Here is a 72,089-nt window from a genome sequence, read left to right on the forward strand (position 1 = left end):
ATATAGATACACACATATATAATCATTAGGATGGCTAAATAGTTCTGGCATATGAAAAATAGAGGATAATATAACAAACAGAATAACATTTTAAAAATCCATGTATCCCACTTTCAGCCTAAGAAAGTAAATATTTCAGATATACAGGCTACTGCCTATGTATTTGTCCCCAATTCCATTCTGTTTTCTTCCATTGAGAAGGAATGGAATACATAGTTTATTATCCCTATGCAAGTTATTGTTTCTTTACAATTGGTATCCATAAGCTAGACTAAATCAGTCACTATCCTGTCAGGAAAATAGAAACCACACTACGTGGGGCGCCTGGGTGGCTTAGTCGGTTAAGCGTCCAACTTTTGCTTAGGTCATGATCTCGCGGTTTGTGGGTTCGAGCCCCGCGTCGGGCTCTGTGCTGACTGCCAGCTCAGAGCCTAGAGCCTATTTCAGAGTCTGTGTCTCCCCCTCTCTCTAACCCTCCCCTGTTCACGCTGTCTCTCTCTCTCTCCTAGAAATAAATTAAAAAAAAAAAAAAAGAAACCACACTACGTATTATACACAAAAGGAGATTTAATACTGAAAATTACAAAGGCATAGAAAGGGCTGGAGGAGCCTATGGGATAATGTTTAGTTTCATCCATTTGTCCCCTCCTCCAGATCCACGCTCCATCTTTCTTTGTGCTCAGAAAATTGGGCCGTACTGTCTCACTTTACTCTCTTGACATGACTTCTGGTTGGTTTGGGGCCGTGGGAAGTACTGGTGAGAGGTGGAGGGGAAGAGGAGAATGGGACCAGAGTAGCTATTCACTTGGCTTCCTTCTTGTTGGATCACTACAGGTTGGCACTGCTGCTGCTATAATAGCCACTGGTTCTACCAAAATGCCCATTTTTAGTCACCTCCTCCTATTGCTGGTGAAGCCTTTGCTGGAACACACAACCAGAGCAGACAGAAAAGTGGCTTTCCCCTTCTGTTTTCTAGTCTCCTGTCAATGCTTTGCACTGGAAAAACCTAACCAGAGCCTGTGACATGTCATTCACAGGTTGCTGACCTCTTGCAATACAGAAGAGTGGCCCAGAAAGGCTGCAGTGGGGTGGAGAGCCAACAGCACACAACCAGCACAAGTGCATGGTATTGTTTGCATTTTAAAAACTCTACACAGACAGTGTCATACTATACATATCCTTGCTTTTTTGTTTAGCCTTTCACTTTTGACCTCTATCTGTGCTGATACATGTGGCCCTGGTTGATTCATTTTAACTGCAATGTTGTATTCGGTGATGGTATTTCTGCAAGGGAGCTAGTGAGGATAGAAACATGGACACTACTGGCATTGGAACAATAGAAATCTAAAGATAGCATATGGCAAACTATAAACGGTAGGTAAAATTAAAGGAAAATATTTCTAAAGGCTTTTCATTCCTTCATTCAGCACAGCTGCCTTGAGCTTCTACCATGTCCTAGGCATTGTGCTTGGCACAAAGGACAGAAAATTGAATATGACCTCGTCCCTGCTCTCCAGTTGCTGATGCACAGACAATTAGATACACAATTTTCATCAAGGTAATAAGTACTATGATAGAATTATGACTCGGATGCTATAGAGGCACAGAGCTTGATAAATAGAAAAAAACTACAGAGCAATTTCAGTTATATTGATTTAAAATTTCTAAACAAGTAAAATACTGTATTGCAAGTGTAATTCAGCAATAAAGTGACAGAGTGATACCACAACCACAAAGGTTTATTCCAAGAATGCAAAACGCATAAAAGTTAAAAAAATTTTTAATTAAAAAAAATTTTAAACATTAAAAAACCTTTTAAAAACTTATAATAAGTTAAATGAGAAAAGTCATGGATAAAATGGAAATGTGTCAAAAAGTCATTTGAAAGAATTCTGAAGCTTCTCCTAATACAAATTTGAAGTGAGATTAGCAGGATTCCATCTTACCCATGATAAACATTCGTTAGCAAAAACTAAAAACAAACATCATATTAAATAAATCATTTACTACATTTCCATGTAAAGCAGAAGTAAGATGCCACTAGCAATCATCTTGTTTCAGAAGTCTTAGACAATACAGCACATTTTTGGAAATAATTAAAACTGGGCATTGTAACAAGTATATTGTGAACTACGATATTGCTATTAAAATAGAAAGGTGCCTATGAGATATTATTAAATTAATGGCAAAGGGAAGGCAAACTGCAGAGTCCTGTATAATGTGACCTTTGTGGGGGCAGGAGAGGGGGGAGGAAAAGAACAAGCAAGTGTTTGTACATAAATGTGTATCAGTGTGTAATTGGCAAGGAAAGAAGTGGAACTACACATACCAAACTCAACATTGATTATCTCAGAGGAGTAGAGTTCGAGAGTAAGAGTTAGTGGAGTTTATATTATTTTAATGATATATCTTTGTATCATTTTAAAATAATCACTTTTATCATCTAAAAATCTAGTAAATGGAATTTTTAATTGGATGGTTAAGGAAGGCTTCCTGTCATGATGCTTAAACTCAGTTCGAAAGCTGAGCAGTGTTCACTGGAGAAAGAATCAGTAAGAGGGGTCCTCTCAGCAGGAAACAGCAAGAGCAATGATAGTGCATGTGAGTCATCTCCACCATCACCAGGTTCTGGCATTTATGCGTTTCCATGTGAGATAGCCGGTCCTGACAAAAGAGCAGTGATCAAATTCAGCAAATTCTGTTCCCCTTTAGAAGGAAGGGACTAAAGTTACCCTTCCCGAAGAAGTTGATGGCCTGACAACATTCCTTTATGATCAAACATTCTCTTTATGATCAAAGAGAAACGCTAAGTACTTCCACTGAGATCTCAGTATCCTGATCAGTTTCAAGGATGGAAGGCCTGAATTATGTTGTGTGTATGTGTGTGCAGGGGGTGTTCAAGATGAGAGATGATGGGAGCACTTCCATTCTTTCCCACCAGCTAGATCATTCTTTCTTTTCATGCATTTATTTTTCTTCCTTTACCACTCCCTCTATCCCCAGCTTTTCCCTCACTCTCCCCCAGATGCTGTGTGTTGCACCATGAACATATCCACCATAGGTGGTCAAGCAGTCCCTTTGCCCGGCAGTGACGTCACCAAGCTATGTACCAGGAAGAGCCTCCTGGGAGGGCTTCCCCTCCTCAAGATACACACCTGGTGGGAAGACCTCATTTTAGAATTCCAAGAGAGATTAACAGCAAAGACACAATAGGCCCTTAAATAGCTCTTAACCCTATTCCTTGGCCCTGCCTGGCTAACCCAGGGTCTACCACCTCCATAGATATGTAACTGGGGTGCAGGGGTGCAAGAGACCCTGGCTTCAGGGGTCCCAAATGGACCAGGTTTGGACACTTGCTGCTGAAAAGATTCAAAGAGAGAGAGATAAGTGGTGGTGAAACCAGACAGGCATTTATTTCAGTGAGGCCAACACCAGGAAGATGGTAAACTAGCATCTCAAAGACGGTCTCCAAAGTACTGAAAACGTCTTCTAGGTTTGTGTAAGGAAAATGCGAGACAAAAGTCAGTGGGTGCATGCATGTAGGCAGTAAAGGTCAAGTTGATCATTGTCTTGGGGTCAATCACATCAGGTTAGGTCAGTCTTTATTGCTTGAGGGGTAGTTTTTGCTTCTACATGGGATGCTTTGCTGCAGTCTTTTGCCTAAGTTAAATGCTAAGCTGGAAAGAATAATTTAATCACTTAGAAAGTAAAAACTGAGGTCAGAATGGAGGTAGTTGAAGTCCTCTTTCAAGTACACCTTCACCCAATATCTACCTGCTCTGACACCACTGGACATTAGCAACTCTTTCTAAAAGGCATGTACCATTGATTTTATGAAAATGTTCCCATTCATACCTGTCAAACAACCAGTTTTTAGGGTGGACTCTTTATTGTTTTTTGTTTTTTCATTTTGACAAGCCCTTGAATGCTTTCAGGGTAGTTTTGTTTTGGTATTGCTTTGTTTTGGTGTATTTTTGTAAATATATTATGAAAACACAAAGTATTTTGTAAATAGGACAGCTGAGCAGGTACAAATAAAGGCCTCAGGATGGGGACAGTTGTGCAATACTGCTGTCAATCTCCCTCCATTCCTCTTGTCACCTCTTAGAAGGCAAAGCAGGCACTCACAGCTTAAGCTAACCCATTCCTTTCTCTAAGCCCAAACTGCTAGGATAAACTAATCCTATACCCCAAACATGGCACAGATGGAAGACTGCACTCTTTCATTAGAAGAATCAGATAGATTTTGAAGGAATACATGTCCTTGGATATAATAGGAAGAGCATCCTCTTCAAAGAATATATTGGCATGAGAAATCATCAATTTTCTCTGCCTGAACTGAACTTTCTCATTGAAAGAAATTTTTCTCCAAAATAGAGCTAGAGAAGCACTTCCTGGCTGACTAACAGAGAGTCGTCCCCAGAGACAGAGTGTAGAGCAATGTTGGAGGTGTCTTAACACGATATCCTTGGCTAATGCGGGAAGGTGCTGGCTGGGTCCCTGGGGGTGTGGACCCTCCTGTCCCTACTTGGACAACTCTGGCCCTCAAAGCCTGATTGGTTGTTGACCAAAGTCAGTTGGTTGAATGTAGAGCACTCAGAGTCAGAGGGAGACCCTTTTGGGGTGCTCTGCCCGGAGGGCTCTCAGCTCTTCTTCCTCCATCAATTCACATGTCCCCCATGCCAATGTTAATCTCTTCTCTCCTCCTGCTTCCCACCCTTTCCCAGTATTCTATCCTTCCCCTCATTACACAGAATAATTCACCTCTCCCAAGTCCCTCCCTATCCCATACACCCAAACTCATCCTGATTTGGGAAGTCATGGAAGCATAACCCAACCTCTTACAGAGACCCATTATATGTAGCAATACATTTGGCTTGTTTTGAATCACAACCATGGTTACTTCCTCTATGAACAGTTTCCTGAGATTTTGCTATCTACTTTCTTCTTTTTTAAAAAAAAATTTTTAATGTTTATTTTTGAGAGACAGAGCCCTAATGGGGAAGGAGCAGAAAGGGAGAAACAATGTAAAGCAGGCTCCGGGCTCTGAGCTGTCAACACAGAGCCTGACACAGGACTCGAGGCAATGAACCATGAAATCATGACCTGGGCTGAAGTCAAACACTTTAACCGACTGAGCCACCCAGGTACCCCAAGAATTTTAATTTTCTAATAAAACAGTAAGTCTCAGTCAAAAAAGTCCAACTGTTATAAAATATATTCCTGTGCAGTTAGATTCATATAAGATAGAAATACATATGCCTGTAGCCAAGCTGATACTTCAATCAGGAATTATAATTAATTCCCTTCCCTCACTTCATGCCCTGGCAAGGACTAATATGCTTTCTGTCCCTATAATTTTGCTTTATCCAGAATGACCTATGCATAGAACCTATAGCATGTTGCCTTTTATATTTGGCTTCTTTCACTCAACATAATACTTTTGAGATCCAAAATTGTAACATTAGTTTATTCCTTTTCACTTCTGAGTAATATTCCATTGTTTAGATGCACCACAATTTATTGATTAATTTATCAGCTGATGAACTGTGGGTTGTTTTCAGTCTTTTTTTTTTAAGAGAGAGAAAGAGTGCACACAAGCAGGGGGAGGGGCAGAGGAAGAGAGAGAATCTTAAGCTCCACATTCAGTGTGGAGCCTGACATTGAAGCTCCGTCCCATAACCCTGGGATCACAACCTGAGCCAAAATCAAAAGTCAGATATTCACCCAACTGAGCCATCCAGGAGCCCCTGGGTTGTTTCCAGTCCACTTGATGATTATAAATAAAGTGTTTGTAAACATTTGTGTATAAGTTTTGTATGGACATTTTGTCTAGGCATTCATCTTCTATAAATATCCAGGAGTGAGCTCACTGGATGTATTGTGCAACTTCTCTCTAAATAGTCTATAAATTTAACAAGATCCCAGTAAAAACTGAGACTTTTTTCTTAACGAGGCAAATTTATTTGTCTAGTTCAGGGGTCAGCAAACTACAGACTGTGAGCCAAGTCCAGTACATCCTGCTTTTGTGAATAAAGTTTCATTGGAACAGAGCCACACCCACTCGTTTACTTACTGTTAATTGCTGTCCTTCCTATATACAATGGCAGAGTTAAGTAATTGCCAGAGAGATGGTAGGGGCTGCAAAGCCTAAAATTTTTGCCATCTGGTCTTTTACAGAAAAAGTTTGCCAATCCTTGATTAACTTTTGAAAGCATATGGCATATTTGATTTCACAAATCCACAGCTGGAAAGCAATTTGACTAAGGATGACTACCTCACCCTTGTGTGATTTAAGTGTCATTAGGGAAAAGAATTTGTCTTCACATGAAACACCTATCCCCTTGGGTTATTTCCAGGGGGAATGAGGAATAATGTGTTATCAAGCCCTTTGTAAGTCCCCCAAAGCCCCTTGACACATTGTGATCTTCACACAGAAACTGTCAACAATCACCCCTAACATCACTTCCACATTTTCCTTCAACAACATGATTTACTTTGTCCCATGATCCAGAGCAGGTGCAAGGAGAAATAAATTTGCCTGGGATGGCAAATTGGTTCCTCTCTATCACCCAGGACCCTGCAGAACTCCACCAACCTCTTCCACGTTCTGAGGGAGTAATTCAGTGCAACTCATGAATTTCCATCTGTCTGCAGTGTCAAAGAAAACACCCCATCAGGGAAGTAAAGCAGGTATCAGGAAGTCAGTATTGTTCTAACCGCATTACTAACTGGCACTACTTACCAGCACCTTTTATCTTCAAAGGATCCACAGGTAATAATTAACCTGAGCACTCCTTCCTTAAAATTAGAGACCCACAAAGTTGCAGGAAAGACTCGGCTGCTAGGAGACAGTTGAAAGAAGTAGACCTGGGAATTCTTTGACCTGCAAAAACCATACCAAACCACCACCACCACCAACAACAAAACAGGCTACCTTGAGAAATAGAGGTTTTAGTTAAAAACTACATGTGGTCATGAAGGTGATGGAAATCTCAAAGAAATGGCAAAGCATTACTATATTTAGGGCCTTAGTACTGAGTTTGTTTGCTGGGAAGATGATACCCAACTCTAGAGATTCTCTTTGATAAATGTACAAAGACAATTCAGTGGAGAGAGGATAGGTATCTCCCCACACAGTGCTGGGACATTTGGATATCCACACACAACATAAAGTGGACCTCAACACACACCTCATATAATTCAAAATGGATCACAGACCTAAATGTAAAATGTAAAACTATAAAACTTCTAGAAAACATAGCAGAAAATCTGTGTGACCTCGGGTTTGGTGATAAGTTTTTGAATATAATGCCAAAAGTGCAAAACATGAAAAAATTTGCTAAACTAGACTTTATGAAAATTAAAAATGTTTGTGGTTGATAAAAGAATGAACAGACAAGCCAAAACCTGAGTGTAAGTCACGTATTTGTTAGGGATAAATATCCAGATCTTTGTTCATGTAAAGAACACTTAAAACTCAACAATGTTAAAAAAAAAAAAAAAATTTAAAATGGACAAAATATATGAACAGACACTTTGCCAAGGAAGATATATGGATGGTATATAAGTATATGAAAAGATATTCAATAGCATTTGTCATTAGAGAAATGCAAATTGAAACCATAACGAGATACTACTACATAACTAATATAAAGTTTAAAATCCCCAAATTGACAATACCAGATGCTGGTAAGGATGAAGAACAATAGGAATGCATGTTCATTGCCAGTGGGAATGCAAAATAGTGCAGACCCTTTGGAAGAGAGTATCAGATTCTTAAAAAGCTCAACATAAACCTATAATACAATCCTCAAACCCACCCTTAGGTATTTACCCAAGTAAATTAAAAATTCATGTTCACACAAACTCTATATGCGAATGTAGAGTAGCACCTTTATTGATATTTGTCAAAAACTGGAAGCAACCATGATTCCTTTTAAGTAAATGAAAAACAAATTAGGGTCCATCCGTAGAATGGAACACTGTTCCATAATAAAAAGAAATGAGTTACAGACACACACAGCATGTATGAATCTTAAATGAATTTTGCTAAGTGAAAGAAGCCAGACCAAAGGTCTATGTATTGTATAAATCCATTCACATGATATTCTGGGAAAGGCAAAACTATAACATTGGAAAACAGATTAGTGGTTGCCAGAGGTTAAAATTAGGGGAGGTGGTGTCAATAGATGCAGAAAAAGCATTTGACAAAATACAGCATCCCTTCTTAATAAAGACTCTCGAGAAAGTTGGGATAGAAGGAACCTACTTAAACATCATCAAAGCCATCTATGAGAAGCCTTCAGCTAACATCATCCTCAAAGGGGAAAAACTGAGAGCTTTCCCCCTGAGATCAGGAACACGACAGGGATGTCCACTCTCACCACTGTTGTTTAACATAGTGCTGGAAGTCCTAGCATCAGCCATCAGACAACAAAAGGAAATCAAAGGCATCAGAATTGGCAAAGAGGAAGTCAAACTTTCACTCTTCGCAGATGACATGATACTCTACATAGAAAACCCGACAGACTCCACCAGAAGCCTACTAGAACTGATCCAAGAATTCAGCCAAGTTGCAGGGTACAAAATCAACGTACAGAAATCGGTTGCATTTTTATACACCAATAATGAAGCAACAGTAAGAGAAATCAAGAAACTGATCCCATTCACAATTGCACAAAAAACCATAAAATACCTCGGAATAAACCTAACCAAGGATACAAGAGATCTGTATGATGAAAACTATAGAAAACTTATGAAGGAAATTGAAGAAGACACAAAGAAATGGAAAAACATTCCATGCTCATGGATAGGACGAATAAATATAGTTAAGATGTCATTACTACCTAAAGCACTCTACACATTCAATGCAATTCCAATCAAAATTGCACCAGCATACTTCTCAAAACTAGAACAAACTAGCCAAAAATTTGTATGGAACCACAAAAGACCCCGAATAGCCAAAGTAATACTGAAAAATAAAACCGAAACGGGAGGTATCACCATCCCAGACTTCAGCCTCTACTACAAAGCTGTCATCATCAAGACAGTATGGTATTGGCACAAAAACAGACACATAGACCAATGGAACAGAATTGAGAACTCAGAAGTGGACCCAAAAGTATACAGCCAACTGATCTTTGACAAAGCAGGAAAGAATATCCAATGGAAAAAAGACAGCCTTTTTAACAGATGGTGTTGGGAGAACTGGACAGCAACATGCAGAAGAATGAAACTAGATCATTTTCTCACACCATGCACAAAAATCAACTCAAAATGGATAAAGGACCTGAACGTGAGACAGGAAACTATCAACACCCTAGAGGAGAAAGCAGGAAACAACCTCCTTGACCTCCACCGCAGCAACTTCTTACTTGACACATCCCCAAAAGCAAGGGAATCAAGAGCAAAAATAAACGTTTGGGACCTCATCAAGATTAAAAGCTTCTGCACAGCCAAGGAAACAACCCAGAAAATTAATAGGCAACCAACGGAATGGGAAAAGATAGTTGCAAATGACATATCAGATAAAGGGTTAATATCCAGAATCTATAAGGAACTCACCAAACTACACGCCCGAAAAACAAACAACCCAGTGAAGAAATGGGCAGAAGACATGAACAGACACTTCTCCAAAGAGGACATCCAGATGGCCAACAGACACATGAAACGATGCTCAGCATCCCTCCTCATCAGGGAAATACAAATCAAAACCACACTGAGATACCACCTCACGCCAGTCAGAGTGGCTAAAATGAGCAAATCAGAGAACTCTAGATGCTGGCGAGGATGTGGAGAAACGGGCACCCTCCTACACTGTTGGTGGGAATGTAAACTGGTACAGCCCCTCTGGAAAACAGTGTGGAGGTTCCTCAGGAAACTAACAATAGAACTCCCTTATGACCCAGCAATAGCACTACTAGGAATTTACCCAAGGGATACAGAAATGCTGATGCATAGGAGCACATGTACCCCAATGTTCATAGCAGCACTCTCCACAATAGCTAAAACATGGAAAGAGCCTAAGTGTCCATCAACAGATGAATGGATCAAGAAGATGTGGTTTATCTACACCATGGAATACTACATGGCAATGAGAAACAATGAAATCTGGCCATGTGTAGCAACATGGATGGACCTTGAGGGTGTTATGCTGAGCGAAATAAGTCAGGCAGAGAAGGACAAATATCATATGTTTGCACGTATAGGAGGATTAGGAGGAACTTGACGGAGGAACAAGGGGGAGAAGAAGGGCGGAAATGGTTGGGGAAAGGGAGAGAGGCAAACCATGAGAGACTCTTGAATGCTGACAAAAACTGAGGACTGATGGATTTGGGGGGGAGGGGGGATGGGCATGGAAGAGGGCACTTTGGGGATGAGCACTGAGTGTTATGTAGAAACTAATTTGACAATAAACTATTTGAAAAAAAAAATTAGGGGAGGTGGTTCATCACACAAGGAAATTTTTAGGGTGATGGAAGTGTTGCATTTGTAAAACCTCTAGGGTGGTAGGTACATACATTTGTAAAAACCTCTAGAACTGTACGTCATAAAGAGTGAATTATATGTGCAAATTAAAAGAAAATCACCTGTAATGTCGGAATCCTAGGATGGAATGCAGACTGGAAGTAATGAATCTAACTGTATTGTACAGGTGAAAATTATCTATATCTGTCACATATATGTATCATTTATCTTCATAGATCACACTGAGGAAGGTAGAAGGGTTAAATGGAGCTGACCTAAATGACTTTGGAAAATGGTGTTTTGACTGGAAATCATAAAGCTAAAAAGAGAAAACTATATAAATATATATAAATTGATAAATTTGCTTCTTATAGGAGTACATATTAACAATTCTGAAAGTATTTCATATTTATACTAAAGATGAAAAAATAAGTACGTAAGTGGTAGATAATGACAGCTAGGTTTCTCACTGTCAGACAAAGAAGTTACAGATAAGCAAAGGGAAAAATGTGGACATGAATCCTGTGGGGCTCAATTACAGTCAGAGATGGTATGACTTCATATTTAGCTTAATATATACACAGATAAATAAATATGGATATTTATATTAAATAATGATAGATCAATATATTTTCGTGTTTCCTAGCTCTGATGAGAACATCTAAAGGCAGTGACACTTCATTAACAATGAACACACCCAGAGCCCAGATTTTGGTTTTTAAATATTCTCCAATTAAAGGGAGCTGGACTTCTTGGAGGAATGGGCTGATTCTGGGGCTAGAACAGAAAAAATACAAGATGAAACTGGAGCATTTTGTAGTGCCAGAAAGTACAGAAATACTCAACCTGTTGTGTGGTTGCACAACAATGTGAATGCACTTACTATCACTGAGCTGGTTAGACATGGTTAACATCACTTAGACATGGTTAGACATGGTTAAGATGGTGAACTTTATGGTATATGTATTGTACACATACCAAAAACAAGGAGAGCCTGCCAAGGGGACACACAAGCTAAACTGACAGTGGTCTCAGTGGGTAAAGCTGCAACAATTTGAACAACAAAATACATCATTCTGCTTTCCTATTAGTATTGAATAATGTAGTATTAGATTATAATCAAAGTACAAAATAAGTATATGTGAGTCCATACTGATATAAATATAATGATTAAATAAATGGGAGGGAAGAGGCAAAATTTCTTACAGAAGAATTACAAATTATATCTTTGGATACTCTCCTCCAGGAGGTGGAGCTTGAAAGTGAGCTAGATTTAGTGACTTGCTTCCAGGGGAAAGGGAAAAACAGTGATTTTACTATTAAGACAGCACCTTAACAAAGTGATCAAGGGTAACATCACCAGTAATGAGTCATGTTACTGGCATGAACTCCTGATGTAATATAATAAGGGCATGCTCACCTCTAAGGGATTCCTCCCCCAAAACCTACAAACCCAGTCTAATCATGAGAAAGACATTAGACACACCCAAATGCAGATATATTCTGCAAAATACCTGACCAGTGCTCTTTGAAAGTGTCAAGGCCCTGAAAATCAGGAGAGTCAGAGACGCTGCACAAACCAAAGAAGACTAAGGAGACAGGGCCACTAACTGTGATACAGGATCCTGCATTGCATCATGGAACAGAAAAGCATTAGTGGAAAAACTTAAGAAACTGAAATAAAGTTTAGAGTTTATTTAACACTAAGGTTCAGATGTTGGTTTCTTGATTTTGACAAATGTGCTATGTTTATGTGAGATGCTAACAATAGGAGAAACTGAGTAAAAGGCATATGGGAACTCTCTCTACTATCTGCAACTTTCCTGTAAGTCCAAAACAAAGTTTTGTTTAAAAACTTAAAAGGTTTGGCAACAAAGGTGATGGGAATATCAAAGAAACACAAGAACATCAGTATAAATTGCACCTCATGGCTGTGATTGTTGCGAGGATTCCTCTCAGCTCTAGAGGCTCTCATTAGTTCTCTGCCCACAAAACAGCATTTATTGAGCATTATTCCAGTGTGGTAGTTCTCAGATTTTGTGTGTATCAAAATCACCCAGAGATTAATAGAGACTACTGGAACCCAGGTTCATTGAAGTAAACTAGCACTGGACTTCTGTATTTTTGGAGTTCCCTGATGATTTTGATACATATCCAAGCGTGAGAACCACTGCCCTAGCACTTTTCTATTAACGTGACCATCCATCCATCCATCCATCCATCCATCCATTCAATAACAATTTATTGAGCAACTGTTATATGCCATCCCATTTTTAGTATTAAGTACACAGTAGTAGACACACAGACAAAGACCTCATGGAGTTTACATTCTAATACACAGACAAAACTACACTGACTGAGTCTCTTGTATTTCCCAGTTCCAAGTCCCCAAAGAGGAAATCTGACTGACCTAGCTAATCACCACTAGCTAATCTGCTGTTTGTTTGGGGGAGGAATGGGGGAAGAGAGCTTTTCTCAACAGACCACTTCATAAGTTATTAGTGTACATGTTGGCTTCTGGTAAGTCAGGGGTTCCCGTCTACTCCAATCAGCTGTGGCTGGGGTTCCATAGCCCGAAACATGACCCCTCTTGAAGTTTGCTCCTTCAGCAAAACTAGGTCAGGAAGGGGCCATAGGTAAGGAAGTCCCTGTTGTCTGACTACAGAGAGTTGTAGTTAATCCAAATGCAGCAAGCAGCAAACTTTCCCAGAGCAGTCTGGAGGCAAAAATACGAAGTTGCACTAGTCAATATGAAACAAAGATCCTTCCATCATGAACTATTTATTTATGGGCTTTTGCTTTTCTGCTGCCTGTGATGTTTCAAAATACCAGCTTGCCTGCAGCAGATTCCTACTTCAATTGAGATTATTTTGGACAATAATCTCCCATATATTTCCCTCCGTCATTTTATATTTATTTTGTTAGCTTTGGCAAAATACTCAGGTTTTTATCCTTTGCCTTCTGAGCATATTCACTAACTGAAAGAGGTAAACAACTAGCACCAGGAAAATTGGAGCAATGGTTATCAGATATTTTTAGTCCCAAATCTGTATCTCACCCTCTACCAATTGCTACTAAAAAATGACACAGATTTTGATGAGGCACAAATGGGAGCAGTAGAGGTAACTTATTAACTGGTCCTTGAAAAGACAAGACTTTGAGGCTATTTCATTCAGTTCAAATCAACAAACTTTACTACCCAAGGCTCAACCAGGAACTGGGGATCTGAAAATGAAAAAAACTTAACCCTTACCCTGAATGGATGGACCATAAGTGGTGGAAGACAGGGATATGACTATAATGATGTTGCCAGAAATCAACTATTCTAGGAACTAAGAGTGAGGTGATGCATTCTTCTAAATTTAGGGATATAGAAGTAACATTTGAGATGGTTAGAATTTTTTTTAAGCTTATTTATTTTGAGGGAGAGAGAGTACATGTGCAAGTAGGGGAGGGGCAAAGAGAGAGAGAGAATCCCAGGCAGGCTCTGCACTGTCAGCACAGAACCTGACGTGGGGCTCAAACTTATGAGAACCATGAGATCATGACCTGAGCTGAAATCAAGAGTTGGTCACTTAACCAACTGAGGCACCCAGGCACCCCAGAATTTTTCTAAGTATAAATTTAAGAAGGAGTGCTCCAGATGTATGGATCAGTGTGAATAAAGAAGGTAAGAAAATAAATGACCTATATGGGAAATAGCTATTCCTTATATGGCTGAAATAAAATTTAGCTCTAGGGAATGGCCAGAGTTGCTCATGGGCTACCAAAGGTCCACATCCTGGGTTCTACAAACCATGCCTAATGTCAAACATCTGGGAAACAAAAATTTGACTCTTGAACATAGCAACAGCTTATGACAGCACCATGAAGAAGATTATAATTGTCAAGCAGAATGAGAACATCAGCAAATCTAGTTCTTATATGTAAATGTAGTCATTTACATGAAATTCATTAACAAATTCACTGCCAGGCACTCTGCTAAGCGTTAGGAACACAGAGCTGATTACACTGCAGTCCCTGCTCTTGAGAACCTAATAACTGAACATTTCATTTGTACATTTAAGTGTTTATTAGGTCTCCTAAAAACCTGGTATTGATTTATTGCAAGAAAGACAAATGATGTTTTATTTCAAAATTTTAAATACTCCTTTATTGTGACAGAAGTCCATGAGAATTAGAAAATATAGAACCAGCAAAAACAAAAAGGAAAATCTCTCTTACACCCAGAAATCATTACTGTAACCCTTTGTTCTGTATCCCCCCACATCTTCATATACATATGTGCGTATTAATATGTATTTTGCTTACAGAAAGGTTTTCATATTGTTTACAGACATATTGTGACTTGTAACCTGTTTTTTTCTCAGTCAGTAGTTTCTACTTTTCCATGTCAGTAAATGCTTCGAATATTCGTATCCAATTTGATCCAATGTGATCCAATTCAAATCAATTTGACCATTTGAACCAAATGGTCCTTTACAGCCAATTTCTCCAAATCAGCCTTCAACTCAAGACCTTACATTGCATCTCCTGATTATGTCCTTCCCATCTCTTTTAATCCAGTAGAGTCCCTTTTGTATAATTCTCACTTGAAAAAGGAACTGGTCAGCTGTTCTGAAGACAGTTCACCTCCTTTTTTTTGCCTCGTTGTTTCCTGGTATATACAACTGGGAGATCTAACTAAAGATGTGATAGAAGCCCCAAATATTTTGGCTAGAATATTTCATGGTGGTAATATGTACTTTACGTTGCTTCACACCAGAATACACATTTTCTGATTATCTGGTTGAGCCACCATTAGTGATCAAATTGACCACTGGGGAATGGCCATAATTGGAGATTTTATAGGGAGAGGGAAAAAAGAGCAACGGAGTAGGAAAAGTGTGAATACAACTTGGCTACGAGGGTTTCCTAGTAAGTGGGAAACCCAGCAGCAGGAGGTGGAACACCAAGGGCACCCAATTGTGCTTCCCACTCTGACGTCACTCAGATTGTGACCGGTCCTCTGATCTTGTTCTCACAACTAGGAAGAAAGAAACAGAACATTTTCCCTTATGAAACTGAGTTGAGCTGGCCGGATGCCGTATTCGGCCCACAGAGAGACACTATTATCCTCTGTATAAACTGGGAAAAGACCCCGAGAAGAGCTCTGTGTTTGGACCTACCCCTACTCTTCTCAGTGGCAGCCCTTTTCCTGCTTCTGGCCACCAGGGGGAGCTACGACAACGCAGTCATTCATTCAGGCGAGCCGGAACGCGTCTGCTTAAGCTAGTCCAACCCAGGGATCCGTAGCAAGATGCCGAAGCTGGAGAAACTGTTTTTCTGTTCTCTCGCGAGCACGAACAAGCACCTCCCCTCCTGCGCGTGCTCTGGCCCCTTCCGGTGATTTGCGGCAGGTGGCGCTGTCTGCGGCGTCGCAGGGGCCCTGGGTGCCGCGGCGACGCTCTCCCGTCGGGCAGTGCGGCCCGGCTCTCGGGCGGCAGCGAGTGCCACGTCCCAAGTGCTACGCGGAGGAGCGGAGCGGGCGGTGCTCAGGGGGCGGGGAGCAGCGCGGATCTCGGCCCGCTCACGTTGATCGCCCGCCGCCATGGGGTCCTCGCAGAGCGTCGAGATCCCTGGCGGGGGCACGGAAGGCTACCACGTCCTGCGGGTAAGGGCTCGGAACGGCGGCTCGGGAACGGCTGGCTGCAGGCGGGGCCCAGCCGCCGGGAGGCAGAGGCCCCGACGGGCCCCTTCCTGGGACAGCCAGGCCTGACCCCGCAAAGGAGCGGAGACCGCGGGTGCTGCCTTAGCCGAGTCCGGTTCGGGAGGCTGCTCGCAGCTCGCCTACCCGGAGCGCTCCGGGCCCGGGGTCCGCCGCCCTGGGAGGACGGAGTGGAGTCTGAGGCGGCAGCCGGCAACTTGGGTCAGGGGGCGGCCCAGACATGGAGGGGTGGGGGGTACAACCTTGGCTCCTTTCCCTCCTCACAGCCTTCTCTGTCCTCTCCCTCTTAATTCTTAGCTTACAAAGTTAGGAAAGGATTGGGGGCAAAGTCTGCAAAAGAGGTGATGGTGAAGGTAGCATTTGAGTTTTCTGAGAAAATGAAGCCTGGAACTCATCAGACTAGAGGTAGGGGGTGCGGTGGCAGGTGATAATTCACCTCGGCGCTATCTGGATGTCCGGAAAGGTCATTTAGGCAAACAGAAAACGAAATGGCCTAATAGTAGATTTGACGGGCTTAAATTCACTTGCTTTTGCAGGATTCTTTCCTTTCCTCGGTCCCTCCTGACCTTTCCAGCCCTCCTTTCCCACATTTCCTGGAGGGAGGGGGGGGGGGAATTTCCGTTCTGTTCTAAGACTGCTCGGTGGTAAAAGAGGTAATGGAGAGGAACGTTTGAAAAAACAAACGTAGGTAAATAAAGGAAAGCAGCCTCAGTCCCCAGGTTGGAGAAACATAGTATCTCAAAACGCATTAGGTAAGCGTAAGCAGCCTAAGTTGTTGCGAAGCAGGAGGGTCTTATGGAACTGGAAGTCTTTAAAAGTAGCATTGATGGTTATGTGCTGTGACACCTGCGTGAGTGGCTACATGATGGATTGTCAGCAAAGTGGCCCTAATCCGCAGCACCATCTCAGGACTTAATAGAGTGTCACTAAATATTAGCTGCTTGCAGGCAAGAGCATTTTCACTGAAACAAACTACTTCCAGATGCTTACAGTCATTCTCCGCCTTAGATCCCACGTTTTAGGTGAGACCGCTTTCTTAAACCGAATTACTCGGATATGTGTGTGATAGCACTGTGATTGGCCCCTTTCTGATCTTCAGGATTATCATGTCTTGTTGACTCCCCACTGTATTGAAAATCTCTCTTGACGCCACACTTCTGATAGGAAAGGAAGGTTTTCCCAGAATATAAAGGGAATCTATAAACAAACCATGTTACCTTTGTATTTCCTTCAGCTAAGCCAACCCCAGGTGCCATACTGATGGGAGAAATTGAAGACGAAATGTCAGATCTGAATGTAAAGTGAAAGTTAGTAGCAGTGCTTTTCTATTACCTGGTTTGATTTTGAGTTTTCTATTTTCTACCCTGGGGCCTGATATCCAGTATGACTAGCTGACTCTCACAGTGGTTGATTGTGGCCATGAATCCTTGGGAATTCATGATATTTTAAGACATGCACTCAGTAAAACAGCGTTACTGAGTTTTAAAAGCCTGTTAGAAACCTGTGTACATCAAAAGGATTCCAATTGAGTGACTTCTGTTCATGACTGTGTTCCTCGTAAAATAAGTTGAAATATATTTTCTTTACGTAGGTGCACCTCAGTAAATCGCTCATACATATGTCAGTAGTTCAGATGTGTTATTAATCTATAAATCCAATTTTCAGAATCCCTAGGGACAACCTTAGTTTCTTTGCATCTGGAGAATAAATGTTGCAAAAAATGAAGTCTTATTCAAGCTTTATTAGAGCTTTAAAATAGTAATGACTACTTAGGGGCATTTTTAAAAATGATTTTGAGTCCTTACCCATTCTGTGCCTAATTCTGTCATTGATTTCCAGTTATCTTTGTTTTTAGAGTGGAAAGTACTATGTTAAATCTGAACATATTTAAAAAAACACTTCCTTTCATTTATTATTACCTAAGTGTACAGTAATATATTCCAGTACCGGATTACTGAGTTTGTAAACTAGAATAGGCATGGTAAGATAACCTTGGAATAAAATCAGGTCTGTTAACAAGTTCTAGAATGATTTCATAAGAAGTTTGTTTCCTTTAACAAAGGATTCCATGGCCATTTCCTCGTTACTTATAAAAACTTGTTTGACTGGGTTTTAAAATAACATTTATAATGATACCCATTTCCACTGCTGTCTTATTATTAATTCAAAGTCTCTACAATTCAAGTACTTTACATTTTTTCTATATCCATTGGTAGATTCCGCTTTTAAAAATTTTTAGGGGACAACCTTGAAATAGCTTCAGATTTTCTGCTGTGAACAATGTACTTTCCTGTTTATGTATTATGCATTTATGTATTAATGTACATTTTCAGGTTGTGATCATATTGTGTAGCCAACTCCCTCCCCATTCCTACCCTCTAAGTAACCAGTACTTTCGTACGGATCTTTTCAAAAATGTTTTATGCAGGTAAAAGAATTTTGTTCTCCTTCACTCTTTGTATCCTTCCGTAATTGTTGGGAACACATGATACCTACTGTTCCTCCCCGTGGTCTTCTTATTTGATAGTGCATCTTGGCACTAGTAGCAAATGGAGATCTGCCTCTTGTTTTCACTTAGCTCCATAGCAGTTTGTTGTGCCAGAGTTTAGCTAAGCAGCACCTCATGGTGATGGACATTTAGTTTTTCTAAAAAATCTTTGCAGCTGTAAGTATATGTTCACAGCCTTCTCCTCCCCTTTGTTTTTCACTTAAAATGTACATATCCCAAGTTATTGAATCTTAATATTTATACAAATGATCTTCATTTTAGTATATTACTGCATTGTTTTCTGATTATCAACATCTGTTCGTTACAGATCTTTTAGATAAGTTAAAAAAGTATAACAAAGAACCTAAACTACCTGTAATTCTATCATCTAAAGGTAAATACTGCTGAAGTATTTTTCCTAGTCTTTTTTTTTTCTGTGTCTAACCTTGCCCCTTAGCCATGTTTTACAGAAATTTTGAATGCTATGACATATTCAAGTACAGTATAGTCTGAAATTATAAAATGTTGGCTTATAACCAAACACCCAGTGCCAGGGTGCCTGGATGGCCCAGTTGGTTAAGCATCTGACTTCGGCCCGGGTCATTATTCTGCGTTTCGTGGGTTCAAGCCCTGCGTCGGCCTCTGTGCTGACAGCTCAGAGCCTGCAGCCCACTTTAGATTCTGTGTCTCCCTCTCTGTCTGCCTCTCCCCTGCTTGCGCTCTGTCTCCCAAAAATAAAAAAGCATTTAAAAAAAAATTTTTTTTAACCCAATGCTAAATAAATCAGGGCCTGACCACAGATTGAAATGGTATACAGTCATGAAAATTGTGTTTCACAACACTCTGTGGCCATAGGTATGTCTGTCTGCATAGGTGCGTGTACATTCAAGTGCCCAGGAAAATGAAATGGGAAGGTAATAAGCCAGGCTATTTAAAGGATTATTGGCAAATGGTGACTTTTTAAATTTATTTATTTATTTTGAGAGACTGAGACGGCACAAGTTGGGGAGGAGCAGAGAGAGAGGGAGAGAGTCAGAATCCCAAGCAGGCTCCACACTGACATCGCAGAGCCCAGTGTGGGGCTCAAACCCATGGAACTGTGAGATCATGACCTGAGCTAAAAACAAGAGTCCGACTTTTAACCAGTTGAGCCACCCAGGTACCCCATTCAGCATATTTTCTAAAATTTCCACAGTGGTCATGAAATATTTGTGTATTCAAAAAAAATTGTTAAAAGATATTTTTAAAAAGTGAAGTAGTGCAAATTTTTTCTTTTGTTTAGAAGCCCTCTTTTAAAAACAGCATTATATTTCAGATTCCCTCCTGCAGTAAGTCCAGTTTCATGTTTATCATGAGTACCACTTATATTCCCACCTCTGATCTTAACATTAGACAGGAAAAAAGTTAGCCAGGACTGCTTAGTTTGGTTAGAAGTTACTACAGTTGAAGTATGTTGAATTCAGAATTCTTGCCTAGGTTCTCCCTTAATTGTCAAGTGAACCACACAAGACTGTTTTCAAAATTACATTTTTGGAATTGCCTTATTGGTGCCCATTATAAGATCTGTTTCTAAATTTAAAATTCAAATTAATTCATTCTGCATTTAATATTCTTTGAGATGGGAGTTATCTGAGGACATTCTGGAACCAGTGTTCACACCACTATGGGAACATGGAAAATTGTTCACTATTTCTTGTCATTTCCTTCAAGAGAGATTTTGGAAGTGATAGATCTTTTGAAGAAAAGGCCATTGAGATGAAGTATGTCTGCCGTGTAGTAACAGGCCTTTATCTCTAGGGCCATTGGCTGCACACCGGGCAGCATTTCTTAGAGGAGAAAGTGACAGTGAAATTACTTCCATGGAAAATGGAATACTGGGGCACCTGGGTGGCTCAGTTGGTTGAGCTTCCAACTCTTAGTTTCAGCTCAGGTCATGATCTCCTGATTTGTGGGTTCAAGCCCATGTTGGGCTCAGCGCGGACAGCTGACAGCACTGAGCCTGCTTGGGATTCTCTCCCTCTCTCTCTCTACCCCTCCACCACTCGCACACTCTCTCACAAAATAAATAAACTTTAGAAAAGAAAAAATGGAATGCCTAGACATATCTACTGTTACATGGATCTGTTCTTTTTTAGTGGTTCCTCACTAATCTACATGAGATCCTACAAGAGTTCAACTTGGGACTTATTTTGAGAAAGATAATTCCCAATAGCTGATAGTCATAATTTTTCTTTTTTTACTAACACAGTGTTTCTCAGACTTAAAAAAATTTTTTAATGTTTATTTACTTTTGAGACAGACAGACAGACGGAGCATGAGCAGGGAAGAGGCAGAGGGAGAGGGAAACAGAATTCAAAGCAGGTTCCAGGCTCTGGGCTGTCAGCACAGAGCCCGATGCGGGGCTTGAACTCAGATGAGATCATGACTTGAGCCTAAGTCAGACACTCAACCAACTGAGCCACCCAGGCACCCCTCATGTCCCCATTTGAAGAACATAAATATCTCACTGCTAGGCCCTTCTTTCCTTGCTCACTCTGAAAATAATGCTTTTAAAAAGAAAACAGTTGGGTTATCTGATGTTTTTCAAATATAAAGTTATAACTGAAAAAGCTCTATAAATACCACCTAAAGATTATGATCTCCCAAAGTTGATCTCTTCTACTAAAAAACCATGAATAGGGGCACCTGGGTGGCCCAGTCAGTAGAGCTTGCTACTCTTGATCCTAGGTTGTAAATTCAATCCCCACGTTGAGTGTAGAGATTACTTAAAAAGAAAAAAAAAAGTCTATGAATTTGTTTAATAAACATTTTTTGAAATTCCTTTCAAATGTAGGAATCAGATTATTTTAGTTCATAAATGCCATTGAATACAATGTATGTGAACCTTAGGTTCAGAAATTGTATCATTGGACATAAACTTTTCCTAATATTAATAGACCTTGAACAAAATGTTAACTCTGTTAATGTACACTTTCAGATTTTGTGATGAAGCGTGTTTTAATGTGTTTTTAAGGGTCCTCAGGATCCTTATTTGGGGAGACCTACTGTGGTGGGTAATTGCAGTTTCTGTCCTGGTCAGTAAGTAGTAGAGTACGCAGCACTGGCTGGAGTGTTTTCTGGGTCAGATACTGACGGAGCTTTTTTGAATAATTCCATTGAAATTTTCATAAGAATCGAACTTAGAATAAGTTATTTAACATCAGTACATTCACTTTGCTGGCTTTAATACTGTGCTGAAAGGATTATATTATTTTGATTGATTCACTAATACTCGTTCATCGAAACTAGAAAATATTTTACCTGTGAGGGTTTGATACCTGCTTCAGAATATAACCGTAGATTGCCTTCGGAGGTGTGATTAAGTAAGAGGACTTTTTTTTTTCTCCAAACAATTTGCAGAACCAAAGTAGTTACCCTAGAGACTGTCCATGTCCCTCTTGGCACTGCACATGAATTTACTGCAGTACGAAGGGAGTGATGCTGAGGCCCGTTTTTGTTGTAAGCACCAGCGAGAGAGCATTCCAGCACATTGTCGGCAATGAGGAACCTTGTCATCTTTTAGACATGAATACAGTGAGAGACTTGATAGTAGAGCACCAGAGACCACTCTTGGGAATCACTAGACCTTTCTGTCCTTTCTGTCACTTCATTGGGTTTCCTTGGGCAAACCTTTGAACTTTTTGAGCTCCATTCTTTGTATCTGAAAAGTGAAGATACTACTAGTGCCTCTTCTACCTGTTTTTAACAAAAAAACCATAGTAGATATTGTATATGAAAATATTTTGAAAAACATTCAGCACGTCAGTTTTTTTTTCTGGCCTACTGCTGCCTTGCAGATGGCCTTGCTCTTAAATTTCTTCATTAAAAACAGCCTTATCTACCTCATTGGTTATCCCAAGGATTAAATGAGACATTCTGTGTAAAGCATTTAGCATAGTGTCTGGAGTATGATAAAGGCTCAATAAATGTTAGCTGATTCCTTTATTATTAGCATCTGTATTACTGTATCACCCATTGACAACCACTTTTGTAGTGGCAGTGCTGGTTAAAATAGACCTCTAAGCATTTTAGGTAGCATTTCTGTTTACTCAATCATTCAGCAGCTACTTTTACCCATGTACCTAGCCCTGTATATTACTACTGTTTAAAACATAAGTTTTGAATCAGATGTGACCCATTAATTTTATTAATGTGCCTGCCAATTTTTAAGGAATCTTTATTTTTAAGGAAATCTTGTCTTTTTTAAAATGAAAATGCCCTTTTCATTGCTTTATCACAGTGATACTAAACACATTAATTAAAATGACTGAAAGAGTCTGTGCTATTAAAATAATGTTGTTGGGTTGATCTACACTGACTGTAGGATCTATAGATAGCGGCAGTTAGACTTACTTCATGGTGAGTCGTCATTCAATCTTAGAAACTATCTTGTTAGCCTCCTCACTTTACAGCTGAAGAAAAGGAGCACAGAAAGATTGTTGCCTGAGGTCACACAGCAAGTTCTCTTTCCCTAAGAAATAAATGCCTAAGTTGGTATTTGAAGATTATAAAACGAGGCGATAAGTTGTCAGACTTTTTGCTTCTTTTAGAGCAGACTTCAGTTTCTTTCAACATCATTTTTCTGATACACAGACCTTCTCTAAAAAAGTACTATGTACTGATGGGTTTTAATTTCCTTTTAGTTATCATTAGAATTTTATTTTAAATTGCTTCATATGTTATAAATTACATCCTAGAGTCAGTCAGAAAAACATGCTCTTTGAGTTACTTTGGTAGAACGTGTAAGAATGTTTTAGCAAACTGGTGCGCTTTGGTGGCTCAGTTGGTTGAGTGTCCACCTTTGGTTCAGGTCATGATCTCCCTGCTTATGGGTTTGAACCCCGCGTAGGGCTCTGTGCTAACAGCTCATAGCCTGGAGCCTGCTTTGGATTCTGTGTCTCCCTCTCTTGCCGCCCCTCTCCCACTCCTCCTCTTTCTCTCAAAAATAAACATTAAAAAAATGTTTCAGCAAGTAAAGCTTGAACTCTTCTAGTCTACTGCAGAATAATTTCCACATATTTGTATCAAGTCCCAAACAGGAACACTGGCCCTTTTCAGACATTGTAGAGCTCCCCCCACCACCACTCCAAAAGAGCTTTGTTTTATAACTGAAGCATTTAGGGTTGATTTTTATTATATCACACCCCCAAGTTTTCTCCCATCATTTTGATCACTCAAGCATGTACTTATATAACATGAGGCATTATGTGTATAGTTGAAATGAATCATTATTGATACTTGGATTGAACTTAATTTTTACTTTTATTTAACATCCTTGGTGCTTTTAAAAATAGTACAAAAGTAAGAGTGTTAACATTAAATTGAGAGCTAGAGAAGATGATGGTTTAGACAGAAAGTCATTCAGAGGGACTTTAACTATACGTGTGAAGGAATTGGTGGTGCAGTAATAAAAAGACACATTCCACTGAGCCCATTTTATGGAAACATCTCCTTGGTTAGAAAACAAGAGGAGTAATTCACATACCATCCACCAATGTGATAGGTATATCTTTGTATATCACCTTATGAAATGCCTAGTTTAATGATCTCCTGTATTCTGAAAGTAGCCTTGCAGTTTCCTTTCTTTGTTACATTAAGGTGGCAGTTCTATACTCCTCAGCTGGAAGTATATAAATGATGGAGTTTAACTCTTCCCAAACTCTTCTCCCCTTCTACTCTGCTGCCCGTCTCTCCTCAAGCCAAGATTTTAAAAAGAGAGAGTGGTTCATGTGAAATGATCCAAACCTAGTATAAAGTACTATGACACTTTAAATCCCAGAAGAAGAGATGGATGCTTCACTGGAAAGCATCCAGCATAGAACAATGAGGTCTGTACACAAAGAAAATTCATGCTAAATCTGGTAAAACTTTTTAACGATCCAGGATCAGAAGGTGAGAGAAAAACCAACAGTTGAATTGCATTTATTATCTGGAGGTTGATTGGACAAAAAGAGTTAATGGTATCTTGTAGGGCTGTTTTTCTAATTTTATTTTTATTACAGATAAGTAAGAAATTTATTTTTCATTTCAGCTCATGTGTACTACTACAGTTCCTGAAAAATAATGACTTACTAAGTCATGAATTTATTATCCCAATATTTTTCTTATTTTTACATTTGCCTGTTCTATAATGATCCACTAAATTGATTTCAGAACAAAGCCCCTGAAAACTCCCTGTAGTAACTGAATGACACCATTTTAAGGAGAATTTATATATAGTTGGTGATTCCAAATCCAGCTTCTAATCGTTGGTGCCAATTTCTTTCTATGTAATAGGGATGGATACCCCTTCACTGTGCAATTTCTGTTAAAAGCTTCTCATTTTTTGCTTCTTGAGTAAAAATCTCTAGCAGATTTTATCTTGTGTATTGTAGCTGTTTTTTCTAGAGTGCTTATAAAAGAAGTATTTCATGTCGTGAAATTTATTTTGATAAGATAACCTCCAGATGTAAAGTTGAACTCTTGTAAGTGCCAGTAACTGCTCATAATTTATTCTATGTGTCTGTGTTTGGCTCACAGTTACTTTTGTGATTCCCTTGTAAGCATAATTACTCTTTAGTATTTTCAGCTGCTACATTGTATTTCTTAGTTGTTCAAAGTAAACCATGAAGCCTGAGAAGAACTGGAAAAAGTGTAACTTCAACATGCCTGTTAAGAACTCCCAGGGAATGGATATGTATAGAGTCAGCTTTTTCCTTAAAATAGAATATTTACTACTTTCAGTATCAAGAATATGTTATATGCAAATCTATGTTTTAAGTATATTGCATGCTTCTGATAGGTGCTACGTATATTTAAAAAATTTATCTTAATCGTTGTGATGATGTCCATGTGTTGTATTGCAGTACGTATCATGTACTTATCACCTAGACTTGTGCAGTGCAATACAGTAGTCTCTAGCCACATATGGCTGTTTAAACTTGGATGTCAATTGTTTAAATTAAATGAAATTTAAAACCCACTTCCACAGTCACGCAGGCCACATTTCACATGTGGATAGTGGCTACTGTATTGGACAACACACAATACATAAGATTTTTATAATTGTAAAAAGTTCTAAAAAACAACTTAATGGTGGAGACATTTTTAAAATTGTTGTTTTCCCTACAACAGGACAAAATCACAACTACACCTTTTTTGCTAAGTGCACAGTACATACTCACTTGGTAGAATTTGGTAAGTGGCTTAAGTTAACACTGGTACTTTTTTTCCTTTTGGTTTTTGATCTTTGAAATTTCTGATGATTCTCATTTTCTGCCAGCTATCATTTTTTGCTATAAGCAAGTGGCAGTATCATCTCTTTCAGTTTTTTGTTTGGTTAGTACTCTGCTGGTAGCTTGAAATCAGGTAGTCAAACCATGTAAATATAAATAGAATCTAAGAATGGTCCTGAAATGAGCATTAGAGTACGTTACTTTGTGGCCTTTGTATCCATTGCTCAGAATCCTTTGAGATTTAATTGCTGGTTTTCAAAGTATGATCTTTGTAGATGAAATATTGGGTATGTTCTTAGGTTGTAATAATTGTATTTCTGCTTTTTGGATAGAGGGGAGTATATGTTAAAGCTTTTTAAAGTGCACGAAGTGTAAAGCTTGATGAATTTTCACAGACAACATACTAGCGTAAGCAGCATTCCATCCTCTCCAGGCACACTGACTTACCCACCAACCCCCTCAGAGTGAATGCTGTCCTGATTTCTAACAGCATAGATTAATTGCCCTGTTCTTAGCTGTATATAAATGGAATCATATGTACTCATTTGTGTCTGGCCTCTTTTGCTCAAATACTGCTTGTGAAACCTATCCATCTTGCGTATGGTTGTAGGTCTTTTGTTTTATTAATTTATTTTATACCATCGAGAGACTACATCAAGGTTCATTTATCTGTTCTGCTGTTCATGGGAATTAATGTAGTTTTTAGTTTGGATAGTACAAATAGTGCTGCTGGAACATTAACTGTTTGTGTGTCTCTTGAAGAACATATGTATACCCATTTCTATTGGGTATGCTAAAGAGTGCAATAATTTGGTCAAATATTTCAGTATTAACAGATATTGCCAAATAATTTGCTTATTTACATTCACACCAGCAGTAATTGAAGTTTCCAGTTGTTCTGTATCCTCACGAACGTTTAGTAGTTTCCATCTTTTTCATTTTGGCCATTCTGGTAGGTGTGTAGTAGTATCACATTGTGGTTTTAATTCACAACTATTGAAGTTGAGCATATCTTCATATTTATTGGCCATATCAGTACCCTTTTTTGTTTAGAGTCTGCTAAAATCTTTTCCCCATTTCCCCATTAGGTTATTATTTTTTTTAGCAGCTTCATTGAGATATAATTTACCTACCATTAAATTCAGCCTTTGAAAGTATACAGTCCACAGGCTTTTTAGTATATTTACAGAGTTTGTAACCATCCCTAGTATCTAATTCCAAATACTTTTGTTACCCCCAGAGAGAAACTCCATACCCATTAACAGCTACTTCCCATTCCTCCTACTCCAGCCCTGGGACAACCACTAATCTACTTTCCATTTCTGTAGATTTGCCTATTTTAGACATTTCATATAAATGGAATCATGCAATATGTGGTCTTTGTGATTTAGCATAATGTTTTCGAGGTTCATTCATGTTGTTGCATGAATACTTCCTTTTTATTGCCAAATAATACGTCATTCTATGGGTGTAACATTTTGTTTATTCATTCATCAGTTAAGGGACATTTGGGTTGTTTCCACTTTCTGGCTGCTATGAATAATGCAGCTATGAATTTTGTGTACAGGTTTTCATTTCTCTTTTTTATATATCTAGGAGTGGAATTACTGGATCACATGATAACTCTTTGTTTAACATTTGAGGATCTGCCAAACTATTTCCACAGCAACTGCACCATTTTACATTCCTAACATTAATATATGAGGGTTTGTTTCATCCCTTTGTTATTATCTTTTTTATTTTAGCCAGTCTTGTAGATGTGAACTTGTATCTCATTGTGGTTTTACTATCACTTAATGATTTTCAGTGATTCTCAATTTGTTCTGAATATAACTCCTTTGTTGGATATGTATTGTATACTTTCATTGTCTTAATTGTGTCTTTTCATGAGCAGAAATTTGTAGTTTTAGTATAATTCATAAATTTTTTTTAGTTTATGGTTACTGTTTTTTGTATCCAGTTTAAGAAGTCTTTCATATTTGAAAATCTCAAAGATATTCTCCTATGTATTTCTTTAAAGGCTCTATCATCTTACCTTTGATTTTACCTCAGTGGTTTATTTTTTTTTAACTTCTTTTAATGTTTATTTTTGGGACAGAGAGAGAGAGACAGTGTGAGCCAGTGAGGGGCAAAGAGAAAGGGAGACACAGAATCCGAAACAGACTCAAGGCTCTGAGCTGTCAGCACAGGGCTCAGTGTGGGGCTCGAACTCGTGAACCACGAGATCATGACCTGAGCCAAAGTCAGATGCTTAACCAACTAAACCACCCAGGTGCCCCAAGAGACAGTATTTTAAAAGATGGTTTTTCTCCTCTTGCTAGCTAACATTTTTATGTCTTTTTCTTTCTTTTTTTTTTTTTAAGAGGTGAGAGATGATTGAAACATAATTAGAACAATAATGTAGGTCCAGTAATTCATTAGTTGTAAAGATTTGCCCTCAGGTGGTGATTGCAGAGTTAGGAAGATGACTTTCAAGATTTGTAGGAACTTCTCCCCCTTTCTCCCCTCAGGGTGCCTGGCTGGGTCAGTTGGAAGAGTAATGGACTCTTGGTCTTGGGGTTGTGAGTTCAAGCTCCATGTTGGGTGTAGAAATTACATACATACATATGCACGTATATGTGTACATATATAAAATAACTTTAAATTAACTTAAAAAGAAAGATTTAGAATGTTCTAGGCATCAGACATGCCAGACACATCATTAAAAAAAAGATTTGTAGAACTCCTATCATATATCAGAGTCTTAGTTAGACATTTCATAAACTCATTCAGTATCTATTGTATTCTTGTACAGTAGATGACGTTATCCTTTACTTGCAGATGAAAAAACTGAGGTCCAGAAAGATAATCTTTCCCAAGTTCACACAGCTAATAAGGTAAAAGTATGCCTCAATACCAAATCAGTCTGGCTCTAGAACTCTATTATCTTTATATTGTGCATTTTTTCAAAATCTTGTAAAATCTTTTTTTTCAAGTTTTTTTTAATTTAAAATTTTGTAATGTTTATTTATTTTTGAGAAAGAGACAGAGACACAGTGTGAAGGGGCAGAGAGAGAGGGAGGCACAGAATCCAAAGCAGGCTCCAGGCTCCGAGCTGTTGTCAGCACAGAGCCCGATGCGGGGCTTGAACCCACGAACTGTGAGATCATGACCTGAGCCAAAGTCAGACGCTCAACCAACTGAGCCACCCAGGTACCCCAAATCTTGTAAAATCTTAACTATTAAACTTTCCAATTTAACCTTATTCATCTTAAATTCCTATAATATTTGGCCCACTAATAAATTCTAATGACCTGTGGAACCAGATAGATGGATACAGGGATGTATTTGTTTGTTTGTTTATTTTAATTAAGATGGTTCGAAGGAAGCCGGTGATGAATCAACAATTGAGAGATCTTACAGGACGGAGAAAATATTGAAGTGGTAATCTGATGCCTGACTGATTGGGTGCCTAAGAGATTCTTGTCAGTGGATAATATTGCCAGAGAAACTTAACCCGTGTGGATGTTTAATTTGCTGTGTTATAGATCTTGTTTTTCATGCTATGAAATGTAGGAAATTTCCTTTAAGTATCTTAGGGTCAAAGAGAATATTTTCTAGGGCTCCCTCTGCTGGCTTCTTACTAGTAATTAAATACCCAGTTGCCAGAATTGTACTGGTACTAATGATGTAAATAAATTTAGGAAAGAAGTTAATTTCAAGGTACATTAGAAACAGGAGATTGATGTTTGTAGCAAATGCAAATAGAAGAATCAGAGTTAGGGAAAGGATTATTTAACTGTTTATTTATTTTTAGAATTCAAATTTGGCTAGTGAATGTCTTTTGAGTTATGGGAAAGAATAGTTCTAATGTTATTGGAAACTTTCCACTTAAGACAAATAGAGGTAAAACTTTATACTTGGAGGGTGGCATGATAGGCATCAGTGTGTGGAGTCAACTTTCTAAGTTGGTGGTGACATTACAAAAGTACTATCTTTGGTCCTTTTTAACTGAAAGATAAACTTTTGGCAGCCTCAGTGGAGAAGTCTGAAATTGATAAATGGGCTGGCTAGTTTCTAGAAAAAAAGATCATTTGGAAACATTCAGATTCAGAGAATTAGAGGATCAGATGAGGACCTTATTAAGTGAGAAACTCGACCGTGAGGGGGCTCCGTGAGGGGGTTCCGAGGGTCTCTGCCAGTTATCCTCTCTTCACACTTGAGGCATTTCACACCTAGTAGATCATGACTCTTTCCCAGCTAGCTGTGACTTGACCTCCCTTTTCTTCTCATAATAGCTCCAGCCAGCCACTATTTTCCTTTCAGCGTTGCCTTTTGAAGAGCAATCTGTCTGCCACTTTGAGTTCTAGACATTTTGCTTGGGGATATGTAGAATATAAAACATCCTTCATTTTAAAAAACTTAGTATAAAGAAACTAAGCAAGTATGAGCTGATTTTTTTTTTCAGGAGAGCTAATACTTGTAAATAATAAATCCCTTTGATATGTAACTAACTTGTTTAATTTACAAAAGTGATATAGTCCCAGATTTGTGAGAGAATTTACAGAAAGCAAGATTAAACAGTTTTAGTAAGGTAAACATGGAACCATCTTTATAATGGACAACTTTCTTACTGTGACAAATGAAAACACCTAGTTTTACTTCTTCAGAAGCAATGATAGTATAGTATGGTTTTATTTTATTTTTTTTAATGTTTTATTTATTTCTGAGAGAGAGGGAAAGCGTGAGCACAGGAAGGTCAGAGAGAGAGGGAGACACAGAATCTGAAACAGGCTCCAAGCTCTGAGCGGGCTGTCAGCACGGAGCCCAACACGGGGCTTAAACCCGTGAACCGTGAGATCATGACCTGAGCTGAAGTCGGACTCTTAACCGACTGAGCCACCTACGCGCCCCAGTATAATATGGTTTTAAATAAAAGGTAACATAAATCCAAAAAGTAATGAACGTATCATTAATCAAAGATTAAGTTTCATTTATCTAAGGAGTCTGATATTAGAGAAATGTATTCTGGGTGCCTGGGTTCCATTTTGAAAGCAAGAAAATTTGTTACTGTGTAGATAAGTCCAGATTTATGTGTGGGTGAATGAGTGTATGTATTCTTCGTATAACTTCAGAATTGACTATTGACTATTAGAACTGTTAAGAACGTTACAGATAATCGGCCTGCAAATATCAATGCAAACCTCATTTTCATAGGATACTTTTGACAGTCTAAAATAACATCAATCAGAATAAAAAGTCCTTAGAAATAAAAATATTTTAGAGGAAATGCAAAGTGTATTAACTTCTTGCTGTTTTGTCATTACCAGCTACTAATATTTTTACTACTGTAAATTTAGAAAATTTAATAGTGATAGTCTATTTTAAATTTGGGATACTAACCATTTGAATTGTTGAGGATCTAAGTCGTCTTAATCTTCCATTTAGAGTCCTGTATAAGTCAGGTTCCACTTCTTTTCAGCCTCCTTACTGAACTAGTAGTTATATACTTTTGAGTTTAACCTCTGCCATGACCATAGGCACGTCACGGGATGGTTTCTTCACCTGTAAATAAAAGAATTGCACAAAATCTGTGGGTTTAGCACTTTATTTGGAGAAGCCTTTTGAGAATCTAATGAAAGCCACGGATGGATCTTTATTCCTGGAAAACAGCTGATTCCTACAAATGTTGCTTATAATTTCAGGAGCTGCAGTGTTCCCTCCAGCTATCCACACAGACCTCAGTTTAATCCCCTAGAATGGAGGTTTTGTGATTTCAAAATCTATAATTCTGTATATCTGTCCCACACCATTCTGTTGTGTAGCTATACTGTAATATGATCCCCATTTTTTCAGACCCCTTCTAGATTTTCACTCATTATTTCAACTTTCATGTGTCCCTTTTATCCCCTTATCCATCTCACCTTTAAAACTCTGTATTTTTATAAGTGGTATCCTTTAAAAATTTTTTTTAATGTTTATTTTTGAGAGAGAAAGAGCACAGCAGGGGAGGGGCAGGGAAAGAGAAAGAAATCAAATCCAAAGTAGGCTCCAGGCTCTGAGCTGTCAGCACAGAGCTCAATTTGGGGCTTGAACCCATGAGCTGTGCGATCATGACTTGAGCTGAAGTTGGTCGCTTAACCCACTGAGCCACCCAGGCACCCCTAAAGCTCTTTATTTTAAAGCACAATTCACGTGTCTTTTTTTTTTTTTTCTTTCCTGTGAAGCTTCTTCAATCAGTCTTCTTAGAACTCTGTACCTCCATTATAGCCCTTAACCTGTTTGGTCTTGTGTTACAGTTATTAGAGGATTGTGTGTCCTCTGTCTCTCTTTCCTCTTGTCTGTTCCTTAATAGATAAATATCTTGACATAGTAGCTATCTTCCTGTATTAGTTTTGTTAATTGGATGGTGCCTCACTGATGGTAGTCGTGGAATAAATGCTTGCTAAATTAATTTGAGTTTGTCACTTAGTTGTAATGAGTAACTGTTTGCTTTATCATGTGCTACATCCTAGAAGGTTGCCCCCACGCCCCAAAATAGAAGTTAGTGTGAAATAGAACCATAGAGAAAGAACCTCATATGTGGGATGAATTTAAAGAATAGGTAGAATTTAGGGAGCTACAAGGGCATTTTCTGGGAGAGATGAAGAAAAATGAGAGAACTAGTGTGTTTTACCTCTTTCCTTATTAGTGAAATTATCTATTTTTACTGAAAAGAGATAAGTATTATTAACATTTAGCTTATAATTTTTAAAAAAGATTTGCATTTTTCTCTTTTGGCACTTTTGTTTTTACAGGTACAAGAAAACTCCCCAGGACATAGAGCTGGACTGGAGCCATTCTTTGATTTTATTGTTTCCATTAATGGTTCGAGATTAGTAAGTTCAGCTTTTTGTAGTTTTGACTATAGTAGTTTGTAATGTTTTGAAATTGGAATTTTTCAGATTAACTCGGGTAGATGTTTATTCATTAGCTACAAACATTATATGAAGTATGATGCCAGTTTGTAGAAATTAGGTTAGTAAACATGAAAATGTCAAATACAGAATACTATATACACCTCACCCTTAAGTAATTATTTTAGGAGAATAAAATTACTAGAGATTTTATATGTTAAATATTTAATTTTTTTAAACAGAAATATTTAGGATGAAAAAGTATGTTTTTTCAGTGATGCCAAACTTTTGTATGTTACTGACAAGTGGATTAGTAAAGACCCATTCTCAAATAACTGCATTTTCTTGGAGCTAAATTCCTTGATATATAAATAATATTATTAGAACCAGATAGAGAGTTATGTTCCAAACATGCAGAATTAAAACCACCTTTTATAAGTTGCTTTCAGTTTACCTGTAGTAAGAGTCTTAAGAGAAAAAAATTAGATAATTTCAGCAACAGAAATCCTTATGACCATGGCTACTTTTGTTGGTTTATTTTTTCATAGCAGTTTTAAGTTTTTGTTCGTTATCAGCATCCCTTACATGATGGTCTTTATTCACTTATGTGATGAAATATTTAACATACTGCTTCCATTTTTCTCTCCTGCCAGTTCCTGATAAATAAGGAAAGCATATGTTCAGGAGTGCTGTCCAAAATTAAACTACAACCTCAGTAAATGTTCTAGATTTTAAAATCAAAGCCATACCTATTCTGTTAGTAATATGACTTCTTATGGAGTATACGAAGTTTTTGGGGTTGTTAAATTCTTTTATTTAAAATTTTTTTTAACATTTATCATTTATTTTTGAGAGAGAGAGAGAATCCAAAGAATCCAAAGCAGGCTCCAAGCTCTGAGCTTTGGAGCTCATCCAAAGAGCTCCACAGAGCTGGATGCAGGGCTCGAACTCACGAATCACGAAATCATGATCTGAGCCGAAGTTGGATGGTTAACCAACTGAGCCACCCTGGCGCCCCAGAGTATTTTGGTATTTGATCACTAAAGCCCTAGATCACCTCAAATAATGTTGGGTTGCAAAATCCATAATCAGTAGTCTGCTATTAGAAAAAGTCAGAAGTTGTTGATAACATAGGAGTTGTTTTTTCACATTCTTCAAGGAGCATGGGAATGTTAGTGAACGCTTTGCCTGTTGGATATTGATTATTAATGTTACTTCAGTAGAGCCATAGGATGCTTAAACTAAGATAGTTAACATTATTTATTTAGAAAGAATATTTTTATGTGTTCACAGAATAAAGACAATGATACTCTTAAGGATCTACTGAAAGCAAATGTTGAAAAGCCTGTCAAAATGCTTATCTACAGTAGTAAAACACTGGAACTTCGAGAGACCTCCGTCACACCAAGTAACATGTGGGGTGGCCAGGGCTTGTTGGGAGTGAGCATTCGTTTCTGCAGCTTTGATGGGGCAAATGAAAACGTTTGGCATGTATTGGTAGGTATAAAGTACGAGCTGTTATTTGCAGTTTAAGAAATGATGTAGAAAGGTGCTGTCTTCAGCGTGGTTGGATTGTAGAGGTGTTATTATTATTAGGCTATTTTTAGTTTCTGAAAAAATGGAATTCATTGTCTTAAAAATATGGATTAATAATTTTTTAAAACTTAGGAAGAGGGGTGTCTGGGTGGCTCAGTCTCTTGAGCATCTGACTCTTGATTTTGGCTCAGGTCCTGCTCTCATGGTTTGTGAGATTGAGCCCGCATTAGGCTCTATGCTGATGGTGCAGATCCAGCTTGAGACTCTCTCTCTCTGCCCATCCGCTACTCGCGCACACAATCTCTCTCAAAATAAATTAATTAAAGAAAAAAAAAAAACAACCAGCTTAGGAAGAGCAGCAAATGTAGATCCCAAAGAACTGTTTTCCTATTGATTTATCCATTAGAAGAATTGTTAAAGCAGATAGCTACAAATAGCTAAAATGATAACTATTTTAAATATTTACTAAATATGTGATTTTTATGTTTGAGATTTAAATATATATATTCTGTTGTGTCTGACATGTCTAACAAGATAGAAGTACAGAGGTTTAAAAAATTCTTTTTTAATGTTCATTTTTGAGAGACCGAGTGTTAGAGGGGGAGGGGCAGAGAAGAGGGAGGGAGAATCTGAAGCAGGCTCCAGGCTCTGAGCTGTCAGCTCAGGGCTCAAACCCACAGACCACGAGATTGTGACCCGAGCCAAAGTTGTACACTTAACTGACTGAGCCACCCAGGCGCCCCAGAAGTACAGGGGTTTTAAAATCATTATAATTAAGGACTGTGAACTGTAAAGTTTGGAAGATTATTTTATGTACGTTAATTTGGGGTGTGTTTTTGTGTTATTCTAGGAAGTAGAATCAAATTCTCCTGCGGCACTGGCAGGTCTTAGACCTCACAGTGATTATATCATTGGAGCAGATACAGTCATGAATGAGGTAATTAGTGTGTTTATTAATAATGAATGTTATTTAGTTCTTTGCTGATCAAGATAACTTTTGCAAACAGAATATCTGAGAGCTATCTTATTAGAGATAGCTGTGAGGAATAATACATATGTGTGGCAGTTGCACAGATTTTTATATGAGATATACAGTAATCTCTTAAATACTTCAAGACTAAATCAAATGTCCATTTAGGTTATTGATTTCATTTTCTCTTCCCCTTTTTAAAGGAAAAAGGTGGCTCAGGTGTATTAGATCCTTTTCCTTGTCAGTTAGCTAGTAGAAGTATATATTGCTAAATCAAAAAGGAGAGAAAAAATAAGGTGCCCAGATAACCAGTTCTTCAATAATGAAGAGTAAAAACAGAATATGTAGAATTCGGGTGTAGAAGTTTTATACTAAACTTGCTGACTAGACTTTAGAGAATTGAACATAAAACATTGCACATAGGAGCTAGGTAAAATATTTGAAACCTTGTTTGGAATATTGATTTTAAGGAATGAATTTTATGTCTAACAGCAGGGCCCACAATCTGTTCTTTAAAAAACAGTTTTCCAGGTGATTCTGATATTAGCCAGGTTTGAGACCCATTGTTCTAAAGGTCAGTAACAAAAATATTTCTCTCCTTGATGCTTTTGCAGTCTGAAGATCTGTTCAGTCTTATTGAAACACATGAAGCAAAACCATTGAAACTTTATGTGTATAATACAGATACTGATAACTGTCGAGAAGTGATTATTACACCAAATTCCGCATGGGGTGGAGAAGGCAGGTAAGATCATTTTTTAGACTAAGTTATGATTGCATAAACTTATCAGTAAACATGATTGCCTTTATTTTGAAACAAGTTATTTGTTTATTATAATACTTTTCTTCAGGAAAGAGCTGACCTAGAATATTGAATCCAGTAATCCATTTTTTTAAAGCACATATTTAGGTAGTGTGATATATCTACTACAGTCCTTTTCCTCACTGATCTAGGAGTGATGAGCCTTGTTTCTTTTTGTTATTTTAATAAAGTAGTTTTCATTTTCATTTTCCCAGTTCCCCTCCCAGCAATGGGACAATTCAATTGTAACTTTTTCTAGCTGCTGGGGAAATTTCTTAGCACTTTGTAGGAACTGTTGGCTTTCAGAAGTGGACAGGCTAGCCAAAAGTTAGGCAAAATTGGAGCAACAATAAAAAGCCGTTTATAAACAGGATCAAGCCACACAGAAGCAAACTGTAGAAAATCAGTTCTCCGGAAGTGTTCCATCAAGTCAATTCCCTAATTTCACAAAGCCAAAGCAAAACATGTGGACTTAACTTTGCTTTTGTAAGTCTTTCAACTGTTGTTTAAATTGTACAAGTTTTTCATTATTTTGAAATCCTTGTTTAATTGAGGAATTCTTGGGCATAAGCCATAATTCTAGGAAAGCCTAGGGTTTGGAAACTTTTCCACATAAAGTTCCAGTATTTGCTGGTAAGAGGATGACTTAGTTGGTGTAGGCAGAGAAAGTCCCTGTTTGTTCATAATGTTTCCCCACACTATCTGAGATTCTGGAGCCAACTGGATGTTGCAACCAGAATGCTAGCTTGTTGCAATTTGAGAAAATACATAGAAGTATCATCTTAAGAATCTGGCCCACCTAGGACAATTCTTGATCAAGTTATTATCTGTTGTCCAGGTTAGTAAACACACAGAAATATGATATTCTCAAGGCATTCAAAATTGACTCATTTCAGACTGAGTCATATAACTGCCTCATATAAACTAAATTTGTAGAGAAGCTGATGTATTTATTAGAATTGCTTTTAGTTTATAATAGAACAATACCTCTTCTCCAGTTAGAAGAATACTCCAGTCAGATTAGCGTCACGAGAGTACTTGGTAAGCATAGAATCATGGTCAAGTCCAACAGCAAAGAACATCACTAATTCTTTAATGTTTTATTATGTGGACTAAATACTGCTACATTCTCATTCTTGGAGCCTTCTTTTCTAGACTCAGGCAATTATTCCTTTTCTGTGGAAGACATTTTTCTTTGTGACATGGTTTAGACACGATTAGCTATTGCTTTAGACAGGTGCGTATAGACCATTTTTAGAATCTGCCATCATCTGGCAGATGTGTCCCTCTGGGTTTCATTCCTTCCTCAGAGACTGACCAAGTTTTATTTGTTACAGCATATTTCTCTTAGTTTCAGTCTTGGGCTCTCTGTGAGTTTGCAGAGAGGCTCACTGTTGCCTCAGTGCTTTTCTACAACCACTTAATTTTGATTCATAAGCACCTTGCTTTAAAATGCACCTGTGTCTGATAGGCTGTGATTAGTCAGTTTAAATTGCTTAATCTTACTTTCTTCCTCTAAATCTGAGATCTAGTTTAGTGAGAATTACAGATTCGATGGAAGAAGGGACGAAAAGTAAGCAAAGGGACGAAAAGTAAGCAAAGGAACAAGTAATTTTGTAATATGAAGCGTCAATGTAAAGTCAGATTTGGCTTAGGAAGAGCTGAATTTGACCACTGCTTGCTCTCCCAGCTTTTGGTGGGGAGGTCAAATCCACAGAAATAGTAGATGCGTTGGCAGGGGAGAGGCACAGAGATATCTGTGTATGGCCTGCTCAGAAAGTATCAAGTAGTTTGGGAAATAAAAGTAAGCATGACGGAAACCTAAGTTGGAATCTGATTATGAAGGGCCTTAAGTCCTACAGAATTTGGATATACCCTGGGCAGTGGGACTGTGAAATAATGTACTGGGGGGGTGGGGGGGGTGGGGGGGCGGGTGGAGGGTTGTTGGTTCCAAACAGTAGAAACTAACTGTCGTCTTTAGTAGACATGGATTTATTGCTGCAGAGCTGCTCATACAATCAAACAGCTAAAGAATCAGATGTGGGAAGGACAGAATTCAACACCACTAGGGATTTAGAGAAGAAGGACTGATTGGCAGTTTTCGTTAGGATTCTACTGAAGAGATGAAGCCGTTTTTGTTTTCTGTCACTCTGGAGATTTGCAGCCATGGGCAAAGAGAGGTAGATTGGCCTGGCTTCAGTTATGAGCCATTCCTTGGTTTGGACAAGGTCCCCTGATTGACAGTCCCACCAGCACTGCACACAGTGTGGAGAAGAAATTCTCCAAAGGGAAGAAGAGAAAAGGAATATTGGGAGTCTAGCAGACTGAAAAGAAGCAGTGTGATCATGTCTTATTAGAAAGATGCCTCCGGTGGCCCTGAGAGGATGAATTAGGAGGATTCTGGATTAATTTGGATTGATTTGTGTCAGGCTCTGGAATAGAACTAGGGCCTGTGTAAATGACATCATCGTATAGAAGTGCTCAGAGCTCTTTGGTGGAAAGACCATATGTCATTCATTCAGCAAATGATTATTAAGTGTCTGCCATGTGCCAGGAACTGTTATGGCAGTAAACAAAACAATGTCTTTGCCCTTAAGGACCTTAACATTTTATTGGGGAAGACAGCAGATAAATAAATGTGCAGTGTGTTAGATGATGATAAATGTTTGAATAAGAATAAAGGAGCTGTAAGGGTAGTGTCTGTGGTGGACAGGGGTGCTGTTTTTTAAAGGGTGGTCAGCAGAGACCTCTGATAGGATGATATTATTTAAAAGAATGAGAATTTGGTTTTTGATTTCAAAACCTCAGAGAAATGCAAGCTGGGATTGATAACAGTAACTTTAAGAAATAAAAATATTTTCATAGCCTAGGATGTGGCATTGGATATGGTTATTTGCATCGAATACCAACACGCCCATTTGAAGAAGGGAAGAAAATTTCTCTTCCAGGTCAGATGACCGGTACACCTATTACTCCTCTTAAAGACGGATTTACGGAGGTAAGAAAACTTTACTACCTGATGACGTCATACAGTTTCCACTAAAACGAGTCAAGTGTCAGTGTGTATGGTAGTAGCAGTAATGAAGATAGGGTAGGTGATGAGTTCAGTGTCGACCATGTTGAATTTCAAATTCCTATAGGGTATGCAGATGGATAGCCTATGGATCTGGATTTCAGGAATGAGGAAAGGCTAGAGATACAGATTTGAGAGTCATCAGCAAATTTAACCCAATGAGCAGTGATAAAAATTGTTGAGGGATTGGGCCTGGTGGGTCAGAGGACTGCGATTGGGATCTTGAACATTCCTAATATTTAAATGGATGGGCAGAAAGGGGATCCAGGAAAGAACAGGGATCCAGCAGAGGAAGGGGAGGACAAAGCGTCAAGAAAAATAGGCATGTCAGCTATGTGAGGTGCTGCAGAGGAGTCAGGTTAGAGAAGGAGCGACAAGCACCTGTCCTGGGCTGGAGCACTTTCAGAGACTGGCGGGGTGCAGAGATCAAGTCACAGGGGATGCAGGGCAAATGGTGGTAAGGTGATGACGAGAGCTGGTGCTTACTCTTTCAAGAAACTGAACTGGAAAGCAAAGCAAGATGCTGTGTGGAGACGCTTACAAGATCAGAGTGAGGCTTTTTGTGGATAAGGTATTTGTACAGGCTTATAGGCTTTTATTTTTTATTTATTTTTTAATGCTTATTTATTTATTTTGAGAGAGAAAGTGAGTGCAAGAGTGGGGAGGGGGCAGAGAGAGAGGGAGAGAGACTACCAAGCAGGCTCCACACTGTCAGCACAGAGCCCAGTCATGACCTGAGCCACAAGAGTTGGACTTTTAACCAGCTGAGACACCGAGGCACCCCAGGCTTAGAGGCTTTTACTTTTTTTTTTTTTTTTAACATTCATTTTTGAGAGACAGAGACCAAGCATGAGTAGGGGAAGGGTCGAGAGAGAGAGAGAGACACAGAATCCGAAGTAGGCTACAGGCTCCGAGCTGTCAGCACAGAGCCCGACATGGGGCTTGAACTCACAAACCGTGAGATCATGACCTGAGCCAAAGTTGGACGCTTAACCAACTTAGCTACCCAGGTGCCCCCTTAGAGGCTTTTAAAATGTTTTCTCTGAAAGCCTCAAAGGACAGTTAATTTTTGTCTGCATGACTAAATAAAAACCAAACATCCAGAAGGAAAATGCTACAGCTGTAAAGAAAGGGTTGCCACCACTGTCATCAATTCTAGAGAAAGTGGAAAAAATGCTACAGAGAAGTGTAACCTTTCCTCACTCTTCACCCCTGCCATTGGCTGACAGTCAGAGCCCATGTAGTTATGTGTTTAGATTCCTGCCACTGTATCTGCTGCTCCTCATCTGTGATTTCTGCCCCAGATTCTCCTCTGTGGGCAGTCTGAGAAGACCAGAGGGTGAAATGGCAGCTAGGGAAAAGGGCCAGAGGGCACTGGAGCTGGCAGAAGTTGTAGTATCCAGAGATGAAACCACTCATCCACCCATCCATAGACTCCATATAGACTTCTCCCTCCCCCACCCAAGAAGGTGGAGGTCTGGCTGCCACATTCATTCATTGATGAGAAAAGATAAGGTGGGCTCATGAGAGTTAGACATCTCGAGAAACTTTTAAGAACTCATCACAGCATTAAAACTTCAAGCTGACCTCTCCCATGAACAATGAAAGTTAAAAACTGACAACTCAGAGAAGAGAAAAGCAGTGTTTTCGAGGTGGAATAAAATGATTTTTGGACAGCTATGAAGGAGGCAAGAGTAGAATCTTCTCCTGGTGTGGAAGTAGCTAGAACAGTGTGTGTAATGGGGGAAATGCCATGTGTCAAGAGACTGGAGGTGACAGGACGGGGAGATGTTTATAGCACGTGGTCCTTCACATAACAAAAATAGGAAGGAGTTTCTGAAGGCAGAAGTGCCAGGTGAAAACTGACAGTATGATCAAAAAAGGTATCTGTTAAGAAACACAACAAACAAGCAAAAAAGAAAAAGAGGCAAACCAAGACTCTGAACTGTAGAGAACTGACAGTAACCAGAGGGGAGGGCCGGGGGTGGGTTAAGTAGGTGATGGGGATTAAGGCGTGCACTTGTGATGAGCACCACGTGTCATCTGGAAGTGCTGAATCACTGTATTGTACACCTGAAGTTAATATTACCCTGTATCAGTAACTGGAATTTATAAAAACTTAAAAAAAAAAAGTATCTTTAGGACCAGTGACAGCAGTATGTATATTTTCTTTGAAATAAATGAGTAATTTTCTTTCTTTGCTTTTCCTTTCCTTTCCCCTTTCCTTTTCCCTTTCCCTTTCCTTTCCCCTTTCCCTTTCCTTTTCCCTTTCTCTTTTCTTTTCTTTTGGCAGGTCCAGCTGTCCTCAGTTAATCCCCCATCTTTGTCACCACCAGGAACTACAGAAATTGAACAGGGTTTGTCTGGACTTTCTATTAGCTCAACTCCACCAGCTGTCAGTAATGTTCTCAGTACAGGTGAGTAGAAAAATCTATTCTCTTTCAACCTACTTTGTTTTACATGATAATGCTTTTCTGCTTCAAGCTGTAGATTTTAAAAATTAATGCCAATGTACTTTGAAAACTGTAAATATGCCCTACATTTAAACCTCTTCTCAGTGTATTTTAGAGCCTGGGCTTCTCTTAGATTAGACAAGTTGTAGAATCAGGACTGTACCTTTAAATTCTGTTTACTGCTCTGTTTCCTCAACAGATGTTTGCAGTACCCCTGGATAGTAAACACCGGAGATCCCAAAGTGAGCAGGATAGCATTCTCTCCCTAGGGGTTCAGTCTTCTTAGGGAACATGTGCATGTCTTCCTCCTTTTCCTTATTTCTTGTTCTACCTAATGTAGTTAGTTTTTGTTTTAGTTTTTATTCCAGTAGCTTTTTTGAGATATAATATACATACCATACAATTCACCCATTTAAAGTATACAATTCAGTGAGACTATTTCCAATGTATTTGTGCATTTGTGCAACTATCATGTCAATCAATTTTAGAACATTTCATTACACCCAGAGAAACCCTATACCCAGTATCCGTCATTCACTATTTTCCCCCAGCCCTTCAGGCCTAGACAGTTCCTAATCTACGTAGTTTCTATGAATTTGCCTCATGTAGACATTTCATGCACTCTGCATGGCTTCTGTGACTTTTTTTATACTGGGGGTTTTTTCCTTACATTCCATCAGACGGTCCTGTAGTTTATCCCAGAATAGACTTAGTAGAGGTGGCTTGGTGTAACTGCCATGGGAGCAGACCAGTTCTTCCCTCGCTACATTATGGTTACACTTGTGTTGTCTTAAAAGCACATGCACTAAAATCCCAGGGCTTATTACACTGTAGAGAAATGGCTTCTTGAATATTAAAGGATAGAAATGTAAATAAAGCAATTGCTCAGAAGAGACTGAAATCAACATTTTCACTCTGAGTAAATCAATTTAAAAATTGAATATTCTCGCAACATGACATGTGAGGACCCACTTTTTGTTAGGCATTTACTTACCTATCTTTGCTTTTAAGTAATTTGCTGCAAAGTAACCTAAGCAGCAACTGTAGAAACATTAAAGTGTCTTAAGAAAACTCCTTTGAAAATTTTTGGATTATGAAATTAGCATTAATCAGTGTGACCTTTTTGCTACACTCCCTCACACTTCATATTTCTTGTCTCTTCCCCTGCTTGGTTTTTCTGCAGAGAACTCCCACCATTTTACATGTTGGCCATTTTACTTGTTCAATATCTGTGTCCTTTTTCGAATATATCCCTTATTAGAATATATCCTAAAGCTAGTGATTTCTAATTTCTTCATGCTTTAGAGTGCCTCACTGCCTAGATCAGTGGCTAACATATATACCGTTGGTGCCTTCCAAAAGCTGGAATGAGTAAACATAGTAGGCAACCAACTTTCTAGAGAGTCTGATGAAAGCAAACAACTCTCTTCTACTTTTACGTGCCTCCAGTTTCTTCGTAAAAGTAAATACATGAACTATATGAAAAGGGTTGCTTCATACTTTTAGGCACAATTTGTTCCTGCCACCATATTTAAGCAGATTTCTGTAGGAAAATCTGGACTCCATGTGCACTATTGTTCAGACAGCAGCAAAACCTCTAGTTTGAGTAGGTGGCAGACATTAATAGATAACCTTTATTATGTAGAATCCTAAGAGTTACTTCCATTTGAAGAACGTAACCTCCTCAAGCTAATAACATCAGTAGAAAGACTTCATATGAGTGTCACAGAACCTGTAGATCAAAAGGAAATGGAAATTTGGGAAGCCAGGTATCCTCTCCACCTCTGGAGGCCCACATGCTCTCATCTCTTTCAGGCCGTCTGCATCTTTCTCCCCTTTCACAGACCAGCATTCATGGTTTCACAGGGCACATGGTCCCCTCCAGCAGCCCTAGGTTTATGGGGCATTCTAGTTCAGGAGCCCCATAGAGATTGACTAGGATCCTTGAGTCCCATTTCTGAATTTGTAAAACAGTTTTCTAATCTAGCCCTGCTTAGGTGAGGTGTAAAACTCTTGTCCAGGTAGAAAACCTAAGCTGGAGTGGGTTGACAGAGCCTCCCACCCTTTTAGCCCAGACTCTGCTAACAATCTTCGTTAAAGGCCACAGGCAGAGTATGTAGATCAGCTAAGATAGACAGTGAAGCAGCCAGAAGCCAGGCCTGAGTGAAGTCCCACAGAATGAAGACCTTACCATGGTGGTGAGGGAAGGAGTCTGAGGACTGTCCTGATAAAGTGTCTTCATTCTTTGTCAGCTGAATTTGTTAGAATTTTTTAAAGGCCTTGTTTCTGTTTTAGGTGTACCAACAGTACCATTATTGCCACCACAAGTAAACCAGTCCCTCACTTCTGTGCCACCAATGAACCCAGCTACTACATTACCAGGTAAGCAGCAGGACACTAGAGATGTATGTAGTTACAATAACATTACCAGTATTGGGCATCTTAAAAAAAACAGTGGGAAAAATCTTACACCTCTGTAGTGACTTTTTTATGTCTTTTAATCTCACTTTATCTTTGCTGTTCCTTTGTGATAAATGAGAGCAAGTAGCAGTGAGCTGTCAGTCACCAGCTATTAACTTCTGGGCTCCGGGCTCCTTGTTCTCAGCCAGCTATGCCTCCAGTGCAGCATGAGGCCGGAAGAAGGAATATGTAAAATTTCTGTCCTGAAAGAAAGCATTCCATATTGGTTCTTCAGAGGCTCTAATATTAAGTTAGATTTTTGTTTATTTCTTTTACTGTTCCCAATGAAGACCAAATGTCTTTACCCATCAGATAGCAATCTTATTTCAGGGATAACAATATTATTAACAATAACAGTATTATTTCAGGGGTCAAATATACTTGTGTCATGAGAACCTTTAATTGTAGGACTAAAGATGTCATTACACAGACATATTAAGCGATTAACCAAGTGCGTACACACAGAATGATAAGGAAGTGTGGTAAAATGCTGACGTGGGGAATTTGAGTGAAAGGTATATATGGAGTTTCTTTATAGAAACTACTTTTGCAACTGTAAGTCTGAAATTATTTCAGAAAAAAAAAAAAAGCCAGAAGTATTGTAAACCTCAGCCACTCAAAGAGGAATTTAATCCCGTTTACTACTGTACTTGCTGAGATAAATTAGCCCCTTTCCCATGACACTCAGGCCATCATCATTCTTGCTCTTGGGTTTGGAAGTACTCGAGTGTCTTTTAATCCTTACCTACTTAGCCGTCTAGTTACTTAGGTACAGAAAGACATTTCACATAAGTGAGTTTGTTGTTTTTGTTAATGTTATACAGAACTGCCCCAAGCTAAGTGGACTTCTGGTGTTCTCACTTCTAAGTGGGTGGTATTTTTTTCAGAATACATGGAGTGACTGTTTTCCCCAGAGGAAGTGGTTTTACCTTTTGTTCTCCGCCTTCTCTTTAGGTCTGATGCCTTTACCAGCAGGACTACCTAACCTGCCCGCCCTCCCCAACCTCAACCTCCCGACACCGCACGTCCTGCCAGGCGTCAGCTTACCCGAACTCGTGAACGCGGGTATGTTGCCCATCTTGCCTTCATAGGACTCTGTTTGAATAAAAAGCTTTTACCCAGGAAAGCAAATCCTCTACTGCAGTTTTTTCTGGAAAGGGCAGATCAGTTTAACAAATTTCAGCTGCTTCAAATAAATACTAATTTTTTTTACTTAAAAACCTTAAAAAAGAGGAAGAATGTTATTGTGATTCTCTTGTGCTGGCCGCCTCTCTTCCATTTGCCTCTCCTTGCACCTGACAGCCCAGGTACCAGAAGGGCCAGTTGTAGAAATAAAGAACAGCAGTGTGGCTCTGCTGTGAGTGAACTGGATGGAAGTCGTACATTCACCCAGCGCAGGTGAATGCACTGCTTGCGTCTGGGTGGCTGCCATCAGTGGTGCTTGTTTTGAGTAGCCAAACCCAGAAACCTGGGCTGTAAAGCTGTCACCCGTACTCAGCTGGCTGGGTTTGTTATTTGATAAGTATTCTCTATTATTAACAGATGTTTTTGTAATAAAAACTGTGAGATTTTGAGCTACAAATAGTTAAGTTAGCAGATATTTCAAGTATTTATGCTCAGATTTTATGTGCTGATGGAAGTGAAGCAGCAGAGTGTCCAACAAGTCTGCTCTTCTAGGTAATGGTTACCCGGATCACCTTCAACTTTGAGAGGGCCACATGTCAAGGCCGATTACTAATTGCTCATTTCAGTAGTTAGACCCATCAGTGACGTCAGGGAGCGTTCACTGTCGTGTTCTGTCTAGATCATAGCTGTCCCTGTTGTGCCCCCCGCATCTGTATGTATTCAATACCTGTCCTCATGGACCCATTTACTTTCAGCCCAGTGGTTTGGGGGGGGGAAAAAAAAAAAGGAACACTGATAAACCCTAAACCCTAATGTTTTCCTATCTCATCACGCCCTTTGTTTTTTCTGTTGTGCCCTGTATTCTTGGCTTCATCCGCCCTTTCCTCAACTTAACAGACAAACTCTAAGAACATTGAGGTTTTCACCAGCTTCGTGGTTGCTCTGAACATATTGTACATTCTGCCTTCCTTTGTTTCTTAAAAAAGTAACGCTCTTTTTCTTCATTCTGCATTTTGAAAACCTCACATTGAACCTTCCAAGTAAAATGGTTACCAGTCAATCACAGGGCCTGAACAGAGACTGAGTGCTTACAGTGAGGTGAGGCTAACGGAGGGGGCTACACCATAAGCCCCTCCCTTCCTCAGACTTCCCAGGAGGGCTGGCACCTGTCTGCTCTTCCGGTGTCTGTCCAGAGGGCCCCTCTGACTCAGCTGGGGGCTTGCCTGACTGAGTGGGACTTGTGTCCAACACTAGTGTGGCTGCATTGCCTGTCCTAACGGGGAGAATCATTTCTTCCCTCCACCGGCTGAGTCACACGAAGGACCTTTCCTTCCAGCCAGCTGGTTGTTCGGTGGATATTTAACCCCAACTGCCCTGGTGTCCACCTGAGGATAAGCAGAGGTTGCCATTTGTGGTGTCTCTGCTCGGCTTCAGTTTCCTTAATGAAATACAAATAAAAACAGTCATGTGATGATCACTGCTCTTTCAGTGCCGGGGGGATGTATGATCTGTGCCGTTTTTGTCCTAGGTTTGCCACCTCTTCCTTCCTTGCCTCCCCGAAACTTACCTGGCATTGCACCTCTCCCTATGCCATCCGAGTTCCTCCCGTCATTCCCTTTGGTTCCAGAGGTGTCTTCCGCAGCGGGCTCAGGGGACCTGCTGTCCTCCCTCGCACCCACCGGGAGCCCACCCTCTGACCCCGTCACGACCACTGCAAAGGCAGACGCTGCCTCCGCACCCACTGTGGATGTGATGCCCCCCACTCCCAAGGCCCCCAGCACTGTTGAGGACAGAGTCTGCGAGCCCAGCCCCGCCGGCGAGAAGCCTGTTTCTGCAATTACGGATGCAAGTGCCTCCGAGTCACCTTAACTTTGAACCAGTCTTCGGAATTGGCGTGGTGGGCTTGTCTAACCATGGGAGCGTGTCCGGAAATGCAAACTCTCATTAATTTCATACTAGTTTGTACCGTATCTGTAGGCATCCTGTAAATAATCCTAAGGGGAAAACTAAGGAAGAGGACGTGGGCTTGTATCCTGCCAAGTCGGGGTGGGGCTCAGAGGCTGGGAGGGAAATGTCAGAAAGTGCTTGTATTTTAAAAACAACCAAAAAGAATTGTAAGAGTGGCTTGCTGCCAGGTTTCCACTGCCATTCGTGGGGGTACACATCTTTGGGAAGGGTGGTGGCAGGGCTTCCACTGAGCTCCCTGTCCCCCTGCTGCTCCTCCTGTAAGAAAATGAAATACTTTATGCCTAGTACTCACACGCAACATTTCTTGTATTTTGTAAATCGTTTTTGAGAATGCAGACCACCTCACGCAATTGTGAAAGAAAAAGATATTTTACTTTTTGGTCTCTGTGAGTCAATCTCTAAAGGTTTACACGAAAATTCCAACTAAAGATGTTTGTTAAAGTTACACAGTGTGCACTATTAATTGAACATCTTTTTATTCAGCCTATTCACAGATCTTTGTTTAGAGCTCTCCGAATTACTCAGACAACATTTTGTAACTGCTGCTGTTGCTTTATACGTCCACCACCAAATGGCATTTAAAAAGAAATAAAGGAAATGCTGCACAGTTTTAAACCAGAAGGTGGCACTTTGTGGCTACTTCTAATATAGCTATACTGGACAAGCATAGATACAGCAATAAATTACAGTGATTTTATTTTTCTTCTTGTGGTGCATTTAAATGACAACTCCTAATTGCCATGTATGCACTTGTTACACTCTAATATGTCGTGCATCTTTAATGTAATTTTTAATGTCTTTTGTTTGCTCTCTCTGAAGTTTTCTAAAAGATGGTAAGTTAAGTGGAATTGATTTATTGAATGAAATTAAATGCATATTATATCTGTTTTTTAAATAAGACAAAAGAGGTTCATCGGTTATTGACCTGGTAGTAGCATGAGTGTTGCTAAGGGACCGGCACATGTAATCAGTCTGCAGCCGCTCAGCCGGAAACTAGACTTGCCAGCGCCAACCTGGTGCCTGTAATGGGGGGCCCAGCACCAGCCTATTTTTAGGATATATTCGTTTCTGGAACCAGGTTTGTACTTAAAGGTAAATGATAAGAAGCCTCTGGCTCTGAGCATAGCTTCTTCTGTTTGCATTGTAAATATTTCTAGAATATTTCAGTTAACAATTCTATTTTTTAAAAAGAGCTTGTAACTGATAGGAAAAATATTCACAAGCATCTTTAAATGTTATATGATTTTTTACTTTCCAGATAGGAAGACTTGAGCAAGTTGTTACTACTTTCCAAAAGATGCTCATATTTTTTAAAAACGTCAAGGAGATACTTTAGTGGAAATGGAAAGCAAGTAAGTTTTAAGCTTAAAAAATGATTTAAAAAAAAAAACAAAAACAAAAGCAGCAGCTCTTCCAGTGCAGTGATTCTTAATTCCTGTGAGGTCACAGTTCTCATTTGAGAATGACGACAGCCCTGGACCATCTTCTCAGAAAAATGTTACGCATTTATAACTATAACTATGTATCTAAAAATGTAAGCATCTATAAAACACTGAGCTCTGGGGAGAGCAGGATTCTTAGCACTGGCCTGGAAGATAGGCACAGAGTTGGTGTATGTTGGCTCATTGGATCTTCCTGAGGTGCAGAACTCTTACTTTATATATTCCCTGCTTCCTTCAGGAAAACAAGTTTCAATGTTTATGGAAGTAGTAGATCCTGTACTGGGTCCATGTAAAAGATAAGTGTCCCTGCCAGGAGGCCACTTACTATGGCTGCTGGAAGAGAGCCTGGGGGTGTGGGGGGTGTCAGGCCTCAGGGCACTTCAGCAGAAGTGTTCTCACCAGCCCTTGGTGGAAGGATCACATGCAGTCAGGAATACCTTTGAACTCCCTGTGTATCCCTCAGTATTCCCAAGTTCACACAAGAGAGACACACATGAGTCAGTGATGGTGGAGGAGGTTTGTTCTGAAGAAACTCAGTTATCACAAATATTCTGAAAACAACAGTGGCTTAAACAAAAAGTTTTTCTCCCGAGTTCAGATAGCCCAAGGTAGTCTGGCAGAGGCGGAATTGGTCCATTACAATGTCAGAGACCTCCGCTCCTATCTGTAGTTCTCCAGAGTATCCTTTCCATTTCCACGGTCATCCCATGTACCCGGATGGCTGGTGGAGTCCCAGCCATGCCATTCGCCTTCCAACCAGTAGGAGAGAACATCCCGCTGTGCTTTGGGGACAATTCAGAGATGTTTCACACAGTTCTGTGGCTTGCATCCTCCTGGCCAGCGTGGACTTACATGGCCACTGCTCCCTGAAGGGGAAGCAAAGGAATGAAGCCTTCATCCTGCCTTGTGCCAGCTATTACTGAGGAGGAAGAGGAGGAACTAGTGAGGCTGGATGAGCAGCCCTGCTGCACCCTGTGGGGCTGGACTGAGCCCATGGCACCAAGGTTTGGTGAAGCCAGAAGAGGCAGTCTGGTGAAAGTGCTGGGGACTTGGGCGGGAAGGTTCTTGAGATGGCATTTGACATGAAGAGTTACTCTGGCAAAGGAGGGGACAGAAACCTTCTAGGTTAGGGAGTGTCTTTAAGTGTTTGAGGAATGGCCAGGAGTACAGTGCACAGGGAGCCCTGAGTGCCTGGCTGGGGAGCTAGGTCTTTGCCTTAAAAACAGGTCACTGAAGGGTCTCAGTGGGTTACAAGCTCAGATCTGCATTTGAGAAAGTTTGTCTAGCGGTGGGAGGCTGGCGGGGGCTGCAGCTGTCCTTTCAGGGTAGATGGAAGAAACTGACCTGCTACTGTCACCCAGAGGCATCTTTGGTAGCTAAAACAGAGGATTTCACCTTTCCCCTTTGGGCTTTATTCCTGTTTTATCCTTAGTTCATTATGAAGCACACTTCCCAGGAACAGCCAAGTTTAGCTCATTGCCTGACAATTGAAAAAAGAAATGCAATGAAAAAGACCTTCCTTATTTGTGAGACACCAGTTAAATGTTCAGGGATGGCTCTGCCTTGACCCGAAGGCCAAGGCCTTCCCTTTATCTGACCACCTGGTAAGCATATTATTTCAACCCTGGCTGCAATTAGAATCACCTCCATTAGAATATGGATTCCTGGGCCCTTGGGAGTTTTGAAAAGCTTCCCAGGGGATGAGAGCAGCTAAACACATTTCTCTTCCACACTGAACCTGTCCAGAACTTGGGGATGGAATAAGACAACACAAAAGTCATCGGTTAGTAAGATATTTTAGCCCTTAGCAAAATGCACATGTTAAGGGACTTGCTTATTGCTGACAGTTTCTGCATTAGGTCTAGGAAGAAGAGCCTCCCGTATTGCTAACCAACACATCCCTTTATAGGCTTTTTGCATATGAGCGAGTTTGACTAAATAGAAGAGTGGAAGATTAATGCCAAGGCCAGTTATTCCAACACCAGAACCACAGGCCAGCGGATGAGCCTGTGGGACTGCCCTCAGGCTGGTTGCATCCTAGGCGCTGGTTGGGAGGGGGGAGCAGGGAGGGAGAGGGAATGCACTGTTCGCAGGGACAGAGCTTGTATCTTACAAAGGATCTGAGGTCTGGGTGCAGAAAAAGCTGCCTCTCCAGGGAGTTCCATGAATATGGGTGCCCCCTGGCCACTTCAGTTCAAACATGACATGAGAGAGCCATCCACCAGTGGGGGTGGGCCCTCGGACTTTCAGTGTTATCAGAGTTGAGGTTGCACAGTATTTCCTGACAACAGAAACAGGACCCTGGTCTGTGTAGGCCACTGGGACTCAGGTACATGGTCACTGCTGATAGGGTGAATAGAGGTGCTTGGCTGACTCAATAGCTAGAGCGTGTGACTCTTAATCTTGTGATCATGAGATCGAGCCCCACGTTGGGTGCTGAGATTATTTTAAAAAAAAATAAATGAACTCTTGGTTTTCTTTAAAAAAAAAAAAAAGGTACTGAGCCAGCCTTTCGCAGGACAATCTGCCAGGTGAACAAGAGGTAGCAAACTGCCTCCCTGCCTCCCCCCCAGATATGGTTCCTTTGAACTGCCCTGTATATATTAAAATGTGAATTAATTGCCAACTTGAAAAATCAGAAAGTTTCACATAAATCCAGATTTCTGGTTTCTCAAAAAGTCCCAAGATCTGGCAGCACATTAAATCCTCATTCACATAAGTTGTCTCCCTCCCCGTGAGCCTAACTCTTCGGTTTGCCATGGTCCTCACCTGTCCCACAGGCATCTGAGTTTGCAATGTCTCAAGTGTTCTCTTGGAAGGGAGCTTCGAAGAGTTAGATGGTCCAGAGCCCAGGGGATCCAGGATCAGAAAGCCAGAATGTTATTTTGGATCCATGAACCATGGTAGAATGGACACTAAGGTTTACAAAATGTTAAGCAGTCCCTTAAACTATAATAAACTTGGGGGAGAAATAGGTCTGGACAATGACTGGGACAGTGACAGGGATTTGGGTTTCACCAGCCTCTTCCTCAAGCCAATTCTGGGACCCCAAGCCTATGAGGTATTTACCTTAACAACCAACTCTTGGAATTTATCATCAGTTCTCTTTTTTAGGTACCAAGGAGTGGGTTATAAGAGGTCCTGAATTCCTGAATGGCCGCCTTGCCCTCCACTCTAAATGGCCTCAAATCCTGGTGCCAGAAAAGTGGCTCACATTTGCCCAGCTCTGACCAAGCTGGCCTGGCTTGAGACTGGTGCTAATTAAGCCTGTCTGAGGCTGTGGGGGAAGCATGTTTGAGGAGCACTTGTATTAGGGTGGCTGGTGGTAGAGTGATAGGAACTTCTTTCTTCTCTTACACACTTGAGTATTGCCACAATCTTTAAAAACATTTGAATGACCTCTTAATTAAAAACAATAGGATTGTTTTCACGTAGGGAAGAAATGGGAGACTTATGAACCCAGGGCTGCCTAGCCTGGAGGGTGGGGCTGGTGATCTCCAGCAATATTTAAAAGGACTGCATGGCTGGTCATATACACCTGGAGCTCTCTACTAAGAAACCCCTAACACTGGCCCTAGGTTAGAATTAATCAGTGGCATTAGCCATAATAGACTTGTACTGTGACTGATCTACATTGTGTTGGTAAATCAGTTTTATCAGAAATGTTCCTATGTCTTCAGACCACCGTGCTGAGCAGAAAGTCCCATAGACATGGCAAGAGTCCACATTGTTTTGAAATTTAGATCTCTGGAAATAATGTTAGCTGTCAGATACAATAAGCATACAACCTTCTAACATTGTTTCATTTGACATCAGCAGCTGCACACCTGTGTGCTTTGGGGGCAGTGGGGAACATAAGTGGAGAGCATGCTGTGTTTTGTTAGAGAGCTGAAACAGGCTCCTGTTGCATGAGTCCAGGGGCTCAGGATGCATTTAATAAACAAGGCATTTACCCACCTTGGTCTCTGCCAAGTTTTTGTTTTCCTTTTCCTGGAATGACCAGAAATAAGGGCATGACAACTCCGAGGCAATAAAATTCATTTTTTCCAAATTCAAATCTCTACTAGGCCCATCGTATAACCTGAGTGGGTGGGGGGGATCCCATCGGAATCTCTGGCACCCTGGTGTTGCTGTGTTCCAGGAGGGGATAAGTGAGGGTTGACTGTGATTGGAACATGGGAAGAGGCACAAGAGACAAAAGAAGGGGGCCTTGGGCAAACACAGATTCTGGACTTGCTCCCATGGACTGGTGTTGCTGAGTGTGATTGATACATGGAGGAAAATTTTATTTTTTAATGCTAATACCTATATAGTTAACATGTTTTTGAAAAAATAGAGTTGCTTCAGATGAGGCTAAAGCAGTTTCCTTTACGAATAAACTTTAGTAAGAAAAAGGCATAAATTTAAAGAGAAGTTTTGAATTGACAGCAAGTGCCAGGCGCCATGTTGAGCGAATTTTCTTATTAATTCTCCTGGGCATCCAGCAAGTGGTACTGATATCTCCACTTAACCGTTAAGAAACCTCCTCCAGGTCGCACAACCGGAAAGCTCTGGGATAGGGAACTGACTCCGGGTAGGTCCGTCGGGTCCCAGGCCTGTTCTGCCCACACAAGGCTGGCAACGTTGCATTGCCCAACGTTGACTTTTGCCCAGGGATTCCCGGTCGCTCAACCGCCCACTTGGAGAGGGAGCCCGGCCCGCAGTACGCGCCGAGGCCACCAGGTGGCGCCACGAACCTGGGAAAGCCGCGACGCGTCAGAGGCCACGGGGTCTCCAGGCCAGCCTCGCAGGGCCCTTGGGCGGGGCTGAAGCATTGCGGGAGCGGCCCCAAGGGTGGGGGCGCTTGTTTGTTGGAAAGGGGCTCTGGGACGTAGTCCGCTGCCTCCCTCCCACCGCGGACGCTTAGCTGGGTGGGGATGCAGAAAAGCCTGGGTGCGTTCTCCAAAAGGAGTCTTCAACACAATTTAGAAGTAAATGTGTCAACCTGAAGATTGTTAAGAGAAAAAGGAAAAGCTCTTCACAAGTCTGTGCACCCCTCCAGTACTTTAAGAAACATCAAGAGTCTGAGCACCTGGTGCGGAAGGAGGGGGTGGGGGGTCTTGCTTCCCACCATTCCCACCGCCACCCTCCCCTTGGCTCCGCAACCCCAGGTTGAGATTAGAGCCTGGCTCTGGGGGTCACAGCTGCGCCTCCTCCGTGGGCAGACGGGCCTGGGGGCCTAGCCCCGGGCTGGGTGCTCCCACCCCAGTCGAATCCTCCCCACAGCTCTGCAGAGGCGGTTATTCCCGCTTCACAGGCGGGCCCAAGTGCAGCTAAGGAAGTGGTGGGTTTGGACCCAGGTGTCTCAAGCCGAAGTCATTCCACCACACCGCTTGTGAGTTAGCAATTTAGTATCCGGTGTGAGGCGGCCGAGGGTGGGAGAGCACGGCAGCGGGGAACGTCTATCTGGGGAGGTCGGGGGAGGCTCTGACTGACTGCTGGCTGCAGCTCCCCGGAGCGGCCCTGCAGGCGGGGGGGCCCGGCAGCCCAGCTGACCTGAGGTAGGTAGCACACGGCACGTTCTGGAACCCCGGACTGCTCTGGGAGGCTGGAACCTGAAGGGCGCAGTCCGTAGGGGCCGCAGCTGCCGCGGAGGGGTTCAGGGCCAGATCACGAAAGGCCTTGGATGCCGTGCCAAGGAGCTGAGAATGCTCCATAATGGAGAGTTGAACAAATGGTTTTTTGTTTTATTTTGGTTTTGGCAGGGTAAGAGCTTGCCCTTTATAAAGATCAGTGGTTTGAAAAAATCCAGTTTTTAGCAAGCAGATCGCCTTTTGAAGATGAAATATCATATGGAGCATAGACTTCAAAATCAGAGCAAAGTGTAACTGCTGGAGCCTCTGGGCAGGAGGGAGAGGGGTGGCACCCCTTGGGAAAGCCGCTCGTCACCCCAGAATGGGATGCGCCAGGGAAACTTTAAGATTTCATCTTCCCCTTCCAAAGAAACGGAAGTCCAGAGAGGTGCTGTGATGCCCCAGGTCTCCTGCCTTCCAGTCCGCCCCCTTGCATACCCCCAGTACCCTACTCTAGGTGTGGCTGGCGAGCACCTTCAACTTCTGGTCTTGTAGAGGTCTGGGAAGAGCCAGAAGCCCACGGGGTGAGCCCCCTTCCTCTTCTCCACCAAGGCAATCCTTTCTGCCTGGGTTGCTTTAAAAAGTGCATACCAATGCCTCTGGACCCGGTAAGGCAGCTTCGCAGATCTTGGAGTTCTTCTCCCCCAGTTCCTCATTTTATAGATGAAGATGGTGAAATCCAGAGAGTTTGAGTGACTCTCCCCAGGATCGCAGCTAGAGGTGGCAGAGCTGGGCCTGGTGTCCAGGTGGAAATAGGAACGGTTCACCTGTTCTTTCAGCGAGGCCACACCCTGGGCCACTGGAGGGTGGGGGGCAGCTCACAGCCTGTGGACATGGCAGATGACACAGGCAGCGGAGGGCTGGGCTGGGGGAGGTAAGTGTGGGGTCCTGTGAGCGCCCATATGGGATTTTCTTTTTTAAGTTTACTTATTTTTGAGAGAGAGAGAGAGAGAGAGAGAATCCCAAGCTGGCCATCCAGAGCCCGGCACAGGGCTCAATCCCCCAAACCTTAGATCATGATCAGACACTCAACCAACTGAGCCACCCAGGTGCCCCAGAGCTTTATTCTCTTACTTAAAACAAGTCGGGGGGATTAACAAAAGTTCTCAATACTGAGGAAAAATGTAAAATACTTGTAATATCTGAGCATGTCAGAAATTAGCAGCTCTGCTTTATCTTAGGAGAACAGAAGGGTATCTGGAAAAAACTGCATTTGATAAAATACTGGCAAAAGCATTAAAAGAATACTATTGTAGTATCAATAATAATATAACCTATTAACTTCTTCAGATTAGAATGCCCTAAGTCCCTTGAGTATTGCCAAGTTTTATCACAGATAATCTCAGTCTGTAGCCTAAGGTATACTATTGTGCTTCTGAAAACTTTGGGGGTATGACTGTGTCCTATTATTTCATCTCCAAAATGAAGAGTTTTTATAGTGGAAATTATGCTAGAGTAGCATATACCTTTAACTTTTTCTATGGACCTTTTTTCTTTTTAATGTTTTAGTAGCATTTATCAGGTTATTGTCTTACCACAATGTAACTTCACATTTATTTGTGTGATTCTCTTAACTAACACCTGTCTCTACTATTGGACTTTTATGTTGCACAAGGATGCTTTTCTGCTTCTTTCTGTAGCCTCAGAGCCTAAAGAGTGTCTTGCATAGAACACATACTCTATAAATTCTTATTGGTTGAGTCAAAGGGCCTATGAGGGATTTTTAGGCTAAGCTAGATCAGTACATCATTTCACGGTATTCCTGATTGCATTATTTTCTAAATGTTCAGAGAGCATTGTAGGAAGGAAGGAGAGAGAGAGAGAGAGAGAGAGAGAGAGACGGAGGAAGGAAAAAGAAAGCATTGTAATGGATGGAATTGTCGTCCAGCAATCTATAGCTTTTAAATAATACTATTTCCCATTTTGAAACTTTCTTTGATTTACTTAATGTATTCCTAGCTAAAAACACTTATATATGTTGACTTCTTGTCTAATTTTCTCAACATTTTTCCTTGAATAAAACAACATATCTTAGGCACTTTTGCCTTTATATGCAGATGAAGAAACTGGGGTGAAGTAATTTTTTATTGAGATATAATTGACAATAGCATTAGCTTCAGGTGTACTTAATTTCATATTTGTATATATTACAAAATTTATATATTACATCCTGATCACCAAGATGTCTATCTATTTAAAATCTGTCACCATATGTAGTTACAATTTTTTTCTTGTGATGAGAACTTTAAGATCTACTCTGTTAACAACTGTATTATATATACAACTGTATTGTATACAATATAGTATTAACTATAGTCACCAGCCTGCACATTACATCCTCATGACTAGTTTATGTTACAATTTTACCTTTGGCCCCATTTCAGCTACTCCCTGCCTCTGGCAATCACCACTCTCTTCTCAGTGTCCATGAGCCTGAGGTTTCTTTGTTTCTCTCTTTTGTTTTTGGGGTTTTGTCTTGTTTAAATAAAATTTTTTAATGTTTATTTATTTTGAGAGAGAATACCCCAAGAAGGCTCCACTCTATCAGTGCAGAGCCCAACTCCGGGCTCGATCGCATGAACTGTGAGATCATGACCTAAGCCAAAATCAAGAGTTGGACCCTAAACCAACTGAGCCACCCCATTGTTTTGGTTTTTTAGATTCTACATAGAAGTGAGATCTTACAGTTCTGTCTTTCTTTGTGTGACTTATTCACTTGGTATAATGTCCTCAAGGTCTATCCATGTTTTTGCAACTGGCAAGATTTCCTTCTTTTTTTATGGCTGAGTACCATTCCCTTGGGTATATACAGTTTCTTTATCCATTCATTTATTGATGGACACTTTGGTTGCTTCCATGCCTTGGCTGTTGTAAATAACGCTGTAGTGCACATGGGGGGGCCGGTATCTTTTCAAGTTAATGTTTTCATTTTCTTTGCATAAGTACCCAGAACTGGAATTCTTAGATCATACAGTCGTATTTTTAAAAATTTTTTGTTTATTTATTTTGAGAGAGACAGACAGAGCCTGAGCAGGGGAAGGATCAAGAGAGAGGGAGACAGAATCAGGAGGAGGCTCCAGGCTCTGAGCTGGAGCTCAAACTCACAAATGGTGAGATCATGACCTGAGCCAAAGTCAGACCCTTAACTAACTGAGCTACCCAGGTGCTCCTAGTAGTTGTATTTTTAATTTTTTGAGAAACCTCCGTACTGTTTTCCATAGTGACTATATCAGTTTACATTTCCACCAGTGCATGAGGATTCCATTTGTTCCATATCCCCACCAACACTTACTAGTCTTGTGTGTGTGTGTGTGTGTGTGTGTGTGTGTGTGTGAGAGAGAGAGAGAGAGAGAGAGAGAGAACATAAATAGGGGAGGGGCAGAGAAATGGAGGGACAGAGAGAGAATCTTAAGCAGGCCCCATGGTTAGTGCTGAGCCCAAGATGGGGCTTGATGCCACAGTCAAGGTCAGGATCAAGACCTGAGCTGAAATCAAGAGTCGGACCCTTAACTGAATGTACCACCCGGGCACCCCTTTTTTTGTTAGCAGCCATTCTAACAGGTATGAGGCGATAGTTCATTATGCTTTTGATTTCTTTTCCCTGATGATTAGTGATGTTGAGCACCTTTTTGTGGATCTGTTCACCATCTGAATGTCTTCCTTGGAAAGATATCTCTTCAGATCCTCTTCCCACTTTAAAGTTAGATCATTTGTTTTCTTGCTATTGAGTTGTATGAGTTCTTGATATATTTTGAATATTAACTCCTCATCAGATATATGATTTGCAAATGTTTTCTCCCAGTTGATAGGGTGCCTTTTCATTTTGCTGATTGTTTCCTTTGCTGTGCAGAAACTTTTTCATTTGATGTACTCCCACTTTTATTTGCTTTTATTGCCTTTGCTTTTGGTGTCAGATCCACAAAGTCCTCTTTTAGATCTATTTCAAGGAGATGATTACCTATGTTTTCTGCTGAGGAGTTTTCTGGTGTTAGGTTTTATGTTTAAGACGTTATCCATTTTGAGTTTATTTTTGTGTGTGCTGTAACATAGTGGTCCAGTTTTGTTCTTTTGCATATTGCTGTCCAGTTTTCCCAGCACCAATTCTTAAAGAGACTGTCCTTTCCCCATTGTATATTCTTGGCTCTTTGTCATAAGTGAATTGACCATCTCTGCGTGAATCTGTGTCTGGGCTCTCTGTTCTGTTCTATTGGCCTATGTGTCTGTTTTTATGCAAATACCATCGTGTTTTGATTTCTATAGTTTGTAATGTAGTTTGAAATCAGAAAGTGTAATGCCACCAGCTTTACTTTTTTCCTCAAGATGGCTTTGGCAATCCAGGGTCTTCTGCAGTTCCATACAAATTTTAGGATTGTGTGGTCTATTTTTGTGAAAAAGGTCATTGGAATTTTGATAGGGATTGCATTGAATCTGTACACTGCTTTGGGTAGTGGAGACATTTTAACAATATTTGTCCTTTCAATCTGTAAGCACAGAATATATTTCTGTATTTTGTGTCTTTCACTTTTGTGATTAAATGTATTTCTAGATATTTTATTCTGTTGATGTAATTATAAATGGGATTTTTTGTTAATTTCTCTTCCTGATATTTCATTATTACTGAATAGAAATGCAACAGGTTTTTTTTTTTTTTGTATATTGATTTTGAATCCTGCAACTTTTACTGAATTGTTGATTAGTTCTGACAATTTTTTGGTGATGCGTTTAGAGTTCTTACATATCATATGTCATCTGCAAACAGTGACTGTTTTACTTCTTCAATTTCTGATATAGATGCCTTTTATTTTCCTTGCCTAGTTGCCTTAATTAAAACTTCTGTTTGGTACTTTCTTATGTTTTCTCCCTCTTTGTTGAAGTTCTTGCTGTGCTCATCTATTCTTCTCCCAAGTTCAGTGAGCTTCTTTAGACTATTATTTTGAACTCTTTATCAGGTATGTCATTTATCTCCATTTAAGCAAGAATTTTTTTCTGAGGATTTATCTTGTTCAGTCCTTTGGAATGTACCCTTGGTTTCTTCATTTTTTTCCTTGACATGCTGCGTTGGCTTCTGCGCACTGGATAAAACAGCCACCTCTCCCAGTTTTGGAGATGAGCCTCATTCAACTCTGCCCCAGCTCTTCATTGTCTGTCAAACCTTTGTAATTTTCTGAGCAGTCTATTTTATTTTTCATGGCGAGTAGTAGGTGAAGGTGTACCAGGAATCAGTGCCCATAAAGGGGAGGATCTCATTTAGCACCTAGATTCAGGCTGGTTGGAAGCCAGACCCTGAAGCCGCTGCCATTAAAATATACAAAAATCTACAGTCCTGTGGGATGACACTGAGTCCCGCTGGCCACCAGTACCAGATGATCCAGAGGGGTGCGTTGGCAGTGGCCCCAAAATTAAGGCACCAGACAAGCGTGTACTTCCTTTCTGGGAGGTCTCTCAGAAGGAGTACAGTCAGCCCTTATGTGTGTTTAATTAGAAGCCTCCCCGTCACACTGCAGCTCTGATCATACACTCATAGGCCTCTTGAACACAAAGATTGGGCTCCTGGGTCTGTTGCCTCTTGTTGTGCCCTGATGGTGGCAGCTACTTAAGAACCCTTTCTCTGTTGGTCATAGCCCTGTAGGACCCATGGGTGCCAGCCCCACTGGCCCCCAGGGCCTTGTGATTTAGAGGTGTCCCCTAGAAGCAGCGGCAGCAATTGGGGTGCCAGAGAAGGGTGTGAGCTCCTTTTGAGGAGATACCAGTAAGCTGGAGCAAGGCAGAGGGAGAGCTCGGGATTCCACCCACCAGCCCCCATTCCCCAGGAGCCCCTCCATGGGCCTCTCTCCATGTGCGCCACACCTAGAGCTCACCCTCAGGAAAAGCAAACGGGCCTCTTTCACAGAAGGCCTTGGAGTGTGTTTCAGTTTGCTGTCTGAGGCTGGTAGCCTGCCAAGAACTGTTCTCCAGATATTATAGTCCTGTGGGGCCTAGGAGCACAGACCCGCTGGCCACCGAAGCCCGGGGATCAAGTGCTCCCCCTGGGCAGCAGCCACCAAACCAGGTCACCAGGTGAGTGTGAACTGCCCTCCAGGAAACGGTGGCACTTGGGAGGATGGCGGAGAGAGCACACCCTGGCACCCACCCTGCCAGGTCTCTAGAAGGGATCACGATCCTTAAATGTATCCTTAACTGGACGCCTGTCCCACAGCCTGTAGCCCTGATGATGAGCTAATTAATGACCTGCTTCACAGAAAGCCTGGGATCCTGAGACTGCTGCCTCTTGCTATGTGCCCTCTGGGTGGTAGCCATTTAAGAGCTCTTTCTCCATTGGTTACAGTTGGTGGGACCCTCGAGCCTAAGTCCTGCTGGCCACCAGGGTCAGGTGGTCTGGAGGTATCCCCTGGGGGAGAGGGGCGGCTGCAAAAGTCAGGGCTATGGGAGGGTGCAAGCTCATTCACATGGGATAGCGGTGAGCTGGGTGAGTGGGAGACAGTGTGAAGATGGTACCTGCTGGCTGGAGCAAGGAAGGAGAGTGCAGTGGTGGTGCCCACCAGCCTCCGGCCCCCAGAGGCCCCAGAGGCCCCTAGATGGGGATTAAATTAGATGCCTGCACCTCAGGCAGATACTTGAGGATAAACAAATAATCCTCTTTCACATAAAGTCAGGGCACCTCTCCATCAGCTTCTGCTGCTCTGGTCCCAGGGGCCAGGGAGTCTGAGGAGGCAAACCCTTTAAGAGCTGTCTCTCATGGGGCGCCTGGGTGGCTTAGTCGGTTAAGCGTCTGACTTTCGCTTAGGCCATGATCTCGCAGTTTGTGGGTTTGAGCCCCGCGTAGGGCTCTGTGCTGACTGCCAGCTCGGAGCCTGGAGCCTGTTTCAGTCTGTGACTTCCTCTCTCTCTGACCCTCCCCTGCTCATGCTGTCTCTCTCTCTCTCGTAGAAATAAATAAAACATTTAAAAAAAAAAAAAAGATACAAGAGCTGTCTCTCAGATCACTGTAGGTCTCATGGATGGGTCTCATGTGGGTCTCAAGGGCGCAAACCCCATTGGTGTTCCAAAGCTAGACGCTTTGGGGCCTCGTCTTTCAGGTGCAGGTTTGAAAACCTGGGACCTCCATTGTCAGGTTAAACACGCTTTGCTGTTTAGGGAGAAGCGCTGGGGTTTGAATCCCTTCCAGAGGGCACGCCGCTGTGCCAGGGCTGGGGTTTATGGTGAGACTGTGTCTCAGCCTCTCCTCCCAGCTTTGAGGTGAGGAGTGTTTTTGTTTGCCTCACATGCAGCAGTTGCCCAGCTAGGTTTCAGTATTTTTCAGAGGCACTGGGAGGAGGGGAGGTCAGGATACTCCTAGGTCACCATCTTGGACAGGAACCCTTCTGACAGTTTTACTTCTTCCTTTCCAGTTTGGATGCCTTTTATTTCTTTTGCTGCCAGATTGCTCCAGCTAGGTCTTCCAATGCTGTGCTGAATAAAAGTGGTGAGAGTAGCCATTCTTGTCTTGTTCCCGATATTAGAAAAGAAAAAAAAGTTCAGCTTTTCTTAAACAATGTGGGGTTTGTTTTTGTTTTTGTTTTGCAGTTTTATACCTCTATTTGACAATCAGTGATTAGTTCTCATGCACATGAACTGTCTGTAGATTTGTGAAAGTGGTGGCAGGTACATGGGTAACCAGCATTTAGAGCTTGTTTGGTGGATTTTCATCCTCATTACGTTTTCCGGACAGCCGCACATGGATGTGGTATGGAACATTCCTTATTCCTTCGGCCCCGACAGCTCTGTTGAGCCTGGTGTCAATGCACACATCTGGGGTTCCCCTCTCCTTCGTGGTAAATTTCCGGAACTCTTGGAGAGCCCGAGGGGCATGCTTCTTGAAGCCCACTCCATGGATGCAATTGTGAATGTTCTCTGGTCACTACCCCATTGATAGACAGCCTTTCCTCTTCTCCCCACCCTTCCTTGAAGGAACCAGGCCCTGGTTGGAAAGGAAGAACAATGTTTGTTTTGTTTTAAACATGTATGTATGTATGTATGTATGTAAGTAATCTCTACACCCAACGTGGGACTTGAACTCACAACCCCAAGATCAAGAGTCCCATGTGCTAGGGCACCTGGGTGGCTCAGTTGGTTAAGTGTCCAACTCTTGATTTTGGCTCAGGTCATGATCGTACAATTCATGCAATCAAGCCCTGCCTCCGGTTCTGTGCAGATTTTGTGGAGCCTGCTTGGAATTCTCTCTCTCCCTCTCTCTCTGCCCTTCCTGGGCTCATGCACATGTGCTCTCTCTCTCTCAAAAAAAAGAGTCCCATACTCTAATGACTGAGCCATCCAGGCACCCCAGAAAAATGTTGTTTTAAACTGGAATTTCTTACCCACAGAATAAAGAAATAGGGCTTTCCCTCCGCATCATACAGGCTCCTTTCAGAACTGGAGCGGACGCCTGTATTTTTACTCAAGTGGGTCTTAGATCCCCAGTGGTAGAGCAAAACCTTTCAAATACCCCAATATAATACAACTGCTTTTCTGTTAAGATAATTAGGTGTCTATGGGCGCCTGGGTGGCTCAGTTGCTTAAGCGTCTGACTCTTGATTTCAGCTCAGGTCATGATCTCACAATTCATGAGTTTGAGCCCCTCGTCAGGCTCTGTGCTCACATTGTGGAGCCTGCTTGGGATTTTTCTCTCCCTCTCTCTCTGCCCCTCCCTGGCTTGCCTCTCTTTCTCAAAAAATAAATAAACATAAAAAAACTTTTTTAAAGATAATTATCTCACTAAATAACTTTATAAATCTGAAAAAGTTTATGTCAAAATCTGTGGAAGTCAAATGTAATTTTTCTTAGATATTCCACTATAAATTAATTGAAGATTTTGCCCTGCTATTATTTTTGTCACTTGAAAGGCTGGTGAATAGTGTGTTGGGGATTTTAAAGACTCTTGAGCACAAAATTGTAAGAAAATGATCATTTTTTCTCTAGCTTTATTAAAGTATATCTGACAAAATTGTATATATTTCAAGTGTACATTGTGGTGATTTGATATATGTATACTCAGTGATGTGATTACCACTGTCATGTTATTTAACATTCATCACCTTATAGTTAATTTATTTTTTTGTAGCACTTAAGATCTGTTCTCTTAGCAGGGGTGCCTGGGTGGGTCAGTGAGTTGAGTGTCTGACTCTTGGTTTAAGCTCAGGCTATGATCTCACAGTCGTGAGATTGAACCATGCATCTGGCTCCTCTTTAAGAATCTCTCTCTCTCAAAAATGAAATCTGGCCATGTATAGCAACATGGATGGACCTTGAGGGTGTTATGCTGAGTGAAATAAGTCAGGCAGAGAAGGACAAATATCATATGTTTGCACGTATAGGAGGATTAGGAGGAACTTAACAGAGGAACAAGGGGGAGAAAAAGGGAGGAAAAGGTGGGGGAAAGGGAGAGAGGCAAACCATGAGAGACTCTTGAATGCTGACAAAAACTGAGGCCTGATGGATGTGGGGGGGAGGAGGGATGGGCATGGAGGAGGGCACTAGTGGGGATGAGCACTGGGTGTTATGTGGAAACTAATTTGACAATAAACTATTTGTAAAAAAAAAAAAAAAAAAAAAAAAGAAAAGAATCTCTCTCTCTCTTGCTCCCTCCGCCCCTCACCTCCCTCCCAAAATAATAATCATAATCATAATCATAATAGATCTATTCCCTTAGCACATTTCAAGTTTACAATACAGTTACTAACTGTAGTTACTATACGGTACATTAGATCCTCAGTACTTATGCATCTTATAACTGAAGGCTTGCATCCTTTGACAAGGACCTCTCCATCTCCCCACCCCCCCCCAACCCCGGTGCCTGGTAACTATGCTGCGCTCTCTGTTTACATGAGATCAACCTTTTTTTTTTTCTTTTAGATTCTACATATAAGTGAGATCATATAGTATTTGTTTTTCTATCATGTCATCTGCAAACAAAAATTTATTTTACATCTTCCTTTTTACTTTGCATGCTTTTTATTTATTGTTCTTGCTAATTGCTCTGGCTGGGACTTTCAGTACCATGTTGAATATAAGTAGCAAGAGGGGACATCCATGTCTTGTTCCTAGAGGAAAGCCTTGCAGCTTGAATACGATGTTAGTTGTGGGCTTGTCACTTACGACCTTTATTATCCTGGGGTACGTTGCTTCAAATTTGCTGGGAATTTTTATCAGAAAAGAATGTTGAATTTTTTCAAATGCTTTTTCTGCATCTATTGAGAAGGTCCTGATTTTTATCTTCTATTCTATTAATGTGGTGCACCAATTTTCATAGTTTAAAGAGAAAGCCAGCCTCCTTCAGTCTTCCATTTCCTTCCATTTTAATTATTTTTCATTTTAGCTTTCAAATATATACATGTGGAAACACTGGTCTGTGCTTCACCACCTGACTCTCTTCTGCACTTATCTTTGCCTCCCTCTATAAAATTACTGTCAACAAGGTTGCTAGTGGGTTTGCTACTACGTCCTACCTTGTGACTCTTGTCTCACTGAGTGTTTGAAAATATTACACATATCAACATCCTTTTTTTTTTAATTTATTTTTTTATACCCAGGAGTTTGTACTTTTGACCTCATTTTGCCCACCCTCCAACTCCTTGTCACTGGCAGCCACCAATCTCTTCTCTGTGCCTATAAGCTTGGGGTTTTGTTTGTTTGTTTGTTTGTTTTTCTGTTTTTGTTTTGTTTCAGATTTCACGTATGAGTGAGATTGCATAGTATTCGTCCTTTATCTTATTTTACCATTTAGATCTATCCATCCATGTTGTTGCAAATGGCAACATTTTCTCTTTTTTATGGCTGAATAAGATACTAGTGTGTGTTATGTACATGTCTGTGTGTGGATGTGTGTGTGTGTGTGTGTGTGTGTGTGTGTGTGTGTGCATTTCTTTATCCATTCATCCAGTGATGGACACTTACATTGTATCCATGTCTTGGATATTGTAAATAATGTTGCAGTCAACATGGAGGTACATATATCTTTTTGAGTTGCTGTTTTCGTTCAGATAAATACCCAGAAATGAAATTTCTGGATCATATGGTAGTTGTATTTTAAAGTTTCTGAGAAATCTCTATACTATTTTCCATAATGGGCACTGTAATTTACATTCTTATTAAAAGTGTATTTACTTATTTTTGAGAGAGAAGGAGAGAGAGAGTGAGGGAGGGGCAGAAAGAGAAGGAGAGAGAATCCTCAGCAGGCTCCACATTGTCAGCTCAGAGCCTAATCCAGGGCTCAAACTCACAAACTGAAATCATGACCTGAGCTGAAATCAAGAGTCAGACACTTAACTGACTGAACTACCCAGGTGCCTCCTAATGTACATTCACATCAAAAGTGTACAAGGGTTCCCTTTTCTCCACGTTCCCACCAGTACTTGTTACTTCTTGTCTCTTTGATAATAGCCATTCTAACAGATGTGAGGTGATATCTTCCTGTGGCTTTGATTTGCATTTTCCTGATGATGAGTGATGTTGAGTATCTTTTCATGTATCTGTTGACCATCTGTATGTCTTTGGAGAAATGTCTCTTCATGTTTTCTGCCCATTTTTAATTGGACTATTTGTTTTTTTGGTGTTGAGTTCTGTAAATTCTTTTTAAAAAATTTTAGCTTGTTTATTTATTTAGAAAAAGAGAGAGAAAGCAGGGGAGGGGCAGAGAGAGAGGGAAAGAGAGAATTCCAAGCAGGACTTGCACCGACAGTGCAGAGCCCAGTGTGGGGCTCGAACTCCTGAAACATGAGATCATGATCTGAGCCAAAATCAAGAGTCAGATGCTTAACCAACCTAGCCACCCAGGCACCCCAGTTGTGTAAATTCTTTATATGTTTTGGATATTAACCCCTTATTGGATATATCACTTGCAAATATCTTCTCCCATTCAGTAGGTTATCTTTTTGTTTGGTTGATTGTTTCCTTCACTGTACAGAAGCTTTCTGTTTTGATGTAATCCCAATAGTTTATTTTTGGCTTTATTTCCCTTGCCTTAGGAGGCCTATCTAGAAGAGTGTGGCTATGAAATGCCTTTTAATTTTGTTGATGGTTTCTTTTGCTGTCCGGAACTTCTTCATTTGATTCAGTCCCACTTGTCTATGTTTGCTTTTCTTTCTTTTGCTTTCAGTAATCCGATCCATAAATGCTCACCGAGACCAATGTCAAAGAGCATACACCTATGCTTTTTTCTAAGATTTTTATGGTGTGAGGTCTTATATCTAAGACTTTCATCCATTTCAAGTTAATTTTTGTACATGGTGTAACACAGGAGTCCAGGTTCATTCTTTTGTATGTGGCTGTCCATTTTTCCTACTTTCCTACACTTATAGAAGAGACTGTCTTTTCCCCATTGTTTATTCTTGGCTCTTTGTCATAAATGAACTGATCATCTGTGCATGAGTTTATTTCTGGGCTCTCTATTGTGTTCCATTGATCTATGTGTCTGATTTTATACCAGTACCATACTGTTTTGATTACTATAGATTTGAAATAGAGTTTGAAATCAAAGAACTTGATGTCTCTAGCCTTTTCTTTTTCTCAAGGTTACTTTAGCTATTCACAATCTTTTATGGCTCCGAATACATTTTAGGATTTTTTTTTTTTTTCAGTAAGAATGCTGTTGGTATTTTGACAGAGGTTGCATTGAATCTATAAATTGCTTTGGGTTATGTGGACATTTTAACAATCTTCTTCCAATCCATGAGCAGGGTATATCTTTCCATTTATTTATGTCATCTTCAATTTCATTCACAAATGAGCATCATAGTTCTTGGAGTATAGGATTTTCACCTCCCTGGGTAAGTTTATTCTGAGGTATTCTTTTTGATGTAATTGTAAATGGAATTGTTTTCTTAATTTCTCTTTCTGGCAGTTCATTATTACTGAATAGAAATGCAACAGGTTTTTTGTATATTGTTTTTGAATCCTGCAACTTTGCTGGTTGACTAAATCTGACAATTGTTGGTGAAGTCTTTAGGACTTTTAAATATAATATGTCGTCTGCAGATAGAGACAGTTTTACTTCCTTACTGATATAGATGTCTTTTATTTTTCTTGTCTAATTGCTCTAATACTATCTTGGATAAAGTGGTGAGGAAAAGCTTTTAAGTTTTCGCTGTTGATTGTTCACTGTGGGCTTTTAATATATGGCCTTTATTATGCTGAGGTACATTCTCTCTGTGCCCACTTTGTTCAGACTTTTAAAAAATCATAAATGGATGTTGAATTTTGTCAAATACTTTTTCTATAAATGAGATGATTTTGTGATTTTTATCCTAAATTTATTTATGTGGTGTATTACATTGATTTTTAGATGTTGAACCATCCTTGCAGCCCTGGAATAAATCCCACTTTATCATGGTGTATGATCTTTTAATGACTCAATTAGATTTACTAATATTTTGTTGAGAAGTCTTTATCAGGGATACTGGTCTGTACTTTTCTTGTGTTGTCCTTCTTTGGTTTTAGTATTAGGGTAATACTAGCCTTATAAAATGAGTTCAGAAGTGTTGCTGAATGTCACATAGAATTTACCAGTGAAGTCATCCAGTCCTGGAATTTTGTTTGTTGGGAGACTTTGATTACCACTTACTAGTAATTGGTCTGTTCAGATATTCTATTTCTTCATGATTCAGTAGTTTTGATAGGTTGTAAGTTTCTAGGAATTTATCCATTTCTTCTGGTTGTCAAATTTGTTGGCATGTTATTATTCCTAGTAGGTTCTTCTTATTCTTAGTATATTTGTTATCAGTGGTTCTGTCTCCTCTTTCATATCTCATTTTATTTGAATTTTCTTTTTTTTTTTTTTCCCCCTTGGTGATTTCAGTTAAAGGTTTGTCAGTTTTATTTGTCTTTTCGAAGGGATACCTGGGTGGCTCAGTTGGTTAAGCAACTGACTCTTGGTTTTTGGGCCAGGTCATAATCTCATGATTCGTGAGTTTGAGCCCTGCAGGGGGCTCTGCACTGACACTGCAGAGCCTGCTTGGGGTTCTCTCTCTGCCTCTTTTTATGCCCTTCCCAGCTCGTGCTCGCTCGCTCACTCTCTCTCTCTCTCTCAAAATAAATAAATAAACATTAAATTAAAAAAAAAATACTCTGGGGCGCCTGGGTGGCTTAGTCGGTTAAGTGTCCGACTTTCGCTTAGGTCATGATCCCGCGGTTCGTGGGTTCGAGCCCCGCGTCGGGCTCTGTGCTGACTGCCAGCTCAGAGCCTGGAGCCTGTTTCAGTCTGTGACTCCCTCTCTCTCTGACCCTCCCCTGCTCATGCTGCCTCTCTCTCTCTCTCTCTCCTAGAAATAAATAAAACATTAAAAAAAAATTAAAAAAAAATAAATAAAAAATACTCTTAGTTTCATTGATTTTTTCTGTTGTCCTTTTAGCCTCTATTTCTTATATTCCCACTCTGATTTTTGTTATTTTCGTCTTTCTATAAACTTTTTTTTTCTTTTTCTAGTTCCTGTAATGTAAAATTAGGTTGTTTACTTCATTTATTACTATGAACTTTCCTCTTGGAACTGATTTTGCTGCATCCCATAAATTTGGTATGCTGTATGTACATTTTCATTTGTCTTTAGGTATTTTTTATTTCTCTTTTGACCCATAGGTTGTTCAGTAGCATGTTGTTTAAGCTCCATGTATTTATGAATTTTCCAGTTTTTTTCTTGTAATTGATTTCTAATTTTGTGCTATTGTGGTTGGTAAAGATGCTTGATATGACTTCAGTCTTAAACATATTAAGGCTTGTTTTGTGGTCTAATATATGATCTATTCTGGAGAATATTGCATGTGCACATGAGAAGAACATATATACTGTTTCTTTTGGATGGAATGTTTTGTATATATTAGTTAATTTCTTCTGGCCTAATGTGTCATTTAAGGTTGATGTTTCCTTTTTGATTTTTGTCTGGATGATCTATCCATTGATGAAAGTATGGCATTAAAGTCCCCTGCTATTATTGTATTCCTATTTTTCCCTTTAGATCTGTTAATATTTGTTGTATATGTTTAGGTGCTTTTATGTTGGGTGCTTAGGTATTTAAAATGTTATATCCTCTTGTTGGAGTAATCTTTATCATTACATAATACTCTTGTCTCCTATTATAGTCTTGTTTTAATGTCTACTTTTTTTTTAAGAATTTTTTTAATGTTTCACTTATTTCTGAGAGAGAGAGAGAGACAGAGAGAGAGACACAGAGCGTGACAGTGTGAGCAGGTGAGGGTCAGAGAGAGAGGGAGATACAGAATCTGAAGCAGGCTCCAGGCTCTGAGCTAGCTGTCAGCACAGAGCCCAATGCAGGGCTTGAGCCCATGAACTGTGAGATCATGACCTGAGCCAAAGTCAACACTTAATCGACTGAGCCACCCTGGCACCTCTACTTTTGTCTAAGTAGAGCTACTCATTTGGGGGCACCTGTGTGGCTTATTGGTTAAGTGACTCTTAATTTCAGCTCAGGTCATGATCTCACAGTTTGTGAGTTCAAGCCATGCATCAGGCTCTGCACTGACAGAGAATCCCTACTTGGGATTCTCTCTTTACCCCCTCTTTGTGCCCCTCCTCCACCTGTGCACTCACTCTCACATGAATGCGCTCTCCCTCTCTCACTCAAAATAAATAAGTAGAGCTACCCATTTTATTTATGGTTTCCACTTGTATCGAATATCTTTTTCCATGTTTTCTCTTTTAGGCTGTGTGTGTCATAAATGACATGTGTCTCTTTTAGGTAGCATTTAGGTAATCTTGTTATTTATCCATTCAGGTACTCTATGTCTTTTGATTGGATAATTTAGTCCATTTCCATTTAAAGTAATTATTTAAATGTATGAACTTATTGCCATTTTGTTCATTGTTTTCTGGCTATTTTGCTCTGTTCCTCTCTTCTTGCTCTTTTCCTTTGTGATTTGATTTTCTGTGGTGTTGTGATTCTTTTATCTTTTGTGTATCTACTATAAGTTTTTGCTTTGTGGTTACCATTAGGCAAGCTCAATTTCTCATAAAGCTTTTTACTTTGTATGCATGTGTGTATATACATATATATAGAATATATATTCTATATTTCTGGGAAGGAAGCTAGCTCACAGGCATAAAATTTTAACATATTCTTACTGATGAAGTTAAAACTGTCAAACAGAAACATTAATAAATTGTGTTACATTAGTTCAGCAACCACCATGGTGTTAGTTAATATTCACAGTGGCTTGAACGTAAAAAATCTTGAGATCCAAACAGCATCTTTAAAGTGAAGAAAAAAGGACAGAACTCTGGAAACAGACACCAGTAAAGTCTGTGACCTACAGAAGTCATGTGCCTTAGATGTGCAAGTCACTGCATATGCAAACTTCCAGAATAGCTGCAGGTACTGGAACGGAGAAGGAAGTCATTTATGGAAACTGCTGTATGTCACTGGTGACAGGCAGGGTTCATGCTAGGTAGTTAGGCACAGATAAGAATTAAAATACAGAAATACGTCCACATTGGTTGATAAATGGCTGCTTCCTGGAATCTCCTGAGCTCCTCATCCCAACTGCTCTCATCCCTTCTTCAGGGTTTTCCAGTGTCTCTGAGATAGGGGCCTCTTGACCCTCTCCTGCACTGTGGCCAGTATTCGTTGTGACTTGGCAGAACCCATGCCGTATCTTCTGGAGAAACTTGTAAACCCACTTCTGGTGCCCTGTGCCTACACAGAAGGTGCTTGTAGTATAAACAGTTTAAAGATAAAGAAGGTAAGCCTAGAGAGGTTAGTGACTTATCTAAGGTCACACAATTGTTAAGAAAGTTGGGATGCAGGGACTCCTGAGTGGCTCAGTTAGTTAAGCATCTGACTTCAGCTCAGGTCATGATCTCATGGTTCTTGAGTTTGAGCCTTGCATCAGGCTCTGTGCTGACAGCTTAGAGCCTGGAGCCTGCTTCAGATTCTGTGTCTCCCTCACTCTTTGCCCCTTACCCATTCGTGCTCTCTCTCGCTCTCTCTCTCTCTTTCTCCCTGTCGCTCTCTTTCTCTCTCTCTCTCTCTCTCAAAACTAAACATTAAAAAAAGAAAATGAAAGATGGGATGAAGAGCCAAGTCTGACTTCAAAACCAATACTTTTCAACTTTTAATTGTCTTTTGAATACTTCTTAAAAGGACAGTATTAAATTTGGTCATTAGCAGACAAAGAAAGATGTTCTAGGATGAATAACAAGATGAATAACATAATTTAGAATACCAAAAATGACTAGTATTCAGAACAAATTGACCATACTCATTTTTTTTGGATCAGGTTATTTTAGTACCTAAATTTTAGTATTTAATTTTTGTATCTTGTCTGTCATATTCTAGAAATAAAACCTCAATATCTCGTTTGTCACATGAATCGTATTTAATGCAACACACCACAAACTCTATTAAGAAAAATGGAATGCTGATCATGCCCATCTACTCTTTAGCTACATCAGATGTATGGTTATGGGAATAGCCTAAGGTCTAAAGTCTTTCAGATGAAAATGGATCATATATTCAAAGAAAAATTTAAATTCAATTACATGCAGATTTTTTAAACCAAAGGAAGAGTCACTTGATAAAGTCAGGATTTCTCATTTATGATCTTGGTGATGGAGCAGCATCACCCATGGGTAATGTCATCAGATTTAAAGACTTTTAGACACAAAGTTCAGGGACCATATATAGGCAACTAATGAAGTTTCCCTAAAGTTTCACGTCTTACTTTTGAGAAAGTAACTGTCCTAATCGAGTCAATTTTACAAATTTTAAAATTAGAAACTACCTGGTACCACTGCAGGGAGAAAAGACAGGATATATCTTTTGTGTTCATAAAAGTGGGCGAAGGACGAGGCAGGTGAACCGATGTCGACAAGT

At 40.4% G+C, this 72,089-nt stretch overlaps 1 protein-coding gene across 1 annotated transcript; it reads left to right on the forward strand.

Moving 5' to 3' along the window:
- The first annotated feature begins 15,925 nt into the window (after positions 1-15,925).
- GORASP2 (golgi reassembly stacking protein 2) lies at positions 15,926-47,877 on the forward strand. The gene is made up of 10 exons (XM_039220479.1): positions 15,926-16,123; positions 32,695-32,775; positions 34,087-34,290; positions 35,180-35,266; positions 35,914-36,044; positions 38,967-39,099; positions 41,468-41,591; positions 43,923-44,009; positions 45,042-45,152; positions 46,741-47,877. Exons 1-10 carry the CDS (start codon positions 16,061-16,063, stop codon positions 47,079-47,081), a joined length of 1,362 nt encoding a protein of 453 aa, XP_039076410.1. The 5' UTR covers positions 15,926-16,060; the 3' UTR covers positions 47,082-47,877.
- The last annotated feature ends 24,212 nt before the right edge of the window (positions 47,878-72,089 follow it).

This window comes from Hyaena hyaena, unplaced genomic scaffold (assembly GCF_003009895.1).
Source record: "Hyaena hyaena isolate Hyena2069 unplaced genomic scaffold, ASM300989v1 scaffold_894, whole genome shotgun sequence".
NCBI classification, from domain to species: domain Eukaryota; kingdom Metazoa; phylum Chordata; class Mammalia; order Carnivora; family Hyaenidae; genus Hyaena; species Hyaena hyaena.

Bases quoted from the DNA above. Each gene is read 5' to 3' on its own strand.
- GORASP2 (XM_039220479.1), top strand. From the start codon at position 16,061: ATGGGGTCCTCGCAGAGCGTCGAGATCCCTGGCGGGGGCACGGAAGGC. The intron at 34,291-35,179 runs GTAGGTATAAAG...GTGTTATTCTAG, and splicing joins AAAACGTTTGGCATGTATTG to GAAGTAGAATCAAATTCTCC. The intron at 45,153-46,740 runs GTATGTTGCCCA...TTTTTGTCCTAG, and splicing joins ACCCGAACTCGTGAACGCGG to GTTTGCCACCTCTTCCTTCC.